We start from the raw sequence: 72089 nt of genomic DNA, 5'->3' as shown, positions 1-72089 counted from the left end.
TTTAATATTTATAGATAATTATATAAGACTTTCTTGAGTATAAGTCGGTAATTTCATTGTGTAAAAATAATAGACGTCTTTGCCAGGCAACCTACAACTTAAGTCATTAGCTTGCTTTGGCTGATGTAATTACAAAAGAAGAAAGGGGAAACGACCTCTTTGTTATCTTGACTTCGATGAGTGAATAATACTTAGTATGATTGTAACTTTATAATACTGTTTTGTCACAATATGTGCTTGTAATTATGCTTTCAAATATACCACTATAACTTTTGTCTTTTGATCTCAAACTAAGACGTCAAACACATCCACATACCCGGCCGTGCATCGCACGGGCCTTCACTCTAGTTGAATTGATTATCCTTACAATTAAACTTGTGTCAAACTTTTCAATATTCACAATCAATTCACAAGTTTCTTAGAAAAACATAAATGTATATAACTAAACAAAAATAAAACATACATTCACTTTTGTTACAAATTAAAAACTAAAACATTATTACTAAATTTGTGATGTTATATAAAACTTTTATAATATCACATAATAAATACTTGTTATATGCATTTTGTTTATACTTTTAATATGTTAAGATGTCTTAATAAATAATATTTAATTATTTGCATATAGTGGATACAATAATTTTTTAAAATAATGATAACATCACAATATTCAACATCTTTTTATCTAAATGTGTCAATATTTGATATTGTGAAAGAATAACATGTAATTAGTTATATATTTTTGCTTGCATATTACGCGGGTTAATAATCTAGTAAATATATACAACATCATATGTAAATAAAAGAAAATAAGAATTTAAAATCGTCAAACCAGTCAAATAGGATCGATTCACATGGTTTGGTCTGGTTTATTTTGATAACATATTTGGTTTGATTTTGTTTAATATATATTAAAACTGAAAATACTGGTTTGATTTGAAATTTAGTCAAAACTAAACTAAACTGATATGTGAACACCCAGAAGTGTAACTTCACGTGATTGTAAAACGCGTACGATCACCGAATACCAAAGACACGCAACAAACTTCTAGCTGAATCCTCTTACCAGTCCATCAATTAAATCAAAATAGTAAAAAGAAATACTTACCACAGTAACAAACCAAAATAAAACCCCCCCACATAATAAGTCAAAATAAAGTATTCTCTCACTCACACAGTCATAGACTTTAACTCAGTCACTCACTCCACCGACGGCCAAACCCCCATCACTTTCTTTTACCATCCGCCACGTGTCATCTTCCGGCCCCACCACCCTCTCCCTCCATCTTTACCTTCTCTCTCAACAATATTTCTCTCCCTTAAATCGCCGTCTCTCCAGGCGATATTTTTACAAAAATATTTTTATATATCTATCTATCCATCAATCGGGAAAGATAATTTGAGACCAACTAAAAAAAAGTCCAAAAAAGGACCATTGATTTTCGTAAGTTACACACCACCATCATGATCTACTGATATACAAGATTTTTTTGTAAAAACACTAAGACTTTCAAGCGACGGGCCCACAAAAAAATCATAACTTACACAATTACACATGTGTAAGTTACACATGTGTAAGTAACTTACACATGATTTTTCTATGGATCCATCGCCGGAAAGTCTTAGTATTTTTACAAAAAAGTCTTGTATATCGTAGTAGATCATGATGGTGTACAAAAATCAATGGTCCTAGTTGGTCCTAAAATAAGAGGTGATCTCAAATTATCTTTCCCCTATCTATACATACAATATATCTTTATCTATCTATCTATTTATATCTATAGTAAATTCACCGTGAATGTAATTGAAATCATTGCGTTATGATTGATTGACTAAAAGCTGTTACTTTCCTTTTTAGGTAAACTAACCACCTACTAATTACTAATTCACTAAATCTCTTAATTTTTGTTTTTCTTTTTTCAAAATATTTTCAAATTTCTTAATTAGTTTATATTTGATAACAATGTACTTGCTAATGCAGCTTTTTGAATTCATAAAATTGAATTAAGCAGTGGAGTGAATTTTGTAAAGATGTCTGGACCGCTAGATCGATTTGCAAGGCCATGTAAGTATTTTGATTATTATAAATTGGATTCGGTTTTTGTTCGGTTCGGTTTCTCGGTTTTCTGGTTCGGTTTCGGTTTTTTTTCGGTTTTTTAATAAATTTTGTTTTTTAAGTTTTTTTTAAATATTATGTTATAAATTTAACTTTCAATTGTTAAGAAAAAAATATGATATAAAAATTTAAATACAGAGAAGCTTTTTATCAAGTAATTATATATTTTAGGTGTTAAAATTTGTATAACTTCTATAAAACGAATTGTTTTTACAACACGTTTTTATTAAAAATATACCATTTGTATTGATTTGTATAATAAAAAGATAAAAAGATTAAATTATTAACATATTTATAAATTATAAGTAATAAATATAAATGTAATATGATATAAAAATAAAATAAATTAAAATATATTTAGTTCGGTTCGGTTTTGATCGGTTTTTTGGCATATGAAACCGAAAACCGAACCGATCCGTTCGGTTTTTAGAAAACGAAAACCAAATCAATGGATTTCGTTCGGTTTTCGGTTTTTTCGGTTTGGTTTTGTCGGTTTTTTTCGGTTTTTTGGTTTTCCGGTTCGGTTTTTGCTCGCCCCTAGTTTTTATATATATATATATATATATATATATATATATATTATATATAAAGTTTTGTAGGATTGTGATATTTCAAATTTTGCTGCTTTATTTGTCTGTGACTAATGGGATTGTAATGTATCATACACGCGTATGATGTATACTCATGTTTTTTTTTAAGTGGTAAATCCAAATTTGAAAATTCCAAAAAAAGCAAGGAAGGAAGATAAGGTAAATGTATGAATGTATGCCGCTAATAGCAATGTGCCCGCTCAAAGTGGTGGCGGTGAATAGTATTTGTACAATTAATTTGGTAGTTTTTGTCAGTTTTTGGGTATATCCGATAGCCGCAGCCGATGTACAGCTTGGAGTGGGAGTGGATGATGTGTCATATATATATACGTATAGGCGAAATGAGATAAATATTATATATATATTATAACATTTTTCTGCAATATACACTTGTATTATATGTCCACCCTTTTTCCATTTGCTGGAATGGGTGTGATCTTAAGTGTAAGCTTTATTTAATGTGCTAGATAGATATCTATTTAATTGGCAAATTACGAGTTGTTGGATGCTTCGGTGATTTGATATAAGATCTAAACCTCAAAAGATTATGCTTTGAATAGATGCTTTAACTGTTGAAATATAAAGTGAGGGAAATTCTTTGCCCTAAATGGAAGCATATGTCATTATTACTGTGACTTATATGCTAGTCGATTCATATGCTATACATACTTTGCGCTTAATTTTGTCTTTCTATCTAATTAAATTCATAAGCAACCACTTGTTATCTTTAGAGGTGTATGACATTGATACGGTGTTAGAGAAATACATTCTTACATATGGTAGCTAATCTATAGGCTTTGAGGGATCATCTGGCAATGACGAAAGATCTGACAGAAGAGAAAGAAGGTCTGATTTTGAGAATTCTGAGGATGAGAGGAGGACAAGGATTGGTTCATTGAAAAAGAAAGCACTTAATGCATCTAGCAAGTTCAAACATTCCCTCAAGAAAAAGAGCAGCAGGAGAAAGAGTGATGGTTGAGTCAGTTCTGTTTCTATTGAGGATATTCGAGATGCCGAGGAATTACGGGCTGTTGATGCATTTCGTCAAGCACTAGTTTTGGATGAGTTGCTACCCGAAAGCCTTGATGATTATCATATGATGTTGAGGTACTCAAACAGACTAGCTATCACTTTTCTGTTTTAGCATTAATGTTCCATGTATGAATTTAAATCAAACATGGAAGTAACCATTTTGTCATATGTTTTATGGTTATAGTGTATCATAGGAACTGAACTTATTGACCCTTTGCCACACATGATACAATTCTTGGTTCGTATTTGACTATAAAATTTGTAAATCAAATTAGTAGAAAGTGATGCTAGATAAATTCGCTCATTAAATCTATTTATGATATAGAAGTCCTCTGTAGTCTGCAACGGGCAAGGAAATCCAGAGAAGTAAGGCTAATGAAAATAGCTCACCGGTTTTGAGCTTCTTTGAATTGTCTGGCTCATATTATCAGTTAGCTTTATCATAATGTTTCTCAGCACTATAATGACAGCTGTCTATATTGATATCCATGACAATTATAATACAATCAATGTTTCCTGCATAAGGAGGCATATACAGACGGTTTGCTTTTTCTTGTGAAAGAGTGATACAATACCACTCTTGATCTTTATATTTACTGACTTGCGCTTGTTATTTTCACACAGTCTGTCTTGTCCAAAGGTGAATCGTTATCAGTTGTTGTAATTGAGGTGACCTGGTTAATTTATGGTTTGTAATTATGAATTAGGCTATAACTTAGATGTACACACTAAACTTGTTTTGTAACGATGCTTAAAAATTTGCTTTGTATATGTTTATAGGTTTCTGAAAGCAAGAAAGTTTGATATTGAGAAAGCAAAGCATATGTGGGCTGATATGATCCAGTGGAGAAAGGAATTCGGTACTGACACAATCATTGAGGTGATTAATCCTGGAATAAGTGTAACAAGTTTTCCTCATTTGTTTCTAACATGTTTGTGACTAACAAGATGTATAATTTGATGTTTTCTTTGACTGAAATGTTATCAGGACTTTGAGTTTAAAGAGTTGGACGATGTTTTGAAGTATTATCCCCATGGTAATCATGGAGTAGACAAAGAGGGAAGACCTGTTTACATTGAAAGGTTGGGTAAAGTTGATCCTAACAAACTTATGCAGGTTACAAGCATGGATCGCTACATAAAGTATCATGTGCGTGAGTTTGAAAAAAGTTTTGCTTATAAGTTTCCTGCCTGTTCGACCGCTGCAAAAAGACACATCGATTCAAGTACAACAATTTTGGATGTTCAAGGCGTGGTGCGTTCCTTGTGCAGATCAGCATTTGATCCATATAAAGACATGGCATAAACTAATCTATATTTTGTAATATTTCAGGGTTTGAAAAACTTTTCTAAGAGTGCCCGAGAACTCATAATGCGGCTCCAGAAAATTGATGGCGATAATTACCCTGAAGTAACATGAATTTCCATAACTGATCAACGTACATTATGCATAATATCTTTTTACAATCGCAATTCCTAACTAACATTTGGTACCATGAATCTTACAGATGCTCAATCAAATGTTTATAATCAATGCGGGTCCTGGATTTAGATTGCTTTGGAATACTGTAAAGTCATTTCTTGATCCCAAGACGACTTCAAAGATTCATGTATGTATTTGAGTTTACTTAAGATTGTTAGGAAACATCTTTCTATTTTTACCCTTTTTCTGTTTTGGATCTCTTCTAGGTTCTTGGAAACAAGTACCAGAGTAAATTGCTTGAGATTATTGATGCCAGGTAGCTCACATTTCGTGTTTGGTAATTACAATATAATAGAAATATTCCTTTATGAACATAATTTATATGTATAGAAAACACATTCATGTGTATGTATATGTATATGGCCACCAGCCGCCACTTCTCAGGTGGATCCTGGGTTCAAGTCTTGCCAAAGGCAAACATGAGATAATCAGGGGATTATTAAGTGGTTCAGATTCACCTGGACACTAGCCTACCTGGGGGATTAGTGGGAACCAAATGGTACATGGGATCAGGGGGTTCCCATCCAATTACCCTTTTTTTTATGTATGTCAACATTTTCACATTATATATAGGATATTTACTTCTATTTATAGTGGATTTATGTTAAAGAACTTGGAGAATTGTGCAGTGAGTTGCCGGAATTTCTTGGAGGCACCTGTACGTGTGCAGATCAAGGGGGCTGTCTTCTGTCTGATAAAGGGCCATGGAAGAATCCTGAAATCTTGAAGGTTCTTATGGATCTTTAAGCACTCCTAAGTCCTACCTTTGTTATTTGCAATCTCGTAGGCTTATTGCAATTGCGTTTTATCTTTGCATGTCTTTTTCTGTTCAGTTGGCTCTTAATAGCGAAGCACGGCGTGCCAGACAGGTGGTTAAAGTTTTGAACAGCGAGGGGAAAATTGTTGCTTATGCTAAACCCCAGTTACCCATGGTTAGACACTCCAGCTGTTATTTTGTTGTTTTGCTAGTGCTTTAATTGAATATCTATGTATTACCATGTAACAGGCTGTGTATTAATTGTATTAATACAATGAATGTGTCGACTGACATGGCAGTCTATGGCTATTTGTTGGTGCATTTTCGGGTGACAACATCATTATAGAAGTTTGTCTTGAGTCTATTGAATATGTACTTGTAATAAACGTTAAGTTTTCGCGTATAATAAAGTCAACCTCGACCTTTGACCAGTCAACCTCGACCTTTGACCAGTCAAACTCGACCATTGACCAGGTCAACCTCGACCTTTGACCAGGTCGAGTTTGGGCTTGGGTCCGTGAAGTTCAAGGTCCGTTTAAGTCCATTATGTTTAGTATAAATAGAGATTAACCTTATGTTTTAGGTTAATCTTCGAGCTTTTTGTTTTCTTTCATATTTTCACACTTCGAATCTGGTGTGTTACTTGTAATTGCATTTACTGAAGTAATATACGGTTCAAGTTTATCTTCATATTCGTGTTCGTATTGATATATTGTGTTGATTGCTTTTGTATAAGATTTTCCGCACTTATACATTAGATACTTAATCTTGTTAGATCCGGTGGTTAAGGGACTTACACTATTAGACTAGCCAGGCCCTAAAGCCCATTTTTTTTAATTGGGCTTAAACTTAATGCATACTAGGTATTTACATGATGTCTAATAGTTCTCTTATTCTTTTGTGCAGCTTAGAAGCAGTGACACATCCACTGCTGAGTCAGGATCAGAAGCTGAAGATATCGCATCCCCGAAAGCAATAATGAATTACACCCATCTTAGGTTGACTCCTGTTCGCGAAGAAGTGAGTGTTCAACTTTTCCGCGTGTACTTACGTTTTTAGCATTACCAAAAATCCAAGAGAAAGCAAATGATGCATTCACCTTATGGAATTGGCATCGCTTCCATTCTGAAATGAAATAACTTATAAAAAGTAAATGTTTCTTTCTTTACCAATCTTTGACCCTAATATAAAATCACCACATGGTCATGATTATCTTTGGGTTTTATTCGTATTGAGACTTTTAAACACAACTTGCAAATGGTCAAACATCTCTCTAAAGTATTTGTCAAGTGAATGTTGCATTTTTTTCATCGGATGAGTGGAATAAATATAGATCTCGCCTAATAAAATTGATAGATTTCAAAAGAAGAAAGTTAGAAATGATGCAGCAAGTATTTTGATTGAAAATCCATCTGAGTAAAATCTTTACCTTTTATCAAGCAATTCTTTTATTTGGCAAATATTAATTTAACACTTAAATTGTGTCGCAAAAATATAGTTTGCCTTAAGATGGTGAAAAAGGCAGACACTTTTTCGGTTTCCAATTCAATTGGTTTCAAAATTAAGTAGAGATTTTGCTTTTATTGTATTTTTACAGATACTCATTTTTTTTTCCTGTGTTGGTATATAGTCTAAGGTGATTGGAGCTACAAGTTATGCCGGTCAATTTTCTGGATATGATGAGTACGTTCCTATGGTTGATAAGGCTGTTGACTCTGTATTGAAGAAGCAAGCATCAATGCCAAAGCCATCTGTTCCAAAAGGTTAGTGGTGATGCAATTTTGTCACTTCAAAGAATTAGGTATTGCTATTTCTTCTGTTGATGTCCAAGGTTGTCAAGTATATAAAGGTGGCATATAGGTGTTTTGGCTAGGTTGGATAACATGTCAGATGGTTGTGTTTTGTGCTGGTGGAAATGGGCCTTGGTGGGTTGATCAGAAACAACTTTGTCCAAAATTTCTGATGAATTGTGGTTTATATCATTAGTTGAAAAGTATTATTACAACATTGATATGGTTTCCTGAATAAAAGAAATTAGTAGGTTTGCATTAAAAATACAGCTTGGGACTTAGAAGTGTTTCCTGTTTTTTTTGTTGGCCCATAAGAAATATAACATCACTGAATTAACTCGTGGATAAGTAAAATTTACCATTTGATGCCTAGCTATATAAATTTTTGTAAATATATTTTTAGTATTTAGTTTACAAGATGATAATCAATTCAGAATCATTGATACAGGGATACCTCTCGCATCTGCTGTTCAGGAGGCACCAAAAAGACTCGATGCTCGTGTGTTGGCATTTATAATCGCTGTCTTCATGACTTTTTTCACACTCTTCCAAACGACAGTACCCGTGTGACTAAAAAACTTCATAGTGTGTCAACTGAGGGTACCCAAAACACTTCCAGCAAAGAAGTCCGTCCTCTGTCTGCAGTTCCTACTGCAGAGGCAGAACTTGTCTCTTCTGTTTTAAAAAGACTAGGTGAGCTTGAAGATAAGGTTGACACACTCCAAGCAAAGCCATCTGAGATGCCTTATGAGAAAGAGGAATTGCTGAATGCTGCTGTTTGCCGCGTTGATGCTTTAGAAGCAGAACTCATTGCTACCAAAAAGGTAAACAATACACACGGCGATACTCTTTGATTGCTGGATAGATTTCTCCTATAAGTAAAATCAGAAAACACATAAGTTTTCCTTTTTTAAGAGGTGGCGGGTTGAGTGATTGGTCTAAAGAGATTTGGTTCAAAATGGGTATCTTTTGGTAAGGATTGAAGTGGGCCGAGTTAATCCTAAGTACTATTTTGTCCTGTATATAAACTGTTGGAGTAAGTTATGATTACCGAGGTTGTATGCATTATATTTGCATTTGGGGACTTTCGACACATTTGATCTATGTTCTGGGTAAAGAGACCTGGATCCATTAGAGAGAGAACATTACTCATATGGCCAAATGGACTCATTCATATATTAGTGGGTCAAAATTGCGATATGTGTCTGCTGCATCCGTGCAACTTGAAAAATCATCATATCAGTAGCTACTAGAGTTGTAAAACATTATATGAATCAAGCCTACATTCGTTGATTTATCTTCTTAACTACCGAAACACAATTATAGGATAAACAGGCTGCTTCATCCCTTATTATGTCTGATTTGTTCACCCAAGAAGGGTTTTTGTTACAAATACATGTCATTTCTTATCAACGCACAAAGACTTCCTTTCCCAACCCCTTGTCAGTCGTTTGTGTAATGTGGCCTCCCTTCAATTTATACCCGGTTAATGTTTTCTTAAGAAGGCTGGGGTATTGTTATCTATAAACTTCCCTCGCAATCTTCATAGGAGCAAGTCATGAAGCAAACAATAGGAGCAAGTCATGACTCATGAATGAAACAAACCATGAAGGCTATCGAGCTCTCCGTTGCCATAGCTGATGTTCTGATGACTTGGCGTCTTTGTTGGCAAAATTAGCTGTATGATCAGGTTTGCTGACATGCTTCATTTTGCGCAGGCACTTCATGAAGCTCTGATGAGGCAGGAAGAGTTGCTTGCTTACATCGACAGCCAAGAGGAGAAAAAGTTCAGGGTAAGTCACTTCCTGTAAAATATTTACTAGATTTTTTTTATACAGTGTTTTAGGATTAAATAGCTGATGCAGTTTATTGGTTGCATGTGTTCGCAGAAGAAGAAATCTTGCTGGTAAATTGCCCTGGATGTGTTTCTTTTCAATTAGTATTCATTGGTATATGTGTTTGTTTTACCACCTGCTAACAATTGTGTGCGGGATCTATTTTGTTAATACCGAGTTTACTTTGAGTCGGAGACAGAAGTATAAGTGGTATTGTTTGTTTGGATAGTCTGTTTTTACTATATGGATGGATTCTGGTTGTGCTCATCTCTAAATATAAATTGGTTTTATGATCTATCTCAAGGGCAAAGCCGCAAAGGTAACAGATATTGGCGAGTTCATTTCGCAGGAAAGTCCGGAAGTTTGAGTTTCAAGATCCAGAGGTTCAAACCCAGAAAGTAGCTGATATGGAGGCAAATAATGTAATCCTAAGGAATCAGGCGGAGATGGCGGAGCTTGAGGTAGTCGCCCACCGGAAGAAATTTGAAGAGCTTATGGAGGAGAAAACGAAGTTAAGTAACGATTTCTGTGAAGAGAAGGCAAAAGTTGAGCAGTTAATGTCCGAGGTGAGTGATTCTAAAGCTGTTGAGAGAGATTTGCATGAAAAGTTGCAAGATATGGATGAAAGCATTGAGAAGATTACGGCTGACAGAGCGGAGCTTATTAGGGGCATTCCCTCTATTTTCGATAAGCTTCGATCTAGCGGAGAGTTCGCGCAAGAGATGGGGGCCGTGCAGGGTTGTGCCATGGCAGTTGGTTTTAACAAGGCACTCAAGAAGGTCAAGGCGTAGATTCCGAAGCTGGATATTACACGGATTCTGGGGTACCAGAGAGGGAGTGTTGCAGCTTTGAAGGAAGCAGCGCAAAGGTTTGCTAAGAAGAGGTTTGAATATTTGAATGTGCTTGCTTCTGATGCTGACCTCCTTGCTCCAGAAATCCTTTCCATCCCTGCCGCAACTTCTGGAGCTTTCAGGTCTGCCCAAGCCACTGCATCCTCTATTGGTCCTTCTGGATCCGTCATCCAAAATCCTTGATTCTTTGTTTGGCTTATCTTTGTGAACAATTTGTTATTTGGTCTGTAAAGCCTTTGTTGGCTGTATACAATTTATTTTCACCATGCTTTAGTTTGTAATGCTTTAACAGGTTGATACAATGTTTTTGCATATTCTTGATGTTTTTATGGAGCGTCTCCCTTCGGAGGCTATTCTGTGGTTATATCCGTAGCCTTGTGTTTACAAGCTAACTTTGTACAGTCGTGGCTTCACGATTATAGGCGTAGCCTCTGGTGGGTTGAATGTGCATGCTTTATATATTTTTATGAAAGAGATTCATGTTTACCAAACATTTGGACTTGTGTATTTGCCAAAGGGTCTTGGGTTTTGCAAAAAGTGTCTTTTTCTTCATTACTAGCAAGACTATTGGGGTCTTGCGACGCCAGGTTGCGAGCCTATACGCCTGTTTGCGGAGGCTAAAGTTAGCCGTAGCGTGCTTTGTTTATGTTACTCAGAGGAAATATAGATATATGATTATTACATTGCATATGTTCCGATAAGCCGTAGCGTATTTTATCTTTTCATGAACACTTAGGAAGATTTTATGAGGTTTACTTGTACAAATTTTGTAAGTATTGCACGGCGTAGGCTCCGAATGGCCGTAGTGTGCTTTATCTGAATACCTAGAAAAATTTTTAAGGTTTCCTTTCACAAGTTTTGTGAGTATTGCACGGTGTAGGCTCCGAGTGGCCGTAGCGTGCTTTATCTGAATACTGAGAAAGATTTCTAAGGTTTCCTTTCACAAGTTTTGTGAGTATTGCATGGCCGTAGCGTCGGATACAGAAATCAGATAACAGAAAAACTGATCTCTTTGGTTTTCCACATGATATGCTTCTCGCATGATATCAAACTTCATATTTCTGGTGTATGGTGGGTTTTCTTTTTAGGGTTGGAGTGAAGTTTTGGTGATGGTCTTGGTGGTGTCAATAAATTGATTTTTATAAAAAGAGTGAATGAGTGTAATGACAAGGGATTGGGGTTGGGTTTGAATACATGAAGACAAATAGTTGCCATTTTCAGGCCTGAAGGTGAAAGCCAAAGCACTACCATATCCCATTAATGCACTGCTAGGTTTGAATACATGAGAAACTTTTTAGACCTGTTGATAAAGATGATGTGTCATGTGTGCCCTTCAAATATACCATTTTAAATATCATTGTTATTTTTGTAAATTGGTCAAAAGGTCCTTTCTATCATGTACGCGTGTCAAATGTTACTATTTTTGAGAATAAATGAAAGTTTATTTCTAAAAAGTAAAACTTTTAAAGGTCACTGCTATTTTCGTGAATTGATCAAAATGTGTTTTCTATTTTCTGCAGTTATCCATATTTTTTATCATTTATTTTTTATTTGCCACTCAAATTCATATTTTATAAAGTTGATAATTGTGATACTGTAATACCATGTTTATAAAAATATGGATTTCAATATTTTTTTATTATTAAATCAAACTCCGTTAATAAAATGCGGAAGCGACTTTTAAAAATCTCAAATGGTTCCTAATGGAATCTTAAAACATCATAAATATTTCATAAAGGTATTACTAACAAAGTATCATCACAATAATTCTCATGAATCCACAATCCACATATTAACTGCCAAACGGCTAAATAACAAGTCTACTTTAATAAAAAAAAAAGCTTAGGGTAACTAAAGCCATCATCCACTAGCTCCATTTATTAGCTACCCCATTCATGATCAAGCCATCAAATGATCAATCAACGTCTAACCTGAGGGCACAACACAATTTCCACAAAATAAGTGTCAGCTTATAAAGTTGAGTAAGATAACATGTTAGTACAACAAAAAGATTGCCAAGTAAGGAAAAAATGAGAAAAGTTTTATTGGTTTAAATGAAAAAATGAGAAAATTTTTAACCGTTTAAATAAAAAAAATAGCAACCCCACTATATCTTCAAATTAAAAAATGAAAAAAAAAAAATAAAGATAAAAACTTCTCTCTAGTCCCCACCATCTTCATCTCTATTTTGTATGTTTATATTTATTACTTTATAAAACAAATTACCTTCCTACTCTCTTCTTAATTAATGAACTCTTTTTTCTAAATACTATTCCTTAGTTATTACTCCACCTAACTCATATAATAATGGTTAAAAAAACACTTAATGGAATACTTTTACAAAAGATATTACTCTAACTTTTAAAATAACCAAACTACTACTTTGACGTCAACTACTTTTATATCAATAATATACACTGCTCGCTGCTGTCGTTAGTCGCCTCTTCCACCACATTGCGCCATCACCGTCGCCATTTTAAGTTGACGCTACCACTCACCGCAGCATCATCTCCGCCGCTTTGCACGAGTTCCCTTCTAGTTTATATGTAAATACAATATAATAGTTATAGACCCAAATCTTTTTAAACAACATGCATCTTTCTCAAACGATAAAAGGGGGTTTGAGTCAAGATAGCCGTTGGACTAGCAAAACCAAAGAAAAAAGAGAAAAAAAATAGCAGAATAGGAAAAGTATTTGAAAAGTAGTTGAAGTGTGAAATGGCTAGATCGTCTGGTGGCAAGGCCGTCTTTATAGTTATATTGAGTTAAGCTTGTGCCTAAGGCCTACTAAGCATCAAGGCCCCCAAATTTTCCGTGGATAAGTCGATTAGTATAATGAGTTTTAGAATTTAGATGAATAAGATTATATAATTTACGACTTAGAGAACAACCGCCTCCACATTAATCTTTTATCACAACATATTATATTAGTCTAGGAAGGTAGTAGTGTCAACACTTCATAGTAGTTTTGTATATCCGTCATAAGACAAGTATTTCTTTTGCTTTCTTTGTTTACCTTAACTAGGCCTCCAAATTTATGTCACCTAAGACCCTCAAAACTGATGGGTGGTGTACATGACGGTCTAGCGACAAACCTGAGATGTTGCCTCGCTCTGTTTAGCTTAATTAAACTATATAATTTGTTTTAATTTTATTCTTCATGGCATCATTTTGTAATTTTAAATGTTATTTGTAACATCCCAATTATAAAAAGGTAAATAAAATTAACTCTTTTTGTAGTTTTGATATTAAATTAACTTCCTAGTATTTTATTTTTAGACATGGGGTTAAATTAGTTGGGACCTTAGTGACTAGCGGGTATTATACCCTTAATTTTTTTTTTTACAAAACGTGGCATGGGGAGGAAAGTCACAGCCACTTTCTCTTGCGACTCACTCTTCCGCCATCATATTCAAGACTTCTAAATTCTTCTAGATCCTTCTTTTGTAAATTAAATTCCTTGTTTCTACATCTACACCAAAGATCATCCATACAAGAAATACTTACATTAACAATTAGAGCTAGCAATCAAATTGGGGGAAATTGTATGTGAGGGTGTGTGTCAAATAGAGCAAGGAAAGGAGGAAAAAAGATTGTGATTCTAACCTATCTCTAACTAATTTCTTCAATTGAGGTAAAGGTTAACCTAAATTTTATTCTTTTAAAATTAGGGTTCTTCCTATAATATAATTTGGGGGTTTTTGACTTGGATTAACTTTTGAGGTGGAATTAGTGGTAGCTAATTTCATAGTAAACTCTATTATTGTGTTTGGCTCATAATTTATTGTTATTGAATTGGTAAAATGATTATAACCATTTTAATGGTATGAGTGATTATTGTAATGATATGATGTGAAATGAGAAATGATTGAAATGTGTTTAGAGCCAAACATAATAATGGGTTGTGGTTATGGGTTGAGCTAGTAATTTTGCTAGACAATGATAGTTGGTCTCATGAAATTATAAATTGATGAATTATAGGTGATTCATAGCAAAGCTTATTGTAGGAGACATCTTGTATTGTGAAATTTCGGTTTAGCCAAGGTAAGTACTATATGCAATTGATGTGAGCCGTGGAGTCTTGGACTCTTTTGCTCGTTGTTTGATGTTATGGTGAGTCGCGGAGTCTTGGACTCTTTTGCTCGGAATGTGGGTGGCAAGTCATCGATGACGATTCATGGGCTTGTCATCATATAAGGATCCTTATATGTGCTTATTGTTATTTGAATGATATGATGTTTAAGGTGTCGATTGTATATTGTACTCACTAAGCAAAAGCTTACGTTTTAGTTGTTGCCCATTTTATCGTTGGATTTGGTGATCTTGGAAAAGACAAGGCTTGAATAGGTGATTAAGACCTTGAAGAATTTTGGTGAAGGTAGTGGATTATGTTGGTTGATTTTGGATATTTATGTTAGTCATCCCGGTAGTCGTGTGCTCTTAGTAACGCCCTTTTTGTTTTTTTTAACGAGTCATATGTTCATGATACGTTAAATTTAGTCATTGACAAGTTCATGTATGGTCTTGGAAAAATTGATATTAATGTGAAGTTAGATAGTAACTTCATTGTCGTTGTGTACTCGTAACCAAATGGGTTGGATATGTTTTTAAGGCATTTGGTCCATTTATCTATTTTGTGTGAAAATTTTAAGTATAATGGTTCATTATGTCTCTTATGTTATGTTAGAAGTTTTTGCAAAATTTGATTTGCATTGGAGGTCATTTGGTTTGATAATGGTTAATAACATTGTTTCTAATGCGATTTAAACGCGCATGGCCTGTTTGGTTCATCGCTAAGTAAATTTTGAGTTTGGTAAGTTTGTTATGTTATTTATGATGTATAGTGAAAATCTGCACGTTTTGGTGTTTTGAAAATGAGTTTTGAGTGTCGAAAATTGTTTATTTGTGCGTTTTGACTAAAATGCATTTTTGCAGGCCGAGACCATAAATTTACGGTCATTGTAAATATAATGGACCGTAAATTTACGGTCCTAGACCATAATTTTACGGCCAATGAAATTTTACGAAGCTTCGGGTCAGAGAGAAAAAAATCCTAGACGCATTTTACGCCCAAATTTTTACGCTCAGTTTAAATGTTGGACCGTAAATTTACGGTCCGAGACCATAAATGTACGGCCAGTACTAATTTTGGACCGTAAATTTACGATCCTAGACCATAAATTTACGCCCAGTGCAAATTTTTTTTAAATGTTTAATGTAGTCTTTAAATATATAAGTTGGGTCATGTGAGTCCATGATTACATATAAAGTTATTTTTTTATTTGAGTATGATGTATGTATATGTATATATATGTGTAAAAAAAGTCTAATTTTTAACGGGCGTTACAGTTATTCTATAAAATTTGTTTATAAAATGCATCTTTTAAACCCAAGGGCTAATTACTTGAAAAATGCTCAAACTTTGACACTTTTGTTTTCTGGGGCTCCAACAATAAAAAGTTGTATTATATGGATTGAAACCGGATAAAATTTCTTTAGTGAGACCACAACCATTTTTTGGTGATGTGTCCTGTAACTAGCCGGTTTAATCTTATTTTTAGACAGCATGTGCCATTTCCCTTTACATGTGATTCTTTTTATATATGATATATAATAATATACATATATATTATATAATATTCCAAAATAAAAACAAACCAGTAAGAATTCATCAAGCTTCATCCACAGAAATCATCATTTCCAATTCAAACTCTTTTCTTTTCTTTAACACAAACACAACTCGTTGTTTCATTTCAATACCCACACACCGATCACCATCGACTCTCATTCAGAAGAAGAAGAAAAAGACGACCATATCTGGATTAAAATCTCATCGATTTTAACAAGTGTAACTTACTACAAATTTACTTCAAATATATCTACAAATATGTATATATAGATATATATCAATGGATACAGGAGAAATTTTTTAATCCGTTAAATCTTGGGCTTTTCATCGAACATCCTTTAACCATCAACAACAATCTAATAAGAAAAGAAACGGAAGGTGGTGGTGGTGGCTGCGGCATCGGCGGTGGGTGGTGGCGGCGCCGGTGGTGAGTGGTGGCGGTTCTTGGCTCAAACCGGTGGTTCAGATATGGGTTTTTGTGGTTGTTTGTTCGGAATCATATTCCTAAGAGATATTGATGATGCTTACTGATACATTTTATATATGAACATATATTTATCGATCAGTTCATTTTGGAAGAAAGTGATGATGATTTTTTTGTTGTTTAAGCACACATTTGATTTGTTTCTATTCAAATGATAATGATGATTTGTGTTTGTGTCAGTAATAAACTCATTTAGTATTTGGGTGGGGTTTGTGTGTTTGTTGCCTTGTGGTGTGTTTGATCGATCCAAGAAAGAAATGAAATATAAAAGGTGTTAAATGGATAGTAGAATGTATACGTGGAATATAAAGATATATGATTAATTATCCGTAATATCCACATAGAAAATATATGGGTTAAAAATAAATCAAAATAATTTTCAAATTAAATTTTAAGTCGCAACTTGTAAGAAACCCCACAAAAGTCGTTTTATTTAGTTTCAATCTCTATGATAAAACGTTTTTTTGTTGAGCCTTAGAAAAAAAAAATGTTAAAGTTGAAGCAATTTTTAAGCCCTTAAACCCAACAAGGAAGAAGAAGTTAATAAATGATACGAGTGTAACCTCACGTGATTGTAAAACGCGTACGATCACCGAATACCAAACAGACGCAACAAACTTCTAACTGAATCCTACCAGTCCATCAATCAAATAAAAACAGTAAAAAAAAAAACTTACCACAGTAAACCAAAATAAAACACCCCTACATAATAATAAGTCAAAATAAAATATTCTCTTACTCACACAGTCATACACTTTAACTCAGTCACTCACTCCACCGACGGCCAAACCCCCATCACTTTCTTTTACCTTCCGCCACGTGTCATCTTACGGCCCCACCACCCTCTCCCTCCATCTTTACCTTCTCTCTCTAACAATATTTCTCTCTCTCAAATCGCCGTCTCTCCAGGCGATATTTTACAATTTGTTTTTTTTGATATCTATCCATCAATCCATCTATACATAAAAAATATCTGTATCTATCTATATAGTAAACAATAGTAAATTAACCGTGAATGTAATTGAAATGATTGCGCTATGATTGATTGACTAACAGCTGTTACTTTCCTTTTTAGGTAAACTAACCACCTACTATTTACTAATTCACTAAATCTCTTTCTTTTTTTTAAAAAAAAATATTTTCAATTTTTTGAATTAGGCGTATTTTATAACAATGTACTTACTAATGCAGCATTTTGAATTCATAAATTGAGTTAAGCAGTGGACTGATTTTTGTAAAGATGTCTGGACCGCTGGATCGATTTGCAAGGCCTTGTAAGTATTTTATTCATTTTACACACACATGTATATATATATATATATATTAATTATATATACACTCACATATATGTATATATATATATTAATTTTTCTAAATGTTGATGGTTATTTAGGGTTTGAAATGTGAAATTGTGGTTGATTTAATTGGAATTATGTTACATGTTTTATATCTAAGTAAGAAATTAGGTTTTTTTTTTTTGTTGAAATTAAGTTGCAATTAGTAATTAATTTATTAGAAGAATTTTAATATTTGAGTATTTTGTAATGTAATTAATGTTGTTTGGTTCTTGTATTTTATTTGTTTTGATTTTTATAATAAAATATGGTCCTAATTACTGTATGACTGATGATTTATTTGAAAACTGAAGAATGCAGTCAATGTGTTTTTATATTATTATTATATATATAAAAGTTTTGTAGAATTGTGATATTTCAAATTTTGCTGCTATATTTGTTTGTTACTACTGGGATTGTGATGTATCATACACGCGTATGATGTATACTCATATTTTTTTTTACGTGATAAATCCAAATTTGAAAATTTCTAAAAACAAGAAAGAAAGGAAGATAAGGTAAATGTATGAATGTATGTCGCTAATAGCAAGGTACCCGCTCAAAGTGGTGGCGGTGAATAGTAGTTTACAATTATTTTTGGTAGTTTTTCACACATTTTGGCTATTTCCAATAGCCACAGCCGATGTGATGCGTCACATTCTTATACATGTATGTATATATATATAATCATAACATTTTTCTGCAATATACACTTGTATTATATGTCCACTTTCTCCATTTGCTGGAATGGGTGTGATCTTTGCTCTTTAGTGTATGTTTTATTTAATGTGTTGGGTAGATATCTATTTAATTGGCAAATTACGAGTTGTTTAATGTTTCGGTGATTTGAGATAAGATCTAAACCTCAAAAGATTATGCTTTGAATAGATGCTTTAACTGTTGAAATATAAAGTGAGGGAATTTCTTTTCCCTTAATGCAAGTATATGTCGTTATTACTGTGACTTATATGCTAGTCGATTCATGTGCTATAAATACTTTGCGCTTAATTTTGTCTTTCTATCTATCTAAATTCATAAACAACAACTTGTTATCTATAGAGGCGTATGACATCGATACTACGTTGTTAGAGAAATACATTCTTACATGGTAGCTAATCTATAGGCTTTGAGGGATCATCTGGCAATGATGAAAGATCTGACAGAAGAGAAAGAAGGTCTGATTTTGAGAATTCTGAGGATGAGAGGAGGACAAGGATTGGTTCGTTGAAGAAGAAAGCACTTAATGCATCTAGCAAGTTCAAACATTCTCTCAAGAAAAAGAGCAGCAGGAGAAAGAGTGATGGTCGAGTCAGTTCTGTTTCTATTGAGGATATTCGAGATGCCGAGGAGTTACGGGCTGTTGATGCATTTCGTCAAGCACTAGTTTTGGATGAGTTGCTACCCGAAAGGCTTGATGATTATCATATGATGTTGAGGTACTCAAGCAGACCAGTTATCACTTTTCTGTTTTAGCATAAATGTTCCATGTAGAATTTCAATCAAAAATGGAAGCAAAGTTTTATGGTTGTAGTGTATTGATAGGAACTGAACTTATTGACCCTTTGCCACACATGATACATTTTTTAGTTCTTGTTTGACTACAAAACTTGTGAATTAAATTAGTAGAAACTGATGCTAGATAACTTGGCTCCTAAATTTATGATATAGAAGTCCTCTGTAGTCTGCAATGGGTAAGGAAATCCATAGAAGTAACTGCCAAGCCTAATAAAAATAGCTCACTGGTTATGAGCTTCTTTGATTTTTTTGGCTCATATTATCAGTTACCTTTATCATAATGTTTCTTAACATTATAATGACAGCTGTTTATTTATCTATGACAATTATGATACAATCTATGGTTTCTGCATAATGAGACATATACAGATGGTTCAGGTTTTTTATTGTGAAAGGTGATACAATACAATTCTTGATCTTTATATGTACTGACTGGCACTTGTTAGTTTTTCACACAATCTGTCTTGTCCAAAGGTAAATAGTTATCAGTTGTTGTAATTGAGGTGACTAGGTTAATTTATGGTTTGTAAGTATGCATTAGGCTATAACTTAGATGCACACACTAACTTGTTTTGTAGCAATGCTTAAAAATTGGCTTTATATATGTTTATAGGTTTCTGAAAGCAAGAAAGTTTGATATTGAGAAAGCAAAGCATATGTGGGCTGATATGATCCAGTGGAGAAAGGAATTCGGTACTGACTCAATCATTGAGGTGATTAATTTCTGGAATAAGTGTAACAAGTTTGCCTTGTTTGTTTCTAACATGTTTGTGGCTAACAATATGTATAATTTGATGTTCTCTTTTACTGAAATCTTATCAGGACTTTGAGTTTAAAGAGTTGGACGATGTTTTGAAGTATTATCCTCATGGTAATCATGGAGTAGACAAAGAGGGAAGACCTGTTTACATTGAAAGGTTGGGTAAAGTCGATCCTAACAAACTTATGCAAGTTACAAGCATGGATCGCTACATAAAGTATCATGTGCGTGAGTTTGAAAAAAGTTTTGCTTATAAGTTTCCTGCCTGTTCGATCGCTGCAAAAAGACACATTGACTCGAGTACAACAATTTTGGATGTTCAAGGCGTGGTGCGTTTCTTGTGCAGATCAGCATTTGAGCCATATAAAGACATGGCATAAACTAATATATATTTTGTAATATTTTCAGGGTTTGAAAAACTTTTCTAAGAGTGCCCGAGAACTCATAATGCGGCTCCAGAAAATTGATGGCGATAATTACCCTGAAGTAACATCAAGTTCCATAATTGTACAATGTACATTGTGCATAATATATTATTACAATTGCAATATCTAACTAACATTTGGTACCTTAAATTTACAGACGCTCAATCAAATGTTTATAATCAATGCGGGTCCCGGTTTTAGATTGCTTTGGAATACTGTAAAGTCATTTCTGGACCCCAAGACAACTTCAAAGATTCATGTATGTATATGAGTTTACTTAAGATTGTTGGGAAACATCTTTTTATTTATACTGTTTTTTGTTATGAATCTCTTCCAGGTTCTTGGAAACAAGTACCAGAGTAAATTGCTTGAGATTATTGATGCCAGGTATCTCACATTTTGTGTTTGCCAATTACAATAGAAATAGAAACATTGCTTTATGAACATAATATATATAGAAAACAAATGCATGTGTATGGATATGTATGTCAACATATTTACATATAATTAAGAACATCTATTTCTATTTATAGTGGATTTATGTTAAAAAATTTGGAGAATTGTGCAGTGAATTGCCGGAATTCCTTGGAGGCACCTGTATGTGTGCAGATCAAGGGGGCTGTCTTCTGTCTGATAAAGGGCCATGGAAGAATCCTGAAATCCTGAAGGTTCTTTTGAATCTTTAAGCACTCCTACCTTTTGTTTGCAATCTTGTATACTCGTTGAAATTGTGTTTTATCTTTACATGTTTTTTTTTGTTCAGTTGGCTCTAAATAGCGAAGCACGGCGTGCCAGGCAGGTGGTTAAAGTTTTGAACAGCGAGGGGAAAATTGTTGCTTATGCTAAACCCCAGTTACCCATGGTTAGACACTTAGACACTCCAGCTGTTGTTTTGTTGCTTTGCTAGTGCTTTAATTGAAAATCTATCTATTACCATGTAACAGGCCGTGTATTAAATGCATTAATGCAGTGAATGTGCTGATATGGCAGTCTAAGGCTATTAGATTAGCCAGGCTCTAGAGCCCAATTTTCAAATTGGGCTAAAACCTAATGCATATTAGGTATTTACATGATGTCTAATAGTTCTGTTATTCTTTTTTGCAGCTAAGAAGCAGTGACACATCCACTGCTGAGTCAGGATCAGAAGCTGAAGATATCGCATCCCCGAAAGCAATAATGAATTATACCCATCTTAGGTTGACTCCTGTTCGCGAAGAAGTGAGTTTTCAACTTTTCCGCGTGTGCTTATGTTATTAGCATTACTAAAAATCCAAGAGAAAGCAAATGATACACTCTTCACCTTATGGAATTGTCATCGCTTTCCATTCTGGAATGAAATATCTTATAAAAATTAAGTTTTTCTTTCTCTATCAATCTTTGACCCTAATATAAAATAAGCCCGTGGTCATGATTATCTTAATTGTTGGTTTTTATTTCGTATTGATACTTTCCAATACAACTTGACAAATGGTCAAGCACCTCTTTAAAGTATTTGTCAGGTGAATGTTGCATTTTAATCATCGGATGGGTGGAAAAAAATAAATCTCGCTTAATAAAATTAATAAAAGTCAAAAGTAGAAAGCAAGTATTTTGATTCTAAATCCTTCTAGTAAAATCTTTTCCTTTTTATCAAGCAATTCTTTTTATCTGGCAAATATTAATTTAACACAAAATTGTGACACAATTTAACACAAAATTGTGTCACAAATATACACCTAGTGGGTTTCCAATTCAATTGGTTCCAAATAAGTAGAGATTTTGCTTTTCTTGTATCTTTACAAGTACTCATTTTTTCCCCTGTGTTGGTATATAGTCTAAGGTGATTGGAGCTACAAGTTATGCCGGTAAATTTTCTGGATATGATGAGTACGTTCCCATGGTTGATAAGGCTGTTGACTCTGTATTGAAGAAGCAAGCATCAATGCCAAAGCCATCTGTTCCAAAAGGTTAGTGGTGATGCAATTTTGTGACTTTAAAGAGTGAGGTATTGCTATGTCTTCTGTAGATGTCCAAGGTTGTCAAGGATACTGATTAAAGGTGGCATATAGGTGAGTTGGCTAGGTTGGATAACATATCAGTATGGTTGTGTTTTGTGCTGGTGGAAATGGGCCTTGGCGGGTTGATCAGAAACAACTTTGTCCAAAATTTCTGATGGATTGTGTGTTTATATCATTAGTCGAAAGATATTATTACAACATTGATATGGATTCCTGAATAAAAGAAATTAGTAGGTTTGCATTAAAATACAGCCTGGACTTTGAAGTGTTTCCTGTTTTTTTTTTGTGGCCCATAAGAAATATGACATCACTGAATCAACTCATGCATAAGTAAATTGTACCATTTGATGCCTAGATATTTAAATGTTTGTAAATATATATATATATATATATACAGTATTCAGTTTACAAGATGAAAATCATTTCGGTATCATTGATACAGGGATACCTCTCGCATCTGCTGTTCAGGAGGCACCAAAAAGACTCGATGCTCGTGTGTTGGCATTTATAATGGCCTTCTTCATGACCCTTTTCACACTCTTCCAAACGACAGTAACCCGTGTGACAAAAAAACTTCACAATGTGTCAACTGAGCGTACCCGAAACACTTCCAGCAAAGAAGTCCGTCCTCTGTCTGCAGTTTCTACTGCAGAGGCAGAACTCGTCTCTTCTGTTTTGAAAAGACTAGGTGAGCTTGAAGATAAGGTTGACACGCTCCAAGCAAAGCCATCTGAGATGCCTTATGAGAAAGAGGAATTGCTAAATGCCGCTGTTTGTCGCGTTGATGCTTTAGAAGCAGAACTCATTGCTACCAAAAAGGTAAACAATACACACGGTGCCTTACTCTTTGATTTCTGGATAGATCTCTCCTATAAGTAAAATCAGATAAAACATAAGTTTTCCTTTTTCTAAGAGGTGGCTGGTTGAATGATTGGTCTATATAGATTTGTTTCAAAATGGGTATCTTTTGGTACAAATTGAAGTGGGCCGAGTTAATCCCAAGTACTTTTTTGTCTTATTCAACTATTCAAACGCTGTATATAGACTTTTGGGAGTAAGTTATGAGTACAGAGATTGTATGCATTGATTATGTATTTGGGGACTTTTGACAAATTTGATCTATTTTCTGGGTAAAGAGATTACCTGTATCCATTAGAGAGAGAACATTACCCAAATGGCCCAAGGGACTCAATTATATGAAATAGTGAATTAGTGATATGTGTCTACTGCATCCATGCAACGTGAAAAATCATCTTATTGGTAGCTATTAGAGTTGTAAAACATTATATGAATTAACACTGCATTAGTTGATTTATCTTCTAAGATGATAACTACTGAAACACAATCATAGGATAAACAGGCTGCTTCATCCCTTATTACGTCTAATTTGTTCACCCAAGAAGGGTTTTTGTAACAAATATATGTCATTACTTATTTACGCACAAAGACTTCCTTCCCCAACCACTACAAAGGTGTCAGTCGTTTGTGTAATGTGGCGTCCCTTTAGTTTATACCCAGTTAATGTTTTCTTAAGAAGGCGTGGGAATTGTTATCTATAAACTTCCCTCCGCAATCTTCATAGGAGCAAGTCATGAAGCGAACAATAGGAGCAAGTCATGAATGAAACAACCCATGAAGGCTATCCTGCTCTCCGTTGCGATAGCTGATGTTCTGATGACTTGGTGTCTTTGTTGGCAAAAGTAGCTGTGTGATGAGGGTTGCTTACATGCTTCATTTTGTGCAGGCACTTCATGAAGCTCTGATGAGGCAGGAAGAGTTGCTTGCTTACATCGACAGCCAAGAGGAGAAAAAGTTCAGGGTAAGTCATTTCCTGTAAAATATTTACTAGATTTCTTTTTTATATGTTTTAGGAATAAATAGCTGATGCAGTTAATTGGTTGCATGTGTTTGCAGAAGAAGAAATCTTGCTGGTGAATTGTCTTGGATGTGTTTCTTTTCAACTAGTATTCATTGGTATATGTGTTTGTTTTACCTCATCAACCTGCTAACAAGTGTGTGCGGGATCTATTTTGTTAATACCGAGTTTACCTTGAGTCGGAGACAGAAATTTAAGTGGTATTGTTTGTTTGGATAGTCTGTTTTTACTATATGGATGGATTGTAGTTGTGCTCATCTCTATATATAAATTGGTTTTATGATCTATCTCAAGGGCTAAGGTACCACAGACCTGAGAGTTCATTTCATCTACCTTTTTTTAAAAATGTTTTAGTTATTTCACACTAGATTAACATCATGCTAGATGATGCATTTTGGCTATTCCAAAACGGCTCATATTATCTTTTTTACGCATCCTCTAATATACCTTCTCAGTAGTGGATAGCATCACATTGATCTATCAGATGCTACTGAAGAAATTCATGAACCCTTTTGTTTTGTTTGTGAAATGACATTTTGTATCATGCTTCATACAATAATCAAATACTTGATACTTCTATCTGTAAGAATGCACGATTGGAATACAATTTGCATTTCTGTAAAAACAATATAAACATCTACAAGTCAAACTCAACTTTACAACCCAAAGTGTCTTCCAGGCCTTATAACAACGTGCTAATGAATAGAATTTTGAAACAAGAGGAAAATGACTAAAATCGCTACTTTGTGCCTATACAAAGATGTCTAGCAAAATGATAACTTGAAAATAACGATGTACAGAAGTTGAGCCATCTTAAGTTCAACTGATAAATCGCTACTTTTGATATTTAAAAGCAAATCCTTAAGACACTATCTATACAATATTAAAAAAAAATCGTAAATGGTACACAAGTTTTGAATCAGGTTTTTATTCACAGAGCAAAGTGTGTGCACTTGGACATCATTTAGGTGGACGCAGAAAAAAAAAAGATCAACATTGCCACCGGTTACACGATTCTCACCTCTCCTTCTACATTACCTTAATAACTGTATCGTCTTGAAACTTGCAAGGTCAGAAACCGAAAATGCTCTTCTTTTTCTTTTTCTTTTCAAGGTATGCTGCAAACTCTTGTTGCTGAGCTCGTGTGTCCTCAAGAGACTGCACCAGATAACATTATTTTATAACATTGTGAAGAGTTTGACTCATAGTTTTCCAAATTTCACTTCATCTTTTTTTTCATTTATATTTTTTTTACAGCAGGTGACTAGTTCAACCCCAGAGGCACGTGAATGGGTTAATTTGGATTATATTTTATCGTTAGTGGTAAAACATGTAAAACTAGAAACAAATAGCTCAAAAGGAAATGAAAGAAATGGGTCAAAGGTCAGCCAAAGTGCATCGTTAATGCCGGAAACCTCCTAAACAACTTTATTCTAAAGCTTAGATGATCATTGGCAATTTAAACTAGATCAATACCCGGTCGTTGACCGGGTTAGAAACAAATCGACAATACACATATATACTTAAAGAGTACACGAAACATGTTTAACTTTACCTACAAAGATATAATAGTTAAAAAAAAATGCAAGAATCCAACTTTTACTAATAAGACATAATACAAAACATTGCAACCTAAATATAATAGTTGAAATTAATTAATATCTAGATGTTCAAACAAATAAATTGATATTGCAAGAAATTTATGGTAAAAGACTATAATTTGTGTCTTGCCACCATTGTAAAAACACTAACTACATTAATCATTTTGCGTTATATTTAGTCGGTGACCACGTTACAATATAATCCTATATATCTAAAACACATTGAAACCCGGTCCAACCTGAATTTTTAATTGAAATCATTATAAATTTTTAACACACCAACCTGATTATTTTAAATCAGATCTTGGTTGGATTTTTAGGTTGCTAGGTCGATCCGACAACCATAATAAAATGTCGGCCCATTTAACACAAAATCAACCATTTAACCTACCAACCCATCAACCCACTTGACCAAAAAACAACCTATTTTAGTTACTTGACTTAAAACCAACCTATTTGCCCCATTTACTCGTCAACCCATTTGACTAAAAAAGAACGCATTTGACCCAAAACAAACTCATTTGACCTATCAGCCACATGACCCAAAAACAACCCGATTATAACTAATTAGGTCAACCGGGGTTGACCAAAGCCGAGGCAAGAATGAAATTGCTCACCAGAAGTTTTTTGTAACTTTTGCCAAAAAAAACTATCTCCATTATACTTTTATATTAATAACTTTTACATTAATAAACAAACTGTTACCACAACCATCATTGTCGTTGTTACTACCGTTACTTTATACGGATACCTTTCACGTTATAATAAATATAAGGTGAGCCCATGACCCCATGTCATTACCCTATCAACTCTCCCTGAGTTTATTTTTTTCCTCTTTCTTAATTTTCATATGCTCCTAAATTATTTCAATCCATGTAGAAAAATCGATCGATATCAAAAATTCAGCATCTCTATATGTAATTTGTTTACCAACAACAATCACACGAAGCCTTGAGATCTAGTTTCATATTGTTTCTTTTCTTCATTAGCTTTTGTTGTTTCCATTTTATCTGTTTATTTATATATATTTATCTTTCCTTTTATTTGGTGAATATAACATTGAGTATGGTCATATGGATACAATAAAAAAATTGTTATGGATGCAATTTTTTTTTTCTAAACGGCAATTAGATATCCATCTTTTAACTCTTAATAACTAATTGATTTTTTTAATTATTATTATGAATGCATGATCAATTAGTTTGTTTATTCTAAAGCTTTTTCAATTGTTCATCCATTAAAAGTTTATCACAAAATATTCAGTTTAGGAAAAGGATTTTTATAAAAGTAATGGACGAACATTGCATTAAAAACTATGGCTAATAAAACTCCAAAGGCATGTCTAATGGTATAAAGGTAGGTGTATTAAATATTATAAAAAATTTACCATAAATAATAAGTAAATTGACTTTCAATTTAAATGGTGAAGATTAATTTGTGGGTTTATTTTCAATGGCTTAGATTAAAAGATAATTTTATTTTTTTCTCTTTGTAGTGGTAGCCATATACATATATAATTAATTCGACTGTTGTAATTACATTAAACACACTGATTATTTACGAAACTTTCAATATTTAGACATATAAGGTTTTCTGTTTACCGCTTTTGACCCATACAAGAAGCTATCAACATTTTAATTCTTGACCCGTTAACCAACCAATACAAGTAACCTGCCAAAGTGCCAAGTTTGCTGCCTCTAATATTTTACCAGAGGTGGCTGAAACGGGTAATGTGGTTCGGTAGAAACAGGTCAAGTCAAACTGAAAAAGCTTTCTATCCATTTCTACAGATAACTAGTGTTGAATATGATTTAAAAAGAATATATTTGTTACAATGTTACTCTAACACTTTTTATAAAAAGTTTTGTATGCACTAAGGATACGCTTTGGTTGCCATTCCCATTCCATTTTAGCTATCTTTTTATTTGACCCATATCAGATGACCTCACTTTATTTACTTCAACCATTTGATCCGTAAAAAATAGAACGTGCACTCATTTACCTTTCTTAAGTAAACGGGTCAAAACTTACTCATGACGTATTTCTTTGATGCGAAGTTGAAAAGTTGTCAATGAATGATTTTGCTAAGGTTGGAAGCAATAACACAGAATGTTTTGAGTTTGTAGAAGTACCTTCTTGGTAGCAGAAAGCTCAATCTCCAAAGACTCGATGCGATTTAAAGCATTATTAAGCATCTCCTCTTTCTCAGGAGGCATCTCAATCGGTCTGTTCGTAAGGACTATGACTTTCTCCTCTAAGTCTCCTAAACGCTTCATCATGGATAGATACTCCGCCGTAGAGATGCCACCAGGCGCTTGCAATTGATATGGGTTGGGACTTTGTTTAACTGGCTCTTCATAAGCAGGACTAGGGTAATGGCTGGTTTCTGTCATCTTTTTGGGCATGCTTTTTGTCATACGGACCATGGTCATAACTCCCATCATAAATGTCATCATGCCCGTAAAAATGTGGTTGCCAAACCCATCGTTGGATGCTTGATAAGCGTCACTGGGATTATAATAATCTGTATGAGGCAAATCGGAAGTGTAAGATTTTCATCTGCTTTTAATTACGCCGTCTATAATATACGGAGTATCAGATAGAGGTGACAATCTCAACCCTTTTACTTATCGATGGGTTGATTTATCTCTAGTTGGTCAAATGAGTGCAATAAAATAAAGTATTTTAAAAGAAACTGATCAAATGGGTTGAATGGGTCAAAAGTCAACCAAAATGTACTTTAAGTTCATAAAGCCCCCCAAATCATTTAATTTAGAACTTTAGTGATCTTATTTGGCACGCTATGCCGATATATAAAATGAGTATAGTACTCGTATTTATTAACCCATTCCAGATCAACTTATGCAGTAGATTTACCATATCGACCTGTTATCCGACCCATATGAAATGTAAGTCTACTTCTTACTATAACTTGCAGGGCACGTATATAATATAACAATGATGACCGAAAAATTTCAAACCTTTAGGAGTGGGAACCTTTTGCACTTGTCTTGTATAATTTGTATCAACAGGCTTTTCAGGCACAGGTGTGTGCCTTTTGGGATCGCTTGCGTTCGTTGGAGCCTGCATTTCCTTTTCAGTTAGAGTGAAATAATACACAGAGGATGGAAATAATGGTACTTGTGAACATACAATGTCAATGATGTCAGAATACGAATGAAGGAGGTAACTTACTTCTTCATGTACAGAGGGGAGCTGTTGATGCTTGACATGCTCCTTTGGCATTCCGGAAGATTCCACATCCACCTTGAAAGAACTACTCATGTTAATATTTTAGAACAGTTCACATTTGAGCGGTCAATTTGGGTTGTATATCCCCAACGGGTGAGTATAAAATTTTTTTTTAAGGGAAACGGGTCACAAGGGTCGTACTAGTTGAAAGTCTTTCTCCTAAACCATTTTATCTAATTACTTGGTTTAGTGTTGTTAATAATAGTCGAACAAAAGACCAAAATTTTCCTTAGAGACGAAACCTTGTTGGCAGATGAATCCACAGTGATAGTTTTCTCATCTGGGATATCAGATCTTGATGAACATTTGTGTTCACCATTGCGAACCATCTGATACAAACAATTAACATTACAATTTTAGCTTGACCAAATATAGATATTCACAAGGGAATTTCCATATAATAATAGAGAAAATAAACCTTCATGATATCTGGATCTTGCCATGGACCCCTATCAGAACGCATGCAACCGCCTTTACTAGAACAAGTGCAGGTACCACCCAAGAAATCCGGGAGTTCACTGCCATGGTAAACGATAATAAGTAAGTAACCCAAGTACAGATTTTCAAAGACCATGCAACACCTTTGATATATCTAGAATTAGTACCTAGCATCAATGATTTCCAGGAGCTTGCTTTGGAATTTGTTACCCAAAACCTATGCACATAATCATTTTAACAGGATTACATCTATATAGTTCTGAATTTTCTTTGAGGCCAAAAAGATAGTGTGAACTTACGTTAATCTTAGACGTAGTCTTTGGATCAAGGAAGGATTTAACTGTGTTCCACAAAAGCCTAAAGCCGGAGCCTGCATTGATGATGTACATGCGGCAGAGTGTCTACAAGTAACAGGAAATATACATAACTAGGAGAATATCCATGCTTATGTTTTGATGCAGCGAGAAATATTAGGGGTTTGCTAAATGGGTCTATTCGATTATGTTTTATCTCTAATAGGTCAAATGTGAATTTGAAACAATATGGGTCAAATGCGTTGAACAGGTCAAAGACGTCAAGAAGTGCCTGAAGTGTATATTAATGTGTACTTCTTTTTGAAGTTATGAAATACCTTAACATTGTAATACCGTAGTTTTTGTAATCATGTTTAAAGCATCAATTGTATGCATAGAATCTTTATAAATGGACAAGTGCTAAGGGTGAACCCAAACAGTACACATATATTAATCCTCTTTTGAGTCGTTACTTAACCTGCCAATCTTTCATTTCTTAAGAATTATTACGAAGATGTATCGACTATATGATTACAGTAACTTGAGTTGACAAGTACCTCAGGATAGTTGTTACCATCGATGCTTTGGAGAGATTGGATAAGCTCTCTAGCAGATTTGTTCATGCTTTTCAAGCCCTGTATTTTTAGAAACAAATGTAGATAAATTTGAGCAAATTATCGTATATGAATGATATACAAAAAAGTAATAAACCTAACCAAGTTATCTTATACTCCTTGAAAGCAGGTTTTTTCCATTTTGGTAAATTATAAAACATCCGGACACATTTTAAATGATTCCCGAATTGCATTATGAGGATGCAAACCATACAAGTACTAAAAGTATTTTAACAATAACAGCAAGCCAAAACTAGATGACCACATCTGGTTGAAACGGTTAATGCAAATGGTAAAGATTAAGTAACTCACCACTCCTTGAACATCGAGAATTGTGGTACTTTGATCAACATGCCTTTTAGCAGCAATTGAGCAGGCTGGGAACTTATCAATAAAGGTCCTTTCAAACTCCATCACGTGGTACTTGATATAACGCTCGAGGGTTGTGGCTTGCATGAGCTTGGTAGCATCGACCATACCAAGTCTCTCAATATATACCGGTCTTCCATCCTTATCAACCCCATGGTGTCCTTGAGGATAGTATTGAAGTACTTCGTCTCTTTCCTTGAAATCGAAATCCTAAAAAAGAAGAAGTTATAGCAAGCTCAGGATTCATGGAAAGAAAACTTTTGTTAATAATTTTGTACTTGTGTAGACTAATAGAGATATAACAACAAATGTACCTCCATGATGGTATCTGTGCCATACTCCTTCCTCCATTGTATCATATCAGACCACATTTTCTTGGACTTTTCAAGATCATAGTTCCTAGCCTTTAAAAACCTGTATGATCATGCCACAAGATGAAACGATCATTACCATAAGGTTTTGGTCTTTCCATAGTCCATAGTTACCCAATATATCTACAAGGAGAGGTTTAGGAGAAAAAATTCCTTGCCGCAAAAAGTTTTTGATGGATTTAGGAAGTGACACGTGTCTGACGCCCCTTTTTTCCATGTTGATGCACCAAACACTATTGGTTCATCGATTTGTAAAAAAGGCGACATACGTCATGGCAACAAATCCTACATACACTTCCTACCATCTTATGACATTTGTCCAAACACTAAATGGGGCTTATGAATATGGACTTAGATAAGCTAATAAGCCTAAGCAGATAAGCTTACGCAAACACTAAATATGAACTTATCTTACTTTCATAAGCAATTAAGCTAATAAGACTATCAAATAAGCTAACCCAAACAACGCCCTAGTCATTCCCCTATATCTACATATTATATATGTGATACATACTGCATTAGTATAGAAAGCAATAGATTTACATAAATGTAAGCTATACCTCAAGAGCATGTGAAAATCATCATGCTTTGAAGGTAGTAGATTTTCTGGGATCAAAGCTTTACGTAATTCTTCAACCGCCTTCAAATCCTCTGCATCATGTTCATCCTCAATAAAGACCGACATGACTTTACTGTTCCTCCTGCTCTTCTTAGCGAATGATGTCCTAAACTTGTTAGACGCATTGATTGCTCTCTGCTTCAGAGAGTTACGCCTAGCCTTCTTTTCCTCCTCAGAGCTCTCCAAATCGATTTTTTCCAAACCTGTCCAAAAACTTCCACATTATATATACTCCTTCTGCTCTACTTTTTTTAGTCATTTCTTAACATATATGAGTGAAACCAATGATGAAGGTACATACTGGGTCGAACTGGGCGTTCAGGTCCGGACTCGCTCATAATTTAGACAATAAATCTTTGTTAGCAGTGCCGAATCTTAACGCCCCTTCTCAAATGCCTACACAATTTAACAAATTAAAAAAAAAAAAAAACAATTATCATCTCATAAAATTCAACGAATGCTTCACTACATAAAAAAACATTAACATCAATAATTCCAACAAAATTTTCCACACATTCACATTATATTGGTAACCTAAACACATGGAATTGCCATAAATAAATTTCTTGAACAAATAATAACTAAATAAAATATATATTTGTTCACATGTTATGGATTTGCCAAACACATTAATTGTGCTCATTTGTTATTGTGGTAAGAGACATGCAAACATAAAAACTGTATTCTTAGATAATTTACCTTCTCTCATGTTGTCTTTAAAACCAGTAGTTTTTCCATATTTTTTGTTTTGAGTATCATTACATATATATAACTTATATCATTATGAACATGCAAACATAATAACAGAAAATGAAAAAATATGCATGAGGAATGAAGAAGGAAAAACAGCAAATTTTATAACATTACCAGCAACAAAAAAGAAGCTGGCAGGTGAATTTAATGAAAGGAATTGAAGAAGGTCAAGAATTAACGTTGTTTTGTTGTTCCTATAACCTTCTAATGATGTTCGGAAACCATGAAATGGATAGTCCTTGAGAGAAAAAAAAAAAAAAAAAAACTTTTTGATGATTTTATATGTTATAAATGTGTTAGAGCCATCCATGAATATTCTTATAATTCAGAAAATGTCGCTACTATATGATTATTTTGTTTTTAATAAAATTAATAACATGGCACCCGACTAGCTAGCGCAATCCGATGGGGATGTGGTGGTGTGATGGTGACGACGGATGATGATGATGGCGTCAGCATCAATTGGTGTAGTTAATTGATGTAAAAGTGTTTGATTCAAAGAGTTATTTTATAATATAATAAACTGATTATGTAATTTAATATTAAAAATGAATGATAAAAAAAATACTGATGAAAAATACTGATGTCTGTATATAATAAAAGAAGATTATTATGACATAAGCATTTTACATAAATATGTGTCACCTTCACATTTTTTCTTAAAATTTAATTCTTTTTTGTTTAACTTACTTATAATGTCATAAATAGTTTCATTCTTATAATTTATTTTAATTTTAATTTTAATTTTATTTTATATGATGTAATTTTTGTATAAAAAATGTTTTTATTTTTTTTATAAAAAAAACTCTAATAATTTTATCACACTTTAGTGACGAAGATATATTTTTCTAAACGTTTATTAATATATCCGAGTTAAACCCGGATTAATGGTACAATACTGATGAAAAAAATCTAGTTGAGCGGCAGATCGACATGGTATCATTGGATAACATGGATCATGTTTATTTGACATGATAGAACTTCTTCATGTGCTCATGTCCAAATTATTTCTTTATTTCTTGATACTTATGAATATTATAATATAAAGAAGGACCAATTTTTGAAAATAAATTGAAATTTTCTAAAGTTATTTTCAATTTTATTGAAGATTTTAATTCTTTTATTATTAAATGTTAAAATTCAAAGACCTTTAAATCTATCCCATAATTAAAATGATTAAAATGATTCAAACTTTACTAACAAAGTTAAAAGCAATTTAGAGGATTCTAATCTTTTAAAAAATAATTATATTAAAACTATAAAAAAAGAATATGTAGATTTTATTAATTCCCTTTTTTAATCTTATTATTTGATTTGTGATCATTTGTGATATTTTATAATTAAAAAGATTTTAGACTATTTATTCGGTAAAGTTAATCATTTCTTGGACAATAATATAGAAATCTCTTGTATATAGATTTTAACGCATGGAATATTAAAAGTATATATTTTTCATAGCTGATTATAATCTTGTATACACATATAATCCACTGCGTCTAAGTAAATATAGAATTTAATAAAAACAAAAACATGAAATATAATCAGATACAAACATTGCTTAGGAGATGAATGAACAAAAATATTTACGTGATACAACAAATTGGATATTCGGTATTCACACTGACATGGTCAATTCTGTAATACAGTACATTAAAAAACATAAGATTTATTCCTCGTGTAATATAAATGCAAGTGGGAAAATAATCTGATTATTTAAAGATAAAATATCCAGGATATTTACAATTTGTTTTTCTAAAAAGTAGAAATAGAACTTATACTCTTTTGGTTGGAGCTTATTACTCTACAAACAATGTTTTCATTTATTCACATTTTTATTTAGCGTGAGTAAATTAAAAATTTCGTCACGTTTTTATATGTGTAAAAATATGTAGAAATAAAAGTGTGTAGAAATTTCTTCACCTTAAAAGTTTACACTTTTTAGTGTGAGTTCACACTTTTTAGTGTGGACTTCATAAATATTTTGTAACACCTCATATGTCCACGATAACTAAAAAGTTAGCATGGACAAATGAGGTGTTACAAAATAATTATGAAAGAACACGCTAAAAAGTGTGAACTTTTAGTTATACACCATTTTTAGTGTGGAGAAATTTTTACACAATTTTATTTCTATATATTTTTACACACATAAGAGCGTGAAAAATTTTTAGTTTATTCACACTAACTAAAAGTGTGGACAAATGCAACATTATTTATAGTGTAATTAGTTGATGTGATTCCAGCATAACTAGGCTTAAAATTTAGCTAGTAAATTGAACATCGAAGGTGGCCGTAGGGGTTTGTCGATGTTATGGACGCTCTATGCATATATCAAATGAGCTCTTAACGTAAAAATGTTAATAGCCCAAACTGAATTATTGCCCGCTAATTTATTTTCTTTTATTACTCGTACAACATAATTAATAGAAATAAAAAATAAATTTGAAGGCGTTACATACCTTGGTTGCACATCTTACATGCCTTCATGGCTTCATTGACGGCCGTGATGTCTTGTACCTATAGGATTTCTTGTTACATACCTTCATTTAGATCACTAATAAATCATCACTAATTTACGAGAAAATTGTAAATTATATAAAGAAGTGGTTTAACACCCCCACATTAATTCCAATGAAACATGTTAAGCTAGTAACCTTGAACAAATACTTCCATTTTCTATATAAAAACATCAGAAGCAAGTATTGTAAGTCTGCCATGTATATCATAATGACTACTGATTAATTAATATTAATGAGTCAATAAACTGATAGGTTTTTTCAGTTCGGGTTATCCGGAAACGATTTTTTTTTTTTTTTTTGCCCATGACAGGTTCCAACAATTTCCTGAGCCACCTCCAACTCTCCATGTTATTAACCTAAACTCTTTGTGAATTTGAAACCCTTTGTAAGGAAACAACACTCTTTGTGAAAAAATTCTCTCGTAACAAGTCATAGCGGATTTAGCGTCATTAGCACTAACAAAGTTAACTAGATTAATACCCGATCGGTGACCGGGTAACCAGGTATGTTTAAAAGCTTTTAATCAAAAATAAAGTTTACTATGAAATCCATTTTAATGTTAAAATAAAATCTTAATCCGTACACTTTTTTTTGTCGGGGTCCAGTTGGCCTTAAGGCAACCTGTCAGCCCAAAAATATTTAAATTTATGTAATATTTTTTAATAGGTCGACTTACCAACTCATTTAATCCGAAGACCCATTTGAATTGAAATCAACCCGTCAACCTACCAACCTATATTACTTGAGATCAACCCATTTGACGCACCCACCTACCCACCCATCAACCCATGTGACCTGAAATCAACCCACCAACCTAGTGCCAACCCGTTCTTTTTTTGTGTGTTAGTGGTTAGGTTCGGGTTGACGGTTTTTGGTTGTGATTTCCAAGTCGATTTTGATATCAAGTCGGGTTTAGGTTGGGAATTTTCAACTCGCCAACTCGAACCCGTTAACCTAAACCCGTTATAATAATATTATATTTATATTTATTTTAAATATTGTTATATATATAACTATTTACCCATGCATTATTGTAAACGGATATTGATTAACATTTTTTGTTACTCAAGTTTTTTTACGACGCCATAATATTTTACTCACTTACATTTTAGGTTTGTATGGATTGGAACAAGTCTTTTTGAAACTCCATTATTCCACCTTAATATGCAAAGTCTAATTTGTCTAATTTTTTTTTCTTTCCAAAAAACGGCATATTAGTTGGTTAATGGTTCAACCCTAACAGTGACATCCAAGTAGGCAGTATGGTAATGGTGGGAACCCGAAAGCACCCCTGGAGACCAAGGGTGCGATAACACGGCCCACACGTTTCTGAAGAGGTAAATGCCCAAACCATGGGAATTGAGATTCGGTCTCTGGTCTTCAAGCCAACATTCCCTCTACTAGAACCTCAAAGAGGCCCCCAAAGACCATGTGGTTAAATTTGTCTAATTTAATGTGTGTATTATTAAAATTAAGTGTTATGATTGTTTATTTATTTACAAGATGAATGTATATATAAATCAAAAGGTATATATTTTTGTTGATATGACGATATATAATTTTGTATTATTAGTCATCTCGGTTAATATACCTCTAACATTCATTCGTGATTACACACATTTAGTCCGTTTCATTTATAATGAATAAGTTTTCAAGATGAGCTTTGTTGTTTTATTGTTTACGTGTAATTATATCATATCTCATCTTAAAATGCTTCCTTATTTTTATACAAATTGAAATTAAAGTAAAACATGTGCATTCTAAATTACGTGGCTAGCGACATAGAAAAATACATAGGAGAATTTGAATTCAGTTTAGAAACTACTTATTTGGAAAAAACCATATCTTTCCGATTACTATGGTAATGTTGTTTATATTTAAAGAGGCCTTAAATACTTTCCAAAAGAGTCAACTAATCATAACACAAAAAAATCATTTTTTTAACCAATAAAAATCAAGAGAATTCATAATATTTTCTCTATGCTCTACCAACAATATATATATATAATCTCTCGAAACATATCCACCACTTGAAAAAAATCTCCAAACTTCTTTCCAACCTGACCATGTATCAGATATATGAAACTCGGTCTCTTGATCATCATCACAATTGGACATTTATATTTTTATCAATACCAACATTTTGTCAACATTTGTTTGTTTAGTGTAGCCGTGTAGGTATGTATAACTTTATAAATTCATTTTGTATCCAGGATTCCAGGGCCTAATAAGGATTCCATCTCTGTTGCTTGTTCTACCTATGGGCCGGCCTATGAAGGCTGGCAGGCCGAAACCCAAATTTCATTGATGCAGCTCTTTTTATGTCCTGCTCATGGCTTTCCAATATATACAATCTATGAAAGTCTACTTTTGATGGGCCATTTTCAATCCAAATATCTTCCCTAAAACTTGTGGAACTGTCATCGTCTTTTGCTTATAAACATGTGAAGTTGTAAACGAAAAAGTATAAAAAGTTTATATAGTGTTTAAGGGTAAAGTTACTCTTAAATTAAAGGGGGTTTAATCTTGTATGAGAAAATGCTAATGGATTCTTAATGGAGTGTTAAGAGATGATTTTGTACTTGTTGGCGGTTCCCTAATGGTGTGAAGAACATGTAGTTTCACGCCACCAAGTGTAAAATATAAGAATATGTGTGTGTATATTGCATTAGGGTTTTAGGCAGATCCTTTGAGGGGTATTTATAGCCCTCTTGTGAAGGATCCAGAAGTTGGAGGCTAACGGTAACGTTAAACATGTAGCTTTCGTAATGCACGTTCTAAACTGTATCCTAATCTTTGGTCTAAAGGTACGAGTACAAGTCGTACGTACTAATGCACGTTCTAAACTGTACTGTTTGTCTGTTGGCTGGCCACAACTTTCGTAACTAAAAATCGGAGGCTGCGGTTAAGACTATTGTAACTTAAGCTCCGGACCTCACCTTGGTGAAAGTTTTAGTCCTTAATCAATGTATGTAATCCGGAGAATCCGGAGGATTAGTGATGGTACATTATCAAGCCCCCCAGCCTAGCATTATGTTCTTTCATAATGGTGGGGTAAAGCGAAGTATATTTTTCAAAATTACAATGATTTTGAATCCTTAGGCTTAAGTGTATTACTATACACTTCTACCCCTCGAAAAAATAAAAATAGAAATAAAAATAAGAATGAAAATTTAAATTAAACAAAATTGTCGCGATTCTTTTTTGTTTTATACTCGTTATGGCATTGTTAGTGGGGGACACATTTTCGGCTGTCACAAATGTTGGCATCTGAAACGTTAGTGCGGAACACGTGTCTGACTGTTACGCTGGACACGTCCCAGTACATGAACAATGGTTTGCTTTCACGCCTATAAATACTTCTCTTTTTCCTTCCTTTCTTACTTTTTCCTTCATTTCTTATTTTCTCCAATCTTCAAAAAACTTTTGCTCTTCTTGTTTCCAAGTCCGTAGCCTCGTAGCCTTTTAAGCTTCACTTTTTGTTGGGACGCCATTACAGGTGTGTGTAATTTCTTATTTCTATTGTTAAATATGGGCAATAGGAAAGACCTATGTGTTAGCTTTTGTAACGTCTCACAAGAGGAGTTAGTCCAATTTCTTTCCGACTATAGGTTTCCCCCAGGTTATCACTACACCGTTCCACGCCCATCCGATAACGCGAGGATGGTTCCGGAAGGGAAAGTTGTTTTGTATATGGCTATGTTTGAGGTATCAAATGTTCGTTTACCATTTACCACGTTTTTTCTGGAAGTATTAAAACACTCTAAGTGCCACATCTCCCAATTGACCCCTTTCAGAGCTCTTAGGATAACTATGTTTGAGGCCGCTTGTCATGCTCTGGAGGCGGAACCTACCATAGGCAATTTATGCAAGTTTTAGTGTTTAGGGTCGGATGGGGACTGGTTCACTATTCAGAAAAGGCCCGGATCGAAGCTGTCGGAATGTATATACGGCGTGACTGCCTCCATCAAGGGGTGGAAATGTAGATTCTTTTATGCAAACTCCGTCGTTGTACCTTCCGCTTACCCGTCCTTATTAAACATGAAGGGTAATGCTCGCGGAACCTTGGCGAACACTTCGGAGAAAATTGTCTTCGATCAAGGTGTGATAGAAAGGTTGTGTAAGCCTCCGACGTTAAGTTGTACACTTCCAGAGGCTGTTTTGTATTTGGCTAGATTGAGTTCAGTTTGGAGATATCATCCAGCAGTTCCTAGGCTTGTGAACAAGAAGGGGGAGGGTACGGAGGCTTCGATATATATATATATATATATATATATATATATATATATATATATATACGTGTGATATCGTCTATTTTATATGTATTTATCTAATGCGATATCATCACTGATATGTTTAAGTTATATCTTTTTGGTAAGTTTATATACTTAATTTGTGATCTTTATTCATTGTAGGTTAAGATGGAAGTTTTAAGAAGTGGTCTAGTAAATGGTATTTTAGAATAAAAGATTGACATCAAATTCTCATTCCAACAACAATTCCATGTCAAAAAAATTAAGTTCTACATCTTTCATGTTTACTTCTATTAAACTTGATAAATTGTATGAGGCTCTGACCATTTAAAGGAAAAGAGAACGTGGGCTTCAACATTCATAAACAAGAGTGGGCTTATAATGGAAAAAAGGTCCAAGAGAATTGTAAGTCGACTAGTTCACGTAGGCCTCAAGGGAAGAAATAGGGAAACTAATCTACTATATAATATATCATCCATCTATCTAGTACGGGGGGGGGGGGGGGGGGGGAAGAGTTTGAGAATAGTATGTAAGGGTTTTTGGTTCGAGAGGGAAGTCGGCAGGAGGTTTTACGAAAGTTTTAGAGGAGCCGCAAAAAGAAGACCACCTCACTATCGTGAGGTTTTCTTTCGGATTGACAAACACAACAAGTCTTCAAGTTAATTTTTTTTCCTATTTCAATTGCTTAATTAATTACTTTGATTGAGATTTATTTTCTTATGTGACTATGAACTCTCTTCCTGTGGTAATTATTAATGTTTCTGTTAGTTTAACTATGGGCTAATAAATCTTTTATCATCTATTAAGATGAAGTGACACAATGAATAAAAGTTGCATACTTTTATGAATTCAAGTTGATAGTTAAACGTTTTGTCGAGATCTTAATGTTGTGAGTTCTTGTGATCTTATCTATTGATTTGTTGATAATGTATGAATGATTTAGAGATATCTAAATTTAGGAGTACATTGTTCTAGTTAATTGGGTACAACTAATAGGTGTTGACTTGTTTAGTTTTATTTTTAATTTCTTTTGTTTAGTTTAGGTGTCATTTAATTTTTATTAATTTTAAAAAATCCAAAAAAATTGAAAAAGTTAAAAAAATACAAAAAAATTCGAAAAACATAAAAAATACAAAAAGATTTAGTTTTAGTTTAGTTTATTTATTTTTCATATTTAGGGTTTTTATTATTTTTAATTTTTTTGTGTTTTTAATGTGTTTGTTGAGTTTATGTTAGAGCTTCAATGAAGGAGTTAAATGCGGTTGAGATGCAATTAACTTATATTATTTTTGGATCAATCGAGCATTTGGAGCACGTGCATTTAACCCGGAAAGTTTCATGTTCTTTATTCTTATTCTTTTTACTTTTTCCTATTTCCCGTAGTTTTAATTGGTTCTTGTACATTGAGGACATTGTACAGTTCAAGTGTGGGGGGAGAGGTCAATAGGAAAAAGCCGGGTTATTTTGGGTAAATTTGAAACTTTTGCTTGCTTGTCCTTATAGTTGAATTACTTTGTCACCTAGATTTAATCATATTTAGTAAGTAATTGAACTATAATCCCTTTGGTTAAAATTTTAATATATGAAATGTATTTTGAATGATTAAATAGGCAAATCCCTTCTGGATTGATTATATGACTAGCACACTTATATCCCCAAAACACCAAATATGTGAGATCTTGCTTCATTTTTAGTATGATAGGTGTACGGTTTTGGAATTATTAGCCTTGTAAATTTGTCCCACTCTTAGGCTTTTGGATTTATCCGAAAGTAAGGGTCTCTTTTAGAGCTCTGAACTATGATGTGCAAGTTTGAGGTTGATTTTCCATTACCGTTTATTTCTTCTTTAATATGAGTGTGCCGGTGATTGCGTTGATTCTAGAACTTGTCTTAGTTGATCATCCCGTAGTTTGCTAGATGATAAAGAGGTAAATTTAGGATTCAACCCGTTTTCTTTGTTTATTCACCCTTTGTTATGTTTATCATTGTTAAATCATATTCGTATGCATGTGTTTTAGTAGCTAATCACATTGGTTAGTGAATATCCTTTGTTAAACCCTTGTTTGTACTCATTTTTAGTGCAAGATACACGTAGTAAACATGTTGAGCCTAACCTTTCGTTTGTTTTAAATCCATTTAAATATGTAACCTATCATCACCATACCGATAGTCGAAATCCTTGGTTGATCATTAGTTGCATATGCTAGTTGGATGGTTTGGGGTTGTCTTGGTTATGTCGGGTTGGTGTATTCTCTATTGAGGGTAGATTGATGTCGTCATGATTATGGATCAAGTCTAGATTATTCTAATTAGTGAAAGTTATGATTTGTCAACAAATTTCAAAGTTAAAAAAGGGGGTTACCAATTAGACATGGTAAAAGTAGTTCATTAAAAAAAAAGAGAAAAGAATAAAAAGAATTGAAAAACAGAAAAAATAAATAAAAAAAAAAAGAGAAAGAAGAAAAACGAACTTGGACTGTCAGTTGGTATTTCCCTCATTTTTGTCAAATCAAGTTAAGTTGGTGAGTTAGTTAGACCAACAATTGCTTCATTGTATATCTTTTGGTATTTGAGTTGCTACATAAGTTTAAACCAACAAAGTGTTCTTTGATTAATTATAATCTTCATTTGAAGTTGGCAAGTACATGTAAGCCAATATGGGTAAAATTTGGTGGATAGAAGTTGTTTAAAGGTGATACACCAAAATGGTGTCGGTTTTAATCGGTCTATTGGGGGAGAACGTCTTATGGGATTTAGATAGTTGGCAACTAGTGATATGGGTTGTGTTGGACTAGACTATATGTAAAAACTTTGTTAATTGTTGTGTTATTTCATTTAAATACCAATTATATCCTTAAGTTTCCATACACATTGTTAATGACCCTTGTAAGCCTCCAGAATTGTACATTACAGCCTTTTAAATACCTCTTTTGATAGACGTTACATGGTGCTTGCGGCATGGCGGCGTAGGGACGATTCTATTACAAGCCTATGGTTAAAATATATGCATCACGACTAGGCTTCGAGTGATTGATACAATATTTCAACCCCAATAGTTTGTTAGTTGGAGAGAGTTAGTTGAGATGTTCTTCTTTCATTTGATTAAAATGCTTAATCGTATTCTCGAGGCTTATAGATCATTCAAATATTGTCAAACATTTCGATTTTTCATTTAAGATTAAAACTGCTTAACTATTCTTATGGTTTTGTTTCTTATTGAATATTGTCATGTTTTGCACTCGAGAACAAAGGGAATGAATGTTTTAAAATTTGAATTTGCTTGAGGGCAAGCAAAAGTTTAAGTGTGGGGGAATTTGATATCGCCTATTTTATACATATTTATCTTATGCGATATCATCACTGATATGGTTAAATTATATCTTTTTGGTAAGTTTATATACTTAATTTGTGATCTTTATGCACTGTAGGTTTAAGATGATTGAAGTTTTAAGAAGTGGTCTAGTAAATGGTATTTTAGAATAAAAGATTGACATCAAATTCTCATTCCAACAACAATTCCATGTCAAATAAATTAAGTTCTACATCTTTCATGTTTACTTCTATTAAACTTGATAAATTGTATGAGGCTCTGACCATTTAAAGGAAAAGAGAACGTGGGCTTCAGCATTCATAAACAAGAGTGGGCTTATAATGGAAAAAAGGTCCAAGAGAATTGTAAGTCGACTAGTTCACGTAGGCCTCAGGGGAAGAAAATAGGGAAACTCATCTACTATATAATATATCATCTATCTATCTAGTACCGGGGGGGGGGGGGGGGGGGGGGTTGAAGAGTTTGAGAATAGTACGTAAGGGTTTTTGGTTCGAGAGGGAAGTCGGCAGGAGGTTTTACGAAAGTTTTAGAGGAGCCGCAAAAAGAAGACCACCTCACTTTCGTGAGGTTTTTTTTCGGATTGACAAACACAGCAAGTCTTCAAGTTAATTTTTTATTCCTATTTCAATTGCTTAATTAATTACTTTGATTGAGATTTATTTTCTTATGTGACTATGAACTCTCTTCCTGTGGTAATTATTAATGTTTCTATTAGTTTAAGTATGGGCTAATAAATCTTTTATCATCTACTAAGATGAAGTGACACAATGAATAAAGGTTGCATACTTTTATGAATTCAAGTTGATAGTTAAGCGTTTTGTCGAGATGTTAATGTTTTGAGTTCTTGTGATCTTATCTATTGATTTGTTGATAATGTATGAATGATTTAGAGGTATCTAAGTTTAGGATTACATTGTTCTAGTTAATTGGGTACAACTAATAGGTGTTGACTTGTGGTAACAAGACAATAAACAACAATAGATAATAGAATTTAAAGTGTTAACGGTTTGGTAAAATCGGTAGACAAGATTGTTTGCAATAACAAATCAAATTAGTCAATTTAGTAGGTCTTGATAGGGAAGGTGGTAACCGGATCTTAGGGATTGAATAATTGGTTAATGGGTTCGGATATGGTACTAAGCTAGATGGCCAACTAGTGAGTTCTTTGTCTAACCTCGTTATTAAATCAATATATTGAATTGGTTTTAACTTAAGTGCAACCTAAATAAGTCGTGTCATGGATTCGAAGTAGATGATCTTTTAATTAATCTTGATATACAAATTCTCTTTTCAATAAATTCTACGGAATTTCTAACTCTTTTTAATTTTAAACTAACTTTTCAAAATTCAAGGTGACGAGAGTCCTTAAATTCTACGGAATTTCGGATAAGGTACACTGCCTATGTGTAGAAGTCTAACTATTAGTATTTTTTTTTATATAAATTTAAGACTAGATTTTACACATCAACGTGCAGTTTTATTGCTCATGTGTCTTAACTTTATCTCTATTATTTTGTGATCATTACCGTACTTCTTTTTGTAAGGTGTTGATTTTATTTTGTTTCCTTTTGCAGTTACGGATTTTTTATCGTACATGGGCTCCGACTTGGAGGACATTGACGTCGCCCCAGACCTCCGGAGGGACAGACCGCCGAGGAGGTTGCACGGGTTTCCCATGAAAAGGATATGGTTGTTCTGAAGGATACTCTAGATAGTGTTACCCGCCGGAAGAAGATTGAGGATGATTATGCCAGTCGTTTCGCAAGCAAGAAAAAGGATGGAAAAGAGGGTACTGCTACTAGTGAAGCTTCCGGACGAAACATCAAATAAAAAAGAAAGTCCGAGAAAAAAATATGTTTCCAAGTCTCGCAAGAAAGCTAAACTGCAAGGCAATGTGATACCAAAAGAGGTTGGAAGTGGCCGAGATGCTAAGGAAGGAGAGTATGTTGCAGAGCCTCCAAGGCTTGGGGCTGGGAAAAGTCCTAAAACTGTAAGGAAAATGAAGGAAAACGCTCATCAGGAAGCTTGCGAGGTTGATGGCTTCGACGATGGTGCCTCCAGTACTGGTGATTATGAGGCGGAGTCTTCTGAAGGTGTCCATCTGCCATCCCTGGGTATTCCGCAGGTTCCCAAGTCTAAAGCCCCATTCAAGGTTGTTTTTCCGAGGATCCCATGCAACAGTTATTTAGAGAAAGATGAGGAGAAAGAGGACTATATTACACGGATAATGCTTTTTGCTCGTCTTCAAGAAGTGGCTTTACTTTCCACTAGAGAGTTTAGGAGTTCAACCAATGAAACATCCATCCGTAATCTGGCGGAGCAAGTAAGTTTTCGTGTTTCTTTGTCTCGACTTACACGTTATTATCATAAATACACACGCACTTTTTAATTTAATTGATTTTTTTAATTTTTAATAAATTTTTTTTATTATCTTTAGAATGATTTTTGGAGGCGTTGGGATTTAATGGAGGCTAAGATGGAGGATTTAAGAGAAAAAACATAAGGAGTTACGCAGGAAAGTCCGAAAGTTTGAGTTTCAAGATCCAGAGGTTCAAACCCAGAAATTAGCTGATATGGAGGCAAATAATGTAATCCTAAAGAATTAGGCGGAGATGGCGGAGCTTGAGGTAGTCGCCCACCGGAAGAAATTTGAAGAGCTTATGGAGGAGAAAACGAAGTTAAGTAACGATTTCTGTGAAGAGAAGGCAAAAGTTGAGCAGTAAATGTCAGAGGTGAGTGATTCTAAAGCTGTTGAGAGAGATTTGTATGAAAAGTTGCAAGATATGGATGAAAGCATTGAGAAGATTACGGCTGACAGAGCGGAGCTTATTAGGGGCATTCCCTTTATTTTCGATAAGCTTCGATCTAGCGGAGAGTTCGCGCAAGAGATGGGGGTCGTGCAGGGTTGTGCCATGGCAGTTGGTTTTAACAAGGCACTCAAGAAGTTCAAGGCGTAGATTCCGGAGTTGGATATTACACGGATTCCGGGGTACCAGAGAAGAAGTGTTGCAGCTTTAAAGGAAGCAGCGCAAAGGTTTGCTGAGAAGAGGTTTGAATATTTGAATGTGCTTGCTTCTGATGCTGACCTCCTTGCTCCGGAAATCCTTTCCATCCCTGCCGCAACTTCCGGAGCTTTCAGGTCTGCCCAAGCCACTGTATCCTCTACTGGTCCTTCTGGATCCGTCATCCAAAATCCTTGATTCTTTGTTTGGCTTATCTTTGTGAACAATTTGTTATTTGGTCTATAAAGCCTTTGTTGGCTGTATACAATTTATTTTCACCATGCTTTAGTTTGTAATGCTTTAACAGGTTGATACAATGTTTTTGCATATTCTTGATGTTTTTATGGAGCGTCTCCCTTCGGAGGCTATTCTGTGGTTATATCCGTAGCCTTGTGTTTACAAGCTAACTTTGTACAGTCGTGGCTTCACGATTATAGGCGTAGCCTCTGTGGGTTGAATGTGCATGCCTTATATATTTTTATGAAAGAGATTCATGTTTACCAAACATTTGGACTTGTGTATTTGCCAAAGGGTCTTGGGTTTTGCAAAAAGTGTCTTTTTCTTCATTACTAGCAAGACTATTGGGGTCTTGCGACGCCAGGTTGCGAGCCTATACGCCTGTTTGCGGAGGCTAAAGTTAGTCGTAGCGTGCTTTGTTTATGTTACTTAGAGGAAATATATATATGATTATTACATTGCATATGTTCCGATAAGCCGTAGCGTATTTTATCTTTTCATGAACACTTAGGAAGATTTTATGAGGTTTACTTGTACAAATTTTGTAAGTATTGCACGGCGTAGGCTCCGAATGGCCGTAGTGTGCTTTATCTGAATACCTAGAAAAATTTCTAAGGTTTCTTTTCACAAGTTTTGTGAGTATTGCACGGCGTAGGCTCCGAGTGGCCGTAGCGTGCTTTATCTGAATACTTAGAAAGATTTCTAAGGTTTCCTTTCACAAGTTTTGTGAGTATTGCACGGCATAGGCTCCGAGTGGCCGTAGCGTGCTTTATCTGAATACTTAGAAAAATTTCTAAGGTTTCCCTGTAAAGTTTTCCATAAGTGTTGAACTGCATAGGCCGTGGTTGGCCTTAGCATGTTTTAACTGATTCATTTGGCCGCAACCTATTTACATGGAAAAAGAAAATTATTACAGATAACATTTTTTCAATTGTGAGCCATTCCATGTTCGCAGAAGGCTTTCATCATGGAGCGTGACAAGTTTATAGGATCCATTGCGGCATGCTTCTGTCACTTGATACAGGCCTTCCCATTAAGGTCCCAGCTTCCTAACCTTTTCTGTCTTTCTTGCATCATTGTTTCGAAAGACGTAGTCTCCATGCAAAAATGTTTCTTTCTTCACTCTTTGGTCATAATCTTTTTTCATCTGTTTCTTGTAAGCTGCCTCTCTGATAGAGGCCACTTCTCTCCTTTCTTCCAGTAGCTCCAGATTTTGGCGGAGTTGTTCTTCGTTTTCATTTTCTGTGTTAAACCTGCGGATAGTTGGTACAGTTGCTTCAGTTGGGATCATGGCTTCAGATCCATATACAAGGCTAAAAGGGGTCTCTCCATTGCTTGTTTTTGGAGTTGTGCGTAAGGCCCATAGCACCTGGTGCAGCTCATCTAACCACCCATTTTGGCATCTCCCCAGCGTTGTCTTGATTCCTTGCACAATTTGCCTGTTCATGGCTTGGACATGTCTGTTTGCCTGGGGTGGGCTGCGGATGTGAAACGTTGTTGGATTTCTAAGTTATTACAAAATTGAGGAAAGATTCCATGGCTGAATTGTTTTCCATTGTCGCTAACTATGACTTGCGGAATTCCGAATCTTGTTACTATTTGTTCCCATGCGAATTTTTCTATCTGCTTTCCTGAAATGGTGGCTAAAGGCTTAGCTTCCACCCATTTTGTGAAATAATCAACAGCTACGACCAGGAATTTAACACGCCCCGGAGCCTGTAGGAAAGGTCCGGCGATGTCAATACCCCATTTGGAAAAGGGCCATGCGACTGTTACCGGGATCAGTTTGCTCTTCGGAGCCTTCGGGACCACAGCATGAATTTGACATGAGTCATAAGATTGTATTTCTTTTAGAGTATCATTGTGCATAGATGGCCAATAGTACCCCATTTTGGTGATTTTGGCCACCACAGTTCTTGGACCAGCATAGGCTCCGCAGCAGCCTTGATGCACTTCTTGAATAACTGCCTTTGCTTGGTTCGGGCCAACACATCTTAACAATGGGCCTAAGTACGACTTCCGGTAGAGGCCTTCATCTCGGAGAGTGTATTGTGGAGCCTTGATTCTAATCTTTCTTGCCTCATCCTTGCTTGGGGGCAGCAGTTCACTTGTCAGATATTCAATGATTGGTGTCATCCAAGTTTTCCCTTCTTCCTCTACGGGAGCCACAATAATTTCCTCATCAATAGAGCTTTTTTGCAAAATTTCAACAAGGACTTCTTTGGTTAAATGGGCGAAGGAGGTGGAGGTTAATTTGCTCAAAGCATATGCAATTTTGTTTCGGCTCCGGCTAACATTATGTATTCTGAAGCTTTGTCTTATCTGCCTAACTTTTTCCAGGTATTTCTTCATTGATGGTTCTTTAGCCTCATACGTTCCATATACTTGAAAAGCCACAATCTGGGAGTCTATGTAAGCATGAATATGTTCTACTTTCATTTGCTTTGCAATCCGTAGACCTGCTAGTAGTGCTTCATATTCTGCAGCGTTGTTTGAAGCTTTGAAATCGAATCGGAGGGCGTAGGTGAACTCTTGGCCATCCGGATTTGTTAGGATGAGGTCTGCGCTGGAGTCGTCTGAACTAGAGGCTCCGTCAGTGAAGAGTTTCCATGCACCTGGGTTGGACTTCTCCTCCGGATTTTGCGCTTTTGTTTCTTCCACTGCTTTTCTTTTATTTTTTGATTCCATTAATGGTACTTCTGCAAGAAAGTCTGCTAATATTTGGCCCTTGATTGCACTTCTAGGCTTGAACTCAATCTCATGTTCTCCTAGTTCAACTGCCCATTTTGCTAATCTCCTTGAAACCTACGGTCTTGTCAGGACTTTCTTGATGGGCTTGTCTGTTAAGATCTGGATGGGATGTGCTTGGAAGTAGAGCCGGAGCCTCCGGGCTGGATGTACTAAGACAAGGGTTAGTTTCTCAATTTCAGGTTACCTTGTTTCCGGAGCCTGCAGGACCCTGCTCACATAGTATATTGGCTGTTGAACCCCTTTTTTATTTGCTATTAATATTGCACTTATAGTCTCGCCGGAGGGTGCTATATACATCTGGAGAGTCTCACCAGGTGTCGGGGCTGTCATTGTTGGTAATTGACATAAGTAGTCTTTCAGCTCTGCGAAAGCTTGTTGTGCCTCTTCCGTCCATCTGAAATTTTGTTTCTCCAAACAACCTTTAAGTGTGTGAAAAAACGGTAAGGATCTATCAGCTGACTTGGATAAAAAACGGTGAAGGGCTGCGAGCTTGCCATTGAGGCTCTGGACCTCTTTGAGAGCCTGCGGAGGCTTCATGCTTTGAATGTCTTTGAATTTTTTTTGGGTCTGCTCGAAATACTTCCTTTGTAATTACATGCCCCAAAAATTGGCCCTCTTCTACTCCAAAAGAACATTTCTTAGGATTCAACTTCATGTTGATGGACCGGAGGGTCTTGAACGTTTCTTCGATATCTAAGAACATATCTTCTTCATTTATACTCTTGATTACCATGTCATCCACATAAGCCTCTAAATTTCTTCCAATCTGTCCTCCAAAGGCTTTATCCACCAGCCTTTGATATGTCGCTCTGGCGTTTTTGAGACCAAAAGGCATCTTCCTGTAGCAAAAAATTCCCTCGAACGTGTAGAAGGTTGTCTTGTCTTCATCGTCCGGATGCATTTGAATTTGGTGGTAGCCCTTGTAAGCATCTAAGAAACATTTCAGTCGGAAGCTGATGTGTGAAATCTAGTAATAAAATTTATAAACACGATTTACCGAAATACTGACCACTACACACTCACAGGCAGTGTACCTGATCGCATGCAGTATAGTAAAAATTGGTAAGCCGAGATCGTTCACAAGGACTTTTGTAAGTAATTGTCAAAATTAAGTGATTCAAGAAAATGGGGGTTTTGTGGCCGAATTACCACGTTGCAAAGTCAGTGAAATTTGTTAGTAATCCCTCAAGATTAATTGAAAGAAGATTTTGTTGTTTTAAACAATAGTTTAAAGGTCACCCATCTTGATTTCGCTCGACAACATGTTAAGATTGCACATTTGATGAAGTTCAAATTCAATTTAGTTGATTAAATAACCGAGACTCAAATTGATCGCCAACCCCGTACCCGTCAAGTTAACAACTTATTTGACTCTCTTGTATAAACTAGTTCCATTATTAAGACCGGTACCCCGAGACACCTTTTTATAACTTCTCTAGTTCAACAATGGTTTTGGTCATTTCAGATAACAATTGTGTCTACTGATTGTACCCAACCATCAACCCGTTAATCCTTATTAATTATTAATTCCCTTCTACCGTACCCGTCATAGAACAAGTCGCTTCTAACCAAGCGATCAAAATAACTCCTACACAACCTAGTTACCACTAAGCTTGTATAAAAATTATCCGCAATTAATAATTAAATAACAAAGAATTAATAGATTAAGATCACGACACAACGTTAAATCAAATCACTTAAATTATAAAATATTGTGCAATCCTTACATATTGTCTCATATCATCAAGATGGATGAAAAGGCGATTAGCCACTCATATTGAAATACGAATAACGAATCAAATATAGAGAATTCATTGTTACCGAATACAAGGAATTGAAAACGAATAACGGAATGATTCCAATCCAGCTTGAGATCCTTCAAAATGATTGAATACAAGAAAAACCCTTGAAAAATACTCAAAAATCGTCTAGAAAGTGAAGTTAGGGTTTTTAGAATGTTTTTGCAAGCTATTTATATGATCCAAAATTATGCAGATTCGGCGCCAAATTGCGTCGCAGTCTTCCCATTTGACTTCTATTGACTTTGACTTCCTTGACTGGTCTTTTGGCGTATATGGTCTAACTGCGTCGCAGTTTCAGGGGACTGCGAAGCAGTTTTATCCTCGACAAATATTACTGCGACGCACCATGAGCCTGCGCCGTAGTGCTCGTTGACCAGTATTGACTTTCTTTGACTTTCTTCTAATCTTCACTCTCTTGCCTCGTAAAACGTCCGTAAACACTCGTTTTACTCCAGAAACTTCATTTTCTTCAGATTATCGCTTAGGTACCTATTATCAACCTGAAACACTAACAAATACCATAAACGCACCAAATGTATACGAAAACGACTCTTAAACATCAATAATCAACTACTTAAGCTATGGGAAATGGGCATAAAATACGACATATCAGAAGCCCACGAGGGATTCAACCTTCCAATCAATTTCTGGGAGCGGATAACATCTTTGGGGCAGGCTTTGTTGATGTCGGTGAAATCGACACATATTCTCCAACCTCCATCATGTTTTTTAACCATTACAGGGTTGGCTACCCAGCTTTGATACTTAACCTCTCTGAGAATGCCGATTTTTACTAAGTCTTCCACTTGTTCTTTTGCAGCCTTGTTTCGGTCTGGAACCAGGCTCCAACATTTCTGTTTGATAGGCTCCAGATGTTTTCTTGCGTTTAAGCGATGTTGTGTATCAAATATTTCACCGTTTATCTTCAGTTCTCTTGGGACGCCCGTCATGTCTGCGGGTGTCCAAGGAAAAACATCTTTATTCTTTTCAAGCACTTCTTTAAGTTTCCTATTGTATTCAGTTGGTAATTGTCTACCAATCATCACGTGCTGATCTGGGTACTTGTTATCGATGAACAACTTTTCTGTTTCAGCTTCAAGATTTCCGTTCTTCTTCGAACACTCTCCGGATTCCGAAGCCCTTATATGAGAACATTGCACCTCCGGACGGGGTTCGGTTTTGACAAAACCTATCCCTCTTGGAGTTGGGAATTTCACTATTGCATGGATTGGGGATGGTACCATACCTAGTTTTCTCATTGCTGGGCGACCAAGTATGATATTATACGGTGATTCCGCTCGCACTATTACGAATGTTAGCATTTCGGACCTTGTCCGTGGAACCTCTCCAACAGTAACATTCAACGTAACCTCTCCTAGTGACCATGTTCTTTCATTCAAAAAACCTACTAAGGGACTTATGTTGTCCTTCCTTTTCTTTCTTAATGTGGCTTTCAGCTTTAAAAAACAATGCTCATACATTATTTCACACCCGCTTCTAGTGTCTAGATGGATTCTTTTCACTGGGTGGCTTCCCACAATGGCTCTGATTATGATTGGAGCTTCGCATGCTTCTTTATCTTTTATCGGAGGGAGACTTATAGCCACCTTTTTCCAGGCTTCAGTTATGATCATTTGTCTCTCTGTTATCTGACATTCCGGAAACACTGTTGCCATTATCTCCTCCAATGGTTCTGCTTTTGCCTCCGGAGCCTCAATTATTGGATTTTTACCATGTCTTTTGTCTTGGCCCTGGTTCCTTGATGCCTTTCAGTAGCATTGAGTATTTTCCTGATTTCATCGCTTCTTCTACTTTGTTCTTGAAGACTTTGCACTCATTTGTCTCGTGACCATAACGGTAATGAAATTAACAAAACTTAGTCATATCTTTGTTTCGCATGTTACCCCTTGTCGGAGCCTTCTCTGTTGCTAAAATATCCTGGGCATTTTTTGGGGGATGCTGGAAAGTAGAGTGGCTTCCGGAGGCTCTTCCTTGTGGCCTGTTGAATGGAGCGTTCAGAACCTTTCGTGTCGAGAGTTCCTGTTTCTTCTATTTCTGTCAGGGTCTTTGTCGTAGCCTGGCCCTGTGACTCCGCCCACTGTTTCTTATCCTACTAGGAAAGTGTAAGTCTTGTCCATCAACACCGTATACTCTTGTGGTAGGTCCATAGAAAAGGAACTCTACAAGAGGTTGGAAGCGTAACCCATGATCGAAACCTGATATTTTTTGGTTTTCACTGAGGCCTTTCATCAACGCCGTTTCATCTGTGTAGCGAGTTATAAATTGGCGGATGCTTTCGTTTTCTCTTCTTTTTATGTTATGAGCTTCCAAGTTCATCTTCTTGTATTTTCGCTGCTGACTAAAGTGAGAGCGGAACTTAGTTTTAAGATCTTCAAAACTTGTTATGCTTCCTTCTGGCTATGCATCTAGCCAAACGCGTGCCAAATCTTTTAAAGTGAGAGCAAACATATGGCAAGCTATTGGAGCATTCCACCTCTGCATCTGGATCATCCCATTGAAGTGTTTCAAATGGTTGTCCGGATCCTCTTTCCCATCATACATCTCTATTCCTTTTGGCAAGCCTCCCTCTGGCAGTGGGTAGTCTTCGATCCATTGCACGAAGGGTCCTGGCTCTGTTTGTACTACCATGTCGTCTTCGCTTGGGAACCACCCCGGAGGGTGCGGAGCGTACCTGGTAGTGTTAGGAGGGTGAAATTGGTAGGTTGCGGAGTGGAGAAATGTTTTGCATGTTCCGCGACCCTCTGGTAGGCTGCAGTGTGAAGTATTGCTGAGAGTTTGTGTTTGAATAACGGTTATACTGCATGGGTGGATTGTTATAAGCATGATAATTATAGTTGTATCTTTGGCCTGTCGTACGGACGTACTCTTCTGCCATGGGCGGAAGGTTTGGACTTGTTTGATGTTCTTCACTTTGGTAGTTGAAACTTCTTCTTGGGGCCTCATCAAAGTGGACTCTTGCTCTTGATCTGCTTCCGGAGGCTCTGTAGACGGTGTCTCTGCTTCAAAATCTTCTTCCGTCTCTTCCGTCTCATCTGAGTATGTGAGTCTCATCCGTACACTTTGCATATCGATTTGTCTGAGGTACTCTCTTAGAAGTGGTGCGAGCTCCTCCGGCTGTTTGGCGGAGTCGGAGGAGCCAGTGGTGTTGTTCTTGACGTTTCGAAACCTGGGGGTGACCGTGGGTCACCGTCCTCAGCCATTTTCGTACAAGATTATGATTGTTTTATCGCGGATGGCGCCACTTGTTTAAGGGTAAAGTTATCTTGTATGAGAAAATGCTAATGGATTCTTAATAGAGTGTTAAGAGATGATTTTGTACTTGTTGGCGGTTCCCTAATGGTGTGAAGAACATGTAGCTTCACGCCACCAAGTGTAAAATATAAGAATATGTGTGTGTATATTGCATTAGTGTTTTAGGCAGATCCTATGAGGGGTATTTATAGCTCTCTTGTGAAGGATCCAGAAGTTGGAGGCTAACGATAACGTTAAACATGTAGCCGTTATCATTGGACAGCTGTATCTTAATCTTTGGTCTAAAGGTACGAGTATAAGTCGTACGTACTAATGCACCTTCTAAACTGTACTGTTTGTCTGTTGGCTGACCGCAGCTTTCGTAACTGGAAATCGAAGGCTGCGGTTAAGACTATTGTAACTTAAGCTCCGGACCTCACCTTCGTGAAGGTTTTAGTCTTTAATCAATGTATGTAATCCGGAGAATTAGTGATGGTACATCATCATATAGCAACCATATACATGATACATTTAGACTATATAAGCAATTCTAAACTATAATGCACTTTAGACAATCAGGCTTAGGAGGTCTTCAAGAGTATTTAAAAAAGGAAAAAAAAAAAAGTCCAAAATATATATGACACAGGACGTGAAAGTTTTAGATCACACGTTTCTTAAGTTCGTTCACATATAAAAACTCATGAGAACAAAAAGTTGTTACAAATATGAATATTTAAATATAACTTGGTAAACATATTTGATGGTACATGTGAATAAATAAATATATAAACTAAATATGTGATTTTATATGTTTTTAGCAAATATATATATATATATATATATATATATATATAAATTCATATGAATTTTTATGACGTTTTACGTGTAAATGAAGTTAAAACATGGGTGATCTAGTACATAAATTAAAACTCCATCCGACTTTTGTATGAAAAGATTATGTAAAACATTATGAGGCTATATACTAACATTTTTGGTAGGATGAAACTTTCATGACCCATATGTAAAGTTGAAGGATATGTATCAATGGTGTGTGGATTGCCGGATTGGGCATGTAGAGACTTTTGGAGGTCATATTACTTTAAGTGGTTACTTCAATAGTCCTTCATTCTATTTCTAGTCCTCTCTGGTCCAAATACAATTATAAAGTCCTTAGATGCTCTTTGGGTCCTATTTCTTTGAAGATGAGGCACAACTTACAATAATTGTACCTAACAAATCAATCGTGTCAATTTGATAAAGTTAAACCAACTTTACTAACGTAATAATAATACTTGTAGTGTATAACAATGAGCGTGAACTCAACTTCTAAAAAATATCTATATCTTATAGAATGAAATGATGAATATAAGTTAAGACCTTTTAGCTTTTTTGGGTTTATAATAATATGTTGTCTCATATATTACGGCTCCCACCAATCATAAATAGATGAATTGATATATGATGGAGCCTGAGATCAAGAAGTTTTGGGTTCAAATCCTGGTGTAAGCAAAATGTTTTCAGGAATGGAGCCATGAGTTTTCCTAGTATAAGTTTTTTCTAGAATTGTAGTTGGGTATATGAAGAGGCATGTTGCTGAGCCCAAATTTACTGTTTAAAGAAAAATTATATATTACGTCTCCCAAAATAAATCATTTGTAATTCATCCCAAATCTAAGAATGAAGCATTTTTGTCCTACACAAATGTTATATTTGCACTTTTAAAACTCGATATTGATGTTTCAATAATCAATTTTGTCTCCAGAGATAGTTTATGTGGGAATGTGTTTCATTACATGTAGATGTGCATCACATTGTAATAGCTTACAAAAGAGTACTCTATATTTGGTTGTTGACAAGCTTTCACCAAAACTCTAATAAAACTCTCATATCACAAAACTTTCATAGTTTGAGTTTGTATAACACATAATGTAGTTATCGCTTTCTCTTTTGATTCTTTAACTTTATATAGTTCAAGTGTTAATGTATTAGTTAATATAAAATAAAAAAAATTCAAATTCGACTCAGATTTAACTGATCTTCAAATAAAAACTACTCCCTTCGTCCTATTAAAAGTGTCGTGTTTTGAATTTTTAAAGTCTAACATTTATAACTTTGACCTTAAATAATTTTATTTGTGTTAGATAACATTTGATAAAAGTTATATAAATTGATTGTGTTTTAGACGTGTTTTCTAATGGTATAACTTTTATCAAGTTTTATATAACACAACAAAATATATTTAAGGTCAAAGTTTATAAATAAAGACTTTGAATATTCAAAGTAGGACACTTCTAATGGGACGGAGGGAGTATAAATCTAATTCCGAGGAACCAAATAACCCAAAGACCAACCCAATCAACACAACCGAATATTTCAAACTCAGGTTCAACTTATATTCAACCAATCTTTAAATAAAAATCACAAATTAAATTAAAATTGAGGAACCAAACAGTTTAAAGATCGGCGTAATCTACAGATTCATTTCAAACATACACCCAAAATCAAAACCCAGACCGACTTTAAAAACAAATTAATTGATACTTGGGTGATTACAAAATTAAAAAAAATATATATATACTCCAAGAACTTGTAAACTCACCAAGTCACCATCACACACAAACACACACATCTCTATTTTTTTCATTTTATTCTATCTATTTCTTTTTTTTTTTCTTTTAATAATAATTTCCGCCCTTTGTCCCAAAATTCCCCCCTAAACCCTCTCTCTTTCTTTAGTTTTATAAATACCGCTTTTTCCGCTACCCGATTTTTCCCAATTTCGTCTTCCTTCCATCCAAAATTACTACTTGAAAAGGACTTCACAAAATTCAACACCATTATTCCGTACATTTTACGCTTCCTTCACCGATCGGTAATTTCTTCATTCCGATTGCTCTTATTTTCACTTTTATTTTCTTTCCTCTTACTAATTTCCATCATAATGTAGTCAAATTTTCAATTATATATATATATATATATATATATATATATATATATAATATGTGTATTTTTTTTTACTGCAGTAAAATAATTTAGACTTCAATGTTATTAGTAAAGTTATATTATAGCTCCATTTATTATTTATTGTTATTAATATTATAATAATGTTGATAAGGCTTAAAATCAGTTTATTTTGCAATTGTATTATTTATTATCAGTATAGCTTGATTTGGATAATGATGTGTGTTATCTGTATTTATATTTTTTTTATATATATATAAATAATAATAATAATAATAATAATAATAATAGTAATAATAATAATAATAATAATAATAATAATAATAATAATAATAATGTATTGTGGTGTTTGGGCATATTGTTATATTAAATTGTTTTTTTAAGTTATGTTGTAATGAAAGATAATATTTCTTATATATTTTGTTGCTTCACTGAGATGCTTTAAAGTGTTTATACAAACATTTTGTTTGTATAAAGTCTTCTGACATTGCAACTTTGTATTAGGTAACTGGTTCTTGATGGATGCTTTTAGTAATGTAGTGTGTGTTTTGTCGAAGATTAACGATGTATTTATGTTAAATTGTTAATAATGCGAGTCGTAACCAGGGCAAACCCTTTTACCTGAAATCTTAAGGCTATATTATGTGATTCGATTTTCAAACTTTGTGCAAGGGTCATTGTGGTCTCTATATGTAGAATAGAGATAATGTAATTTTATTTAGTAATCGTGGCGTTTGGCCTTTGGCCTTTGGCTTAATAATTCATGAGGTCTGAGTCTAGTGTAACACAAATTTGAGCACGGTAAAGCTCTATGAAGGGGAGACTTGTGTCGTCTTTCAAGGGTTGTCTTTTTTTACATTATTTTACTAGCAAAGGTTTGAACTTGGACAGATAATTCCGCTATATTTATCTCAATGTCGATGACCACTTTGATGACCCTTGGTGGCTATAGAGATAGTGCTTTCCTTTTCGGTTACGTGATTATTTATCAAGAACTAATAAGCTCACCTTGTTTGTGTTTATATGCTGATAATTGTTGCTGATTCACTGTATTGTTCTCCATTTGTTGAGATAATAGAATGTGTTTAATTAGGGTGTTTGGATATGGTTATGAAAGGAATTAGTAAACAAGTTTATTAGTTTCTCATTGGCATGTCTTTTCTATACAGAGAATGCTGGCTTTATGATCTTTCTTGTTACTGATTCTTTTTAAGTCTATGCTAGACTTGTAATCTACTGATGGCGGGCGAAACTCTTGTGGGTGCGTGCAATGGCACTGTCAGCACACCTCTTCCTGACCCTAAAAGGACGTATCAAGTTGTAGTTGCTGCTACCCGAACTATGGGTATTGGCAAGGATGGGAAGTTGCCTTGGAGTTTGCCTTCCGACCTCAAATTTTTCAAGGATGTCACCATGACTACATCAGATCCAGGAAAGAAAAATGCAGTTATAATGGGAAGGAAAACATGGGAAGGCATACCTCTAGAGTATCGGCCCCTGCCTGGGCGGCTTAATGTTGTTCTAACCCGTTCAGGGAGCTTTGATATTGCAACTGCTGAAAATGTTTTAATGTGTGGGAGCATGATCTCTGCTTTGGAATTACTGGCCTCGTCTCCCTATTGTCTGTCTATTGAGAGGGTGTTTCTTATTGGTGGCGGTGAGATCCTAAGGTCTGTACAAATTTTTTTTCAAATATATTTTATTTTGAATAGCGGTGGCAAATTTTATCCAATGTACTTATGAATGGGTAGCGTAAAAGGAAGCAGGTCAAAACTTCCCAAAGAGTGAGCGTTCAATTCATAGAATATATTAAGGCTTTTCATTCAGAGTATGAGATTATTATATTGAAAGAGTATGATTATTGTAATCGGGGGTGAGTTTACCCAAGGTCTGGGGTTTGAACCTTGGGGTTCTCATTCCATGAGGAGGGGGTTGAAGGTCCAAAACAATTTGGTTAAAATTGCCTCCAACACGTTTGAATCGAAACTTACTTTGCAAAAAAAAAAAGTTACATGAGATGTGAAATTTTGAAAAAATTGGTTATGACCTTTGCCTAAATAATTGTGCTGACCTGGAATTTTGAGACCTGTTGTCATCCTGACCATATTGCTACATTTAGCATTGAAATTTCTTGGTACTGCGTCTGTACTTAACTACTATATAAATTGTAGGGAGTCGCTTAATAGTCCTGGCTGTGATGCTATCCACATTACTGAACTTGAAGCAGACATTGATTGTGACACTTTCATCCCTGCTATCGACACTTCAGAATTCCAGCCATGGTACTCGTCATTCCCAGTAGTGGAGAATGGAATACGCCATTGTTTCACTACTTATGTACGTGTGAGGAATTCTGCAGATGATTCCCCCACTAAGACTAATGGCATGTTGTCTGATGGTGGATCGGACTCAGCGAGTTATGATGCAAGGATGTTTTCTTTTCTTCCAAAGAAGATATTTGAGAAGCATGAGGAGTACCTTTACCTGAAACTGGTGGAAGACATTATTTCTAACGGTGCTTTGAAGGGTGACCGTACCGGGACTGGTACGTTGTCAAAATTTGGTTGCCAGGTACTTACAACCTTTATTATGGCGAATGGTTATACCAATTTATACTTGTCAACGGATGATTCAAGTTAGCTTATGTATATATGTAATCGTATATTTTACTTTGAACAGATGCGCTTTAATCTAAGGAAGTCTTTTCCACTCCTTACAACCAAGGTATGTGCATTTTTTCATATATTTTTTAAATGTCGTAACTCAAAATTATGGATAGCTAGCTGGTTTTGGGGATACTTAATTACTTATGACCAAAAGTGTTTATTTATATTCTGCATTATTCAGTGACATACATTATTATTTTTGTCTACAGAGAGTATTTTGGCGTGGAGTTGTTGAAGAACTTTTGTGGTTCATCAGTGGGTCAACAAGTGCCAAGGTAGTCTTCTTGTTTGTTGAACATTTTTTCACCTATTTCACTTGTCAGTTGCAACTTAAATCCTTCCAGAGTTGCGTACATACTGAAGAAATGCCTTTTTTATAATTAAAATGAAACGTTTGAAGAAATCGTTGTGTATACTATTTATGTGCCATTCCCATAATATTGTTAACTTGTAGTCCAAAACTCACGCCATCTATTACCGGAAAGCAGTTTAGCTTATTGTTATTTGTTTTGTACATGGTAGTCATGTCATGGGCAATTGGGCATATAGACGTATAGTATTTTTCGTGCATCTTGTTGTCTTTTTAATAAACATGAACTACCTTTTTGCATGTTTGCAATTAATTTATGGAAGTCCAAATAAACATGCTGTTCTTTCTTAAACAAAATTGGATAGTTTTCATATCAAATCCAAGATAGTAAAAATTTGAAATCTCACCACCATATATATGGACATAAGTAATGTATTTGTGTACAGCTGCTTGAGAATTTCTTTTAATTATTCATTTATATCACTGTCAGGTTCTACAAGATAAGGGCATTCATATATGGGATGGTAATGCATCCAGAAGCTATCTGGACAGGCAAGTTCAAGGCTTCTTATCTTCTGTTATTAGTAAGAAAGTCTTCTTTTAATCATTTGTTGACTTTTAATCTTATTTTATCTTTCGTTTATACAACAGTATTGGCTTGGTGGATCGAGAAGAAGGTGATCTGGGACCAGTATATGGATTTCAGTGGAGACACTTTGGTGCAAGGTTGTTACATTAAGTTAATGAGTATTAATTTTGAATAAAAGCTTTATACCCACTTATAAGCCTTTTTATTTACAGGTATACTAACATGCACGCTGACTACACTAGCCAAGGATTTGATCAATTGCTGGATGTTATTGACAAGATAAAAAACAATCCGGATGACCGTCGGATACTTCTCTCAGCTTGGAACCCTTCAGATCTCAAGCAGATGGCACTTCCTCCTTGTCACATGTTTGCACAGGTTTGCATAGTGGTGGCTCGTTGTATTTTTTTTAGCGATCTCAAATTAACTCATAGCTATTTCTCCCTGCAGTTTTATGTAAATCAAGGAGAGTTATCCTGTCAAATGTATCAGCGATCTGCAGATATGGGTCTGGGCGTTCCATTTAACATCGCATCATATGCGCTGCTGACTTGCATGATTGCTCATGTTTGTGGTGCGTGTATTAAAAGATTTGTTAACTATTGTTATGCTGATATGTTCGAAAGATTATGTGTGCATATGGATTTGATCTTACCTATGTATGTTTATGGGCAGATCTTCATCCTGGTGATTTTGTTCATGTTCTTGGAGATGCACATGTCTATAGCACTCATGTCAGACCTCTGCAGGACCAGCTTCAGAAGCTTCCTAAACCTTTTCCTGTAAGCATAATGTATAACATAGCTTTTAGATGTGGCAGTTCTGACCCATTTGCTTATGAATATGTAACATGGAGTCATGCTTTATTTCAAACGGGTCAAATAATAAAAAAAATGAGCCAAAAGGGAAATGGACAGTAGGGTTGTTAGGGGCATAAAGCCCATCTTTACAATTAGATTGCTATTGACATTATATTTGTAATAGTTTTTACATATTGATTAATAATTGATAAGCGGACAAGACGGTATTTGTGGGTTAACCCAATGCCGGCTTAGGAAAAAGGATATGGTTATAGTTACTACTGTTGATACTTTTTTCATCTTTACATGATTGCAGATTTTGAAGATCAATTCTGAGAAAAAGGATATAGATTCTTTCGTGGCTGATGATTTTAAACTCATAGGTTACGATCCTCACCAGAAAATAGAAATGAAAATGGCAGTATAGAGCTTCCTTCTATCTTCCAATTTTGGTAAGCAAATTTTTGAACGGTAGTTCCTTTTGCATCAAATGTCTATTCGGGGCTTACCATTTTGCATGGTTATTTTTATATTTGAACTTTTCAGTTGTCATAGTCTAACAGTTTCTGACTTTCTGCACATAAACATTCCATCTTCACGGGTACACTTAAAACTTATGATGAACTATGGCACTACTAACTAGAGGGTGCAAAAGGGCATTGCAGATTTGGTGGAAATATGTAACTGGTCAAATTGGTTGGTTATAATTACAGGTCAAAACGGGCTGGGTTGACATGAAGTGTTTCTTACACATAATTTGAAATCTCTACATAATATATATAGTATCCAAGTACGATAGAACTTATATTATTTCATTATATAATAATAAATCTTATTTTTTGTTGCAATTGAAGATTTCATTAAAAGTACACTTTGAGCAACTTTTGACCCTGCCAATGCTTTTTCTGTGAAGCTACTTGTGTTAATTTCCCCTATTCGACCAGTTATAGATAAAACATAACCCATGTCAGACGTAAGTATATGGGAATGTATTGTCACCTGCTATGTTAAAACTTCTGAATATTATAGTATATGTTTTTCACTGTCTGACTTATGTTTTTGGGAGAAGTCCATAGTTCATATCATGTAATTGGTGTAATCTGCACACTAGGCAAAGCCATGGTAATTGAGCTACTGCTATTAGTGGAAATGTCAAGATCAAAAGATATGGACTATTCAAACTATAAATGTGCAGAATCAATTTTTTTGACTTTCAGGTTTAAAGCTTTACATCTCGTTCTATAGTTCACAGTCGGCCAGTAGGATAACATTGCTTTTTATATATAAAAAAAAGCATATTCTTGCTCTACTTTTCCTACAAACATATTGTAATGGGTCAGAGAAGGATACCCATCTAAAGACTGAGAAATTTGTGCGATGAAAAGTATGATTATAACATCGTTCATTCTTTATATGCAGGTACAATTATCGGTGGTCTCTTGACGTCGAGTTTTTTACTTAACGACGTGGCTATGCTAAACTTTATACTTACATAGTAACTGGTAATCCTTTAGTATTACACACAGCTTCTGGGTGCTAAGGTGATTTAATATCTAGTTTATTTTGCCTTTCGAAAATCCTGTCATCATTTGTGCTAAGGTGAACATGAAGCAACGTTCTGTAACGACTTGTGTGAGCTGCACCTTGGCTAGTGTTATTGTACCTTGAGACCTACTTACGAAAAAAAAGTGAAGACTTTGTGTCCCTTGTTGACCTTGAAAGCGGTCCATTTCATATAAATTGGGCAGACTTTTTCACATATAACAATTCACATGACCCGTTAACAACGGACATGGCCCTCATATACAATTACTGAGTTTCTTATGACCTAAGTATTAACAATATGGAAGATTGACAAGTTGGGCTGTTGTAGGGCCAGTTGGGCACCTTTTTATGTTCCATCTACTTTCACTTTGTTTTTCAAGAATCAGGAGTCATTATATTGGCAATTGGGGGTATTTGGCATCAAGACTTGTTAAGATTATCTAGAATATAATATTGTCCTTTAATATCTACTTACTATTTAAAACATTATCCAATTTTGAGTTGAAGTTGGTTAAAACCCACCCACCTTGTCACCTTGACCATGAATCTATGAACATCTGTGACCTGGCGAGATCAAAAGATCTATAATATCACATTTCTAAAGCAAGCTAAAGGTGGTTTTGAAAGTAACAACTTTTGTCTTTCGTTTTGAACATAAGTACGACACTTTTTGCTTTGTAGTTTTTTTAAGATTGTGTGTTTGTTTAAAATTTTAAAATGACATGTTAATCTAAACGACTGTTGTAGGGTTTTTTTTTCCCGAACAATGTTGGTTTTGGTTTATAAAGTTTTCTTTTAATGGGCATCGAATGCTTTTTTAGATATACAAAAAAAACTTGTTATTAACAAGTTAACTTAATACAGCTTAACATATATGTGTTCGAGCTCAGACAAATTCTTTTCAGGCGTATTTCACGTTAATGATTTCTTAGTAAGTAGATTTAACACTGTAATTATTCGTTATATAATCACATGCGTTTGTTTAAGTTTTATATTATATAGAGACGTCACATTACATTACAACGTATTAAATGACCGATCGAAAGCATAGATGCACTAGATGTCTCTTTGACATTATTGTTTTTTTCGGGTTACACAAATAGATCTCATGACGTAAAATATCAAATTCTACATGTAGATGTTATAACGATGCATCATATGAATATAACTTTAAAAGCTAATTTTAAAAGTTTGGTGTGTATAAATCAAGGAAGGAAACTGATATCCGTATCACAAAAGTTGATTTATTTATCACTATGTACAACTTTTATAACATATTGTACAAATTAGTAAAACACATCTGTGATAAATATTAATTGTTGTGGTACGAATATCAATCGTCACAACTACCTCTTCAAATGAAATACATTTGATATTAACCGGTTAAATTAAACGTTATGCAGGTCAAAAAGTATTACAAAGATTCTCTGTTACAACTACTTTGTGAACTATTTAAGTTGCACATTCAGAGTGTTTGCAGTAATCATCTTTCTTTACTTTACAAAACAAATGTCTTAGGCTGTGTTTGATAACACCATATGATTTAGTGCTGAATGATTCTAAAGTCTGAATGGTTCCAGGTAGCTGAATGCATTTAGTTCTGAATAAAAAAAATTGTTTAATATCTGTTCTGAACGAGTATTCTGAATGATAGAAAATTACAATTCTAACCTTTTGTATACATGCTGACTCTGATAATTTTGTTAAAGGTGTTCTAGTTTTTTTACATATATACTACACACAAAGAAATATTTATATATATGTATAATAATAACTATAATTTTATAGATAATAATTTGCTTACAACGTACTTTCACCGATTGTGTATATATTGAAAATTTTGTTATCTATTATAATAATTAAATATATTAACTTCACACCTACAGTTTGAAATATTAAATTTTTGAAGAAAAACAAATGATTGTAGTTTGACTGGATTTTTGTTACGTGTTAAAAAAAGAAAAAAGGAATTCTAATCAAAAGGGAGTTCTACATATAATAAAGGATATATTGGTAAAATGGATATGCTGAATGGTTTGGCATCACTTTGGAGCCGGAACAATTCAGAAGACTTTGTCACCATTCGTTCAGTTCATATTCTATTTAGTATCCTAAATAAACATCATAAACACTGACCGATTCATCCTTAGATACTGAACCATACCATTCAGTGGCTATCAAACACAGCCTTACTTTTATTCAAATATGATTTCATTCCAATTAAAAGTTGTGTCTAGGAGTGTTCGTTTTCTGTTTGTTTGATGCTTTACACATCTAATTCCCCTTCTTTTATAAACTGCACCAATTATCTTATCAATCTTAGATTTTAAATGATGGATATCGAACCATTATTATTTTCATAACGACAGGTTTTAAAGCAAAAAGTTTACTAAGTGACATGGTAGGTTTAATAACATACTCAAACTACTAACTAAGTGACATGGTTGGTTTGTTGAGACAACCAACAAGATGAAGTTGGCAAGGATTAAAATATTCACCTTTTTTTCTTTGTAATTTATGTGATATATGACTCATAGATGGCTTCTTTATATGTTGCATAAAACAAGCTATTTTATGTGTACATATATGGTAGGGTCATGGATGGTGCCATCCAATCATTGTTTAATTGTTTGTCTATTAAAAGTTTTCATATCTTCTTTTGTGAAACTGAAAATAAAAAAAAATCGACTCTATTAAGTATTAACTTCTCCGAATAGATTTGCTAAAAGAAAAACTTTGGTAGGTTATTCTTATATGAAAGAACATTTATTGATATGGATAAAATTGTATACCTAAAGAAAAACTTTGGAATGTTACTATGTTATTCACTTCATTGATTCAGTTTATGGCATGTCTACAATGATGTTGATTCCATTATTAGTAGATATTTTTCATGGTTTACTATTAGGAAACCTAGTGTAGCGTTTTTAGGACGAATGGATTAAAATCCTTATCCTTTTTATGTAGGATTAAAATCCTTATCCTTTTTATGTAGCTTTGATATTTTGGTTGGTCGAATTTTTGTATTTCTTTACATATCTATCAAAAAATAAAATCCATCCCTTATAAACAAACGGGCTGGAATTACTTCCAAAGCCATTATGATCACAAGTTTCTCCAAAACCCACAAACCAAGCAACCCTGAGAGTATTGAAATTAACTTTTGTAAGGGTAGACGGAGCGCCTTGGGGAGGGGAGGGGTACCGGTCCGGTACCGGTTGGCACACCGCGCCGACCCCCTGGTACCTATAGGGTGGGGAGGGATTTGGGGAGGGTGGTGTCGATTTTCATGCCTATCTTATTTTGTCTTTTTCTTTTTTTTTTCTTCTTTGTCTTTTCTTCCTTATTTATTTCTTAAATAAATAGAAAGGGTGGGAAGGAGAAAGGAGGGGTGGTGAGGCATTCATAGCATTAGGCAGCGAGCGGCGAGGAGAAGCAAAATCGGGGAAGGGATGGGGGGTGGTAAGGCCCTCCGTCCACCCTAATAGTTATAAACTAGATTTACAACATTATCAATATAAGAATTAGTATATGGAACACACAAAAAAAAACTTATACGTCACATGGAAAAATATATCTAAAAAAAATTGACATATTCAAATGTTAATATTGAATGCTAAATCATATCAAGGGTGGATGATGTAGCAGAATTTTTTTTATATAAACTCTTTTAAATAATCAATATCCTAACTTTTATTACACAATTGACCGAGTTTTCATTGATGTCTTGTAAAAAAATAATTTTATTTTCGTTAATTATGATTGTTAAAAACAATAAAAGTAACAGGTGGTTCGTGGGGTTTTCAATGATTTTGTGTGTTGTAATTTTATTTGTAGGATTCAGTTTATAAAAGATGAAGTTGTATCCTAAATATAGTTTAATTCAATTACTAAAAAAACATTGATTAACCTAATTATAATCCGATTACAATTACTAAAAATAACAATATTACAATTATTTTTATTACAATTACTAATTGTAATCAAATTTGGTTAGATATATATATATATATATATATATATATATATATATTTTAATTTAATTTGTTGGATATTTGGGATAAACATAAGTTTTACATTTTATCTATTTTATTTTAATAAAATTATTATTTTAAGGAAAATGTTTAAAAGTGTAAATTGGTGATGAAAAATCAAAAAGTGTAAATTAACTTAGACATGTGCTGATTTAACTAATTTTGAGAAATTGAGAGATGTGATTGGTCAATTGAAATTAGGTCAGTTGCCTTTTAGTATATACTAGATTTTAGACCCGTGTCAAATACACGAGTTTTACAACATTATTAATATAAGAATTCATATATAAAAAAATTAGATTTAAAAAGGAATTGAGATATTAAAATGTAATATTGAATGTTAAATATAAGATTTTGTATGTTAGATATAGTTTGATTTCAATTACTAATAATAACAATGATTATCCTAATTATTGTTTGATTACAATTAATAATAACAAAAATGGTTATCCAAATTATAGTTTGATTACAACTATTAATAACAACAATATTACAATTAGTTTGATTATAATTAACAATGTAAAATAAAAATATTGATATAAATATTAACTCGTATTAATCTAAATGTTGTAACCTCACTAATTTATAGGTATATTTATAATAGAAAGTCATTATGCAATAAAGTATTAATATTTTTGAATTGGGTTAGTGTAAATTAGTGATGAAAAATCAAAAAGTATAAATTATATTAATTATTTTTGAATTGGGTTAAAAGTGTAAATTAGTGATGAAAAACCAAAAAGTGTATTATATATTACAGTGGAACCTTTATAAATTAATACTCGATAAATTAATAACCTTTATAAAACTAATAATTTGTCCGGTCCCAACTTGGGACCAATACAAAATTAGACACCAATCAATAAAATAATAAGATAATGTTTTTTTTGAAACCCCAAGGTAAATATATAGGTCCCATCAAAACTATAAGTTAATAATTCCTTAAATATTCCAAAATTTTAATATTGTTTAGTAAAAAATGAATCTATAGTCACTTTTTTTTTTACTTTAAATCTATTTCTACATTGCACTTAAGAGTTGAGACATTGTCGCAACAAAAGGTGTGAAGAGCTGTTAGCCGCTTATAATGCTTATTTCCGAGTGATTGATTTCTAAATTAATGTATCATCCTCAACTTCATTATCAACTAGATTTTGAACAGTATCCATCACAATTTTTCAATGTTTTGAACCTCATAAAATTCATTATTTTCACCAGGATAATCCCGCAACTCATTCACATCCGTTTTGTGCTAATAATGCATACCCGTAATCAAGCTCACGAATATCTTCTTCATAGTTTACATCGTTTAAATTACTTGAGCCGATTGAATTCATGAAACGAGTTTTATCGTTGAAAGCAATTTGCTTTGGACTCTTGTGTCATTTAATGTGTGAATGTACATTAGATATGAAAATTTTGAAAGTGATACATGAACCTCTTTAAATTAATAATTTATTAATTTATCGATATAATAATATCTCGATAATTTAATAAAATATCCCGGTCCCAACATTATTAATTTATAGAGGTTTTACTGTAATTATTTTTGAATTGGGTTAAAAGTGTAAATTTGTGATGGAAAATCAAAAAATGTAAATTAATTTAGACATGTGTTGATTTAATTAATTTTAAAAAATTGAGGGTTGTGATTGGTCAATTGAAATTAGATTAGTTGTCTTTTAGTATATACTAGATTTTAGACCAGTGTCCAACACTGGACACGGAGCTTACGATATTATTATTATTAGATCTTCATACATTTAAGTTATAAAAACTTATAATTTTGAAGATATACAGTTTCAAGTGTTATATTTTGCAAGTTATGTACAATAATCACAAGTTCCTTACTGTCATTATTAACCGAGACATATTGATGTAATTGTTTGTCATAGTCATTCCACAAGGCACATGCTACAATAATTCCTCTATTATAAATTATTTTTTAAATCAGTTGTACTCATAATGTGATATTATTATGAATGATAGTTAATAATTAAAATATAAACATACTTGTGATCTTGTACTTGACATTCAAGTATATGTCTTTGATCATGATGCAAGCTCATAACATGAATAAGTTGAAATAATTTTTTGATCATGTACAAACAAAATTTAAAGAATACACTTATAGAACATTAAACACATATATTGTATTTCATCTTTTGAAATAAATTTTTGTAGACAATATTTCATATGTTGAAATTGTTTTTAATTAATTATAAAAAATCTTCTCAAGTTGTTGGCTAAAAATAAATATAAATTAAGTAATACGCGAGATAACATATTTAATTAGTGACAAGTTATCGTTTCACAATATCATACATTGACAATCATATATAAAAGATGTTGAAAATAGATTAATTAGTATCATGTGAAAGATGGTCAAATTATTGTGTCAAGTGATAATTTGAAATTCAATATAAACATATTTGTTTAGCGGAATATAAATAAGAGCTCTATATGGATTTGACTTCTCTTTAATTAGTGTAACTATATTAGTCATTTTTTACAATTTTCACGTAGTTTAATGTTTATATAAATATACATATAAAGAAAATTTAACAAAACAAAACTAGTTAGCATTTTAACCACGCATGTCTGAGATGAAACCCAGTATTATTGAAAACCCTCTTAATTATCCACTCATACAAACTTCGAAAGTGTGATTTATACCCTGATGGATTTCCTTAAGGTTTAAAAACTTGGCAGTAGCTCACCTTTTGAAAGTTTACTTTTTGTGTTTATAGTTAACCTTTTGAAATTTTTAAAATTAATTTCACATCAATATATTAAGGTTTTGAAATATGTACTTATAGTTAAATTTTTAGAAATTTTCAAAATATTTTTTTTAAATCATGGTTGAATTTTATTATTAATATTAATAATATTTGAAACAAATATTGGATTTATGTAACAAATTAAAAACTAAAATATTTAGGAAATTAAAATCTTAAACTTTTAATATTTACTTTAATTAACATAACTTATGTAAAAGCAAATTATAATACAATAATTAAGATTTGAAAGTTCATAATATAATTTTATAAGAGACCCTATAATTCAACTTCTAGATTTATTAGGAAAAACATATAATGAATAACTTATTAAAAAGTGTCAAGTAATAAGTTTTACAATTTGATAGAATCAACAATATAAGCAAATGTTAATTAAATGAAATAAAATATTTCAGTTGGTTAATAATTATTTAAGAAAATCGTATTTTTGTATATATACAAGTAAATCTATATTTTTTGTATATAACGCGAGACAATATAAATACGTGAAATAAACACAATAAGTTTTAAGAATAACATAATTATTAATTATAGATAAAACATGTTAAAATACAATTGTATTGTTATGTAAAGTTTTATTTGCATCAAAAATGGTTTTTTTAATTTTTTTTCTTGTAATATTTTGTCAATATATAAAAGGTAATTATTCTTGCATTGAAATTTAAATATGCGTACGAAATTAAACTAAGTTAATAAAAAATTTAAGGCATGCAATGAAAAATTCAAACTCATTATGTGTTTATAATTATATACCATGTATTCAATCTCTTTATGTAACTAAGAGATGATAGTTTCATAGGTGACATTTTTAGTTTTTTTGTCACATTAGATTTTTAAAGAGGTGCCATATTTTCCATTTAAATTGTTATATCTATGTTGCCATGTACAATCTTTATCAACAATTTTGATCATAATCATTAATCATAATCCTAATCAATAATATTTAATTTTCCATTTTATATATAAGTACAAAGATTATATATATTATATTACTTTTTTTTTAATTAATTCAATGATAATTATCTTTTATCAAATAAGATTGTTTATTATATTATGTTTATTTTTTGAAAAGTATTTATTATATTATATTTAATAAATATATATCATGAGAAAGACTTTTATGATTTAAATATTTATGTTTCATTAGTCTTGCTTTATACTTAGCGTATATAATATATTCATAAATTATAATTTTATTTTTTTTATCAGTCGTAATCTGATAGTTCTTTATATTACCATAACTATGAATAATAATGTAACTATCAATTATTTTTTTATATTTTTGTTCTCAATTATCCCGCACAACATACGAGTTTAATATAATATCTAGTATATATAGTGAATGACATGCTTTTTCTTTTATTAATAAATTAATAGTTATCTATATTAGTTAAATAATAGTCGGATAATCTAAAAGACCTTTAATGTATATAATATAATTGTAAACGATTTGATATCTTAATAATACGGTTACAATATAAACTCATACATGCATGAGTATATATATATTAGTTCATTATGTTTACACATTACACTGATCGATCGATCTATGGCTTCCTAGGTATATACATACTTTATTAAATATACAAAATTTAATTATTTCAAATACAAGGACTAATATTGTGTTTTCTTAATATTAGTGATTAAATATTAATGGTGGAAACTGTAAATTAGTGATGAAAAACAAAAAAGTGTAAATTATCCAAAGTAGATGGACTAATGTTGTGTTTACTTAATATTAAATTTGGTAATGGTACTATTATTTAGATCTAAGGGTTGTAATTAAAAGTTTGAACTCATCTAACGGTCCTTGTTTCTCCATAAAAAAATTTAGGACCTTGTTATATATATATTGGTAGATGATGCATACTTAAACAACAAATAACAAAGAACAAAAATAATGATATACAAAGTTTATCAATATAACATGCCTAAATTATTAATTAAATATTCACATAACTTATTATATATTATTAAAATAAAATTCAAATAATATTTAAATTTTCATGAGTATCCTAAGTTACTACAGATTTGCACAACTTTTGTATATCTAATAAAGTTCTAACAGCATGTGAGAAGATTTTTTATTTATTTAATGATGACTACTTAAAACAATATAAAGTAAAAATGACATGGCAACTTAAATTTAAAAGAATAATGGAATAATGGCAAATCATACAAAATTCTATATGGCATTCTCCACTATAGCAAAAAAATTCATTTATTCACACTTACTTTAAAAAAGTGTGAAGAAATGTCATAATATCATTGGACTTAAAAATGTTTAAAAAGTATAAACATGTAAAATTATAAAAAAAAAAATGAAAAATTATAACTTTCTCACACTTATATGTATGCAAAGAAAAAATTCATACCTAAAAGTGTGAACAAATGTCAAACATATTTACACTTAAAAGTGTGAAAGTCAAATTGCAACACCTAGGGCGTTTGGTTC

General features: G+C 33.6%; 4 protein-coding genes, 1 long non-coding RNA gene and 1 pseudogene across 8 annotated transcripts in view; 4 read left to right on the top strand and 2 right to left on the bottom strand.

Annotated features, from left to right (window-relative positions):
- LOC122602216 overlaps positions 1–230 on the top strand; it is a 2761-nt gene extending 2531 nt beyond the window's left edge. For both annotated transcript variants that reach the window (XR_006324182.1, XR_006324183.1), the window contains exon 7: positions 1–230. This exon is cut by the window's left edge and continues 158 nt beyond it. This is a non-coding gene — a long non-coding RNA (uncharacterized LOC122602216).
- A 1772-nt stretch (positions 231–2002) lies between these two features.
- Positions 2003–10818, top strand: LOC122600272 (annotated as a pseudogene).
- A 6655-nt stretch (positions 10819–17473) lies between these two features.
- On the top strand, positions 17474–24761 carry LOC122602329 (phosphatidylinositol/phosphatidylcholine transfer protein SFH8-like). Of its 2 annotated transcripts, none has more exons than XM_043775026.1 (15): positions 17474–17642; positions 17789–17841; positions 19025–19337; positions 20030–20129; positions 20239–20505; positions 20585–20662; positions 20759–20860; positions 20939–20988; positions 21170–21269; positions 21365–21463; positions 21706–21819; positions 22415–22547; positions 23041–23417; positions 24343–24417; positions 24513–24761. In XM_043775026.1, exons 2-15 carry the CDS (start codon positions 17808–17810, stop codon positions 24531–24533), a joined length of 1863 nt encoding a protein of 620 aa, XP_043630961.1. In that variant the 5' UTR covers positions 17474–17642; positions 17789–17807; the 3' UTR covers positions 24534–24761. The 2 variants fall into 2 exon arrangements, with proteins under 2 accessions (XP_043630961.1, XP_043630960.1); XM_043775025.1 differs by having other exon boundaries at positions 17759–17841.
- A 526-nt stretch (positions 24762–25287) lies between these two features.
- LOC122602330 (phosphatidylinositol/phosphatidylcholine transfer protein SFH3-like) lies at positions 25288–33016 on the bottom strand. Its single transcript, XM_043775027.1, has 14 exons — positions 32899–33016; positions 32333–32427; positions 31973–32234; positions 31356–31455; positions 30985–31251; positions 30616–30693; positions 30065–30166; positions 29933–29982; positions 29746–29845; positions 29570–29656; positions 29271–29342; positions 29057–29159; positions 28208–28599; positions 25288–25632 (listed from the first exon to the last, which is right to left on the bottom strand). Exons 2-14 carry the CDS (start codon positions 32367–32369, stop codon positions 25546–25548), a joined length of 1737 nt encoding a protein of 578 aa, XP_043630962.1. The 5' UTR covers positions 32370–32427; positions 32899–33016; the 3' UTR covers positions 25288–25545.
- Positions 33017–47569: 14553 nt separating this feature from the next.
- LOC122601489 lies at positions 47570–53016 on the bottom strand. The gene is made up of 6 exons (XM_043774244.1): positions 52831–53016; positions 52584–52789; positions 51283–52437; positions 49473–49716; positions 49062–49399; positions 47570–48923 (listed from the first exon to the last, which is right to left on the bottom strand). The coding sequence occupies exons 1-6, from the start codon at positions 53014–53016 to the stop codon at positions 47570–47572; spliced, it is 3483 nt and encodes a 1160-aa protein (XP_043630179.1).
- A 3649-nt stretch (positions 53017–56665) lies between these two features.
- Positions 56666–63206, top strand: LOC122599620 (bifunctional dihydrofolate reductase-thymidylate synthase 1-like). Of its 2 annotated transcripts, none has more exons than XM_043772155.1 (12): positions 56666–56803; positions 58117–58562; positions 59064–59463; positions 59572–59616; positions 59768–59833; positions 60359–60420; positions 60520–60594; positions 60670–60835; positions 60908–61031; positions 61133–61239; positions 61574–61709; positions 62677–63206. In XM_043772155.1, exons 2-11 carry the CDS (start codon positions 58132–58134, stop codon positions 61682–61684), a joined length of 1587 nt encoding a protein of 528 aa, XP_043628090.1. In that variant the 5' UTR covers positions 56666–56803; positions 58117–58131; the 3' UTR covers positions 61685–61709; positions 62677–63206. The 2 variants fall into 2 exon arrangements, with proteins under 2 accessions (XP_043628090.1, XP_043628091.1); XM_043772156.1 differs by having other exon boundaries at positions 58062–58562.
- Positions 63207–72089: the final 8883 nt, after the last annotated feature.

The sequence above is a fragment of the Erigeron canadensis genome, chromosome 5 (genome assembly GCF_010389155.1).
Source record: "Erigeron canadensis isolate Cc75 chromosome 5, C_canadensis_v1, whole genome shotgun sequence".
NCBI lineage: Eukaryota > Viridiplantae > Streptophyta > Magnoliopsida > Asterales > Asteraceae > Erigeron > Erigeron canadensis.
This window is presented reverse-complemented; position numbering and strand designations above follow the sequence as displayed.

What these genes read in the sequence shown, in the direction of transcription:
- LOC122602329 (XM_043775026.1), top strand. Translation starts at nt 17,808, where the DNA reads ATGTCTGGACCGCTGGATCGATTTGCAAGGCCTT. An exon ending in AAAGCCATCTGTTCCAAAAG is followed by an intron (nt 22,548 to 23,040) that starts GTTAGTGGTGAT and finishes TCATTGATACAG; the next exon opens with GGATACCTCTCGCATCTGCT. An exon ending in AACTCATTGCTACCAAAAAG is followed by an intron (nt 23,418 to 24,342) that starts GTAAACAATACA and finishes CATTTTGTGCAG; the next exon opens with GCACTTCATGAAGCTCTGAT.
- LOC122602330 (XM_043775027.1), bottom strand. Translation starts at nt 32,369, where the DNA reads ATGAGCGAGTCCGGACCTGAACGCCCAGTTCGACCCA. An exon ending in CTGGAAATCATTGATGCTAG is followed by an intron (nt 29,846 to 29,932) that starts GTACTAATTCTA and finishes TTACCATGGCAG; the next exon opens with TGAACTCCCGGATTTCTTGG. An exon ending in AAGATCCAGATATCATGAAG is followed by an intron (nt 29,657 to 29,745) that starts GTTTATTTTCTC and finishes TGTTTGTATCAG; the next exon opens with ATGGTTCGCAATGGTGAACA.
- LOC122601489 (XM_043774244.1), bottom strand. Translation starts at nt 53,016, where the DNA reads ATGAACTTGGAAGCTCATAACATAAAAAGAAGAGAAAACGAAAGCATC. An exon ending in TCTATGGACCTACCACAAGA is followed by an intron (nt 52,790 to 52,830) that starts GTATACGGTGTT and finishes CTTTCCTAGTAG; the next exon opens with GATAAGAAACAGTGGGCGGA. An exon ending in CTGCAGGCTCCGGAAACAAG is followed by an intron (nt 48,924 to 49,061) that starts GTAACCTGAAAT and finishes GTAGGTTTCAAG; the next exon opens with GAGATTAGCAAAATGGGCAG.
- LOC122599620 (XM_043772155.1), top strand. Translation starts at nt 58,132, where the DNA reads ATGGCGGGCGAAACTCTTGTGGGTGCGTGCAATGGCACTGTCAGCACA. An exon ending in GGTGGCGGTGAGATCCTAAG is followed by an intron (nt 58,563 to 59,063) that starts GTCTGTACAAAT and finishes TATAAATTGTAG; the next exon opens with GGAGTCGCTTAATAGTCCTG. An exon ending in TTCCACTCCTTACAACCAAG is followed by an intron (nt 59,617 to 59,767) that starts GTATGTGCATTT and finishes TTTTGTCTACAG; the next exon opens with AGAGTATTTTGGCGTGGAGT.